The following is a 68592-nucleotide window of genomic DNA, read 5'->3' on the forward strand; positions in this document are numbered from 1 at the left end:
TGGAATCATACACGGTTGATTTTAAATCATGTAATATGCTCTAATTGTGTATTTTAGACGTATAGAGGTATTTTTCGTACACGATTTAACCGTGCACGATTTGTTCATACGTACACGGTTATACACGGTTGTACACGGTTGGTCTAGAATCGTACACGGTTGATATTTTTTTATACTAATCATCATTTTGAATTAATTGCAGCCTCCGAGGCATGTTTGGTTACGTCCGCACATGCAAGGTTATGCCGGACGAATCAATCACTACATCAGGGATAAAACATTGAAGGAAGTGGAGACCTGTCTGACGCATTACCGATGTTTTGAAGAATTTAAGGGAGGTCCGTTTGGGCAGTTACTTAAGTTGAAGAGGCAGGATAGTGCGAATGCCGCACTGCACCATCTTCTTGCACGGGAGTTGTATGACCCAGAATTCGGTCTGTGGGAGAAGTGGTTCCACGTTGGTGGACACGACATTCGATTCGGCGCATTGGAGTATTGTCTGGTGACGGGGTTGTGCTTCGGGCCATCCCGGTAGCGTTTTGATCCTAATGTGGATCACCATGTTGGGAAGTAGAGTCTATGGCACCGAGTTTTTAGAGGCAAGAAGGTGGAAGTGAAGGATCTGCGCAAGCGGTTCGTTAACCGCAATTTGGGCAATAGTGCTGAGGATTATTTGAGGGTGGCCAATATGCTCGTGGCGTATGATCTCATCTTCTGTCGAGATTATAAACACGTGCACGAATGGGTGTGGGCAATGATCGAGGAGGATCAGTCATGGATCGACTTTCCGTGGGGCTCTTACTCATTCCAACCTTTGTGCCATGGGATGAGTGTGTTGAAGAAGCATCCCTCGGAGATTACCGGGAATAGGAGGACGTACCACTTCTATGGGCCCATATGGGCATTATAAATTTGGTCGTATCAGGCCATTCCGAGGTTGGGCCGCGCGTGTGGGGCTCGTGACACGGGCTTCCAGATGCCACGATTGATCAACTGGACGACTTGGAAGTCGGCTTCTGACTTCGCCCACTTTTTCGATGTTGATGAGGTAATTATTGTTGTTTTTTTACAGTTTCAATCCTTTTATTATGTTATGATTAACGAATAATGAAAAATGATCGATTCATCTTTGTGCAGGAGGAGTGTCACCGGACACTCGAACCGGTCGAGAAAGAGAATGATTCATGGTATTTGCAGTCCCTGAGGCTTCCCGACCCTTTTTCTGTACGATACCATGCTGGAGGAAGATATGCCGGATTGACAGAGCCACTTGTACCGGAACCGCCTCCTCCTATTAGGCCTCCTCCTGTGCCGAGGAGTAGCTCACGAGCAGAGAAGGCTCGTGGGAAGCAGCCTGTCCATGTTGAGCGGCATAGACAGATGTATGTTGATCCGACTGGTAGCCCGTCGAAGCGGCCCAGGCCGCAGGAGTTCGATGATTCAGATGCTGATTATTGGAGGCGACGTGACGAGGACTTGATTGCCCGTGTCACTGAGAGCGTGACTGATCACTATTTTATTAGCAATAAAAATACCGCAACTAACACGGTATAATCGTAGCACAGAAATAGCAAGCAAAGTATCGTATCCACAGAGACTGTAAAACGAAATTACTTTATCTATCTCCTAAACAGACTCTCACAGTATGCAGGTAAACGAAAGCAGGAAGGTTTAATTAACTTAAACTAAAACGCAATTAACAATAATTAAAAACACGTAGGAAAATTCGAATATTTAAAGACAATTGATCCTAGGGTAGTAAATTCATTAACTAAATCCACATAATAAATCTATTAATCCTATGTACCAGTTTAATCCAGTTATGATGAGAGATCACTTAATTAATCAGTCACTCTCGCTAGAGCAGCAACGATCGTAGATTAGTAAATTATCTATCTCCGTTAAGTCTCAAGAAAATCTACTAACTCCCAATAGCTCATAAGAATAGCTCCCTATGATCCACCTATCTCCGCTAGGTCTCAAGGTTAAAATCATATCATACATTCCTGAATCCGCTAAACAGTTATCTCCGCTAGGTCTCAAACCGAATAGCTAAACATGCAAACTATTGATCAGATAATTCACAAGAAATTAAGCACCAGGAATTATGAATCATAAACTGGAAGGCACAAAGGTATTAACAAATAAATCACATAAATTCAATCAACTATTTACAAACCCTAGAATCAGCTAAGTGAAACTAGCCAGACATAATAAAAGAAAGCATAAACATAAATAAAAAGAAAGCAATTGGAAAAACTGAATTATATAAAAACTGAATAAGAACGAATGTAGCAGCTTGAATCTTCAATCTTGTGGAAATTCAATCCAAGCAGTAAAAACTGGAAAGCAATAAATTCTAAGTCTAAAAATAAAAAGAAGAAGAAAAGAAATAAAGAGAGGTAAAGAGATGTAAAAGATGTGTCTAATAGGTCAGGGAAAGGACCTATACATAGGCACAGAAGATAAATACAGTGTAGAGCTCGAAAATACTGATAAAATCCGAAAATCCCGCAAAATCCCGAAAATTCGGAAATTCCCGTCGGGCACTATTCACTGCTGTGCGCGACTTTCTTGATTCGGCCATATCTTTCTCGTCCGAACTCGGATTTGCGAACCGTTTGCGCCTACGAACTCGTATTGAGACGAACTACAACTTTCATTAAGATCAACAGTCCAAATTCGAACTTCATATTTCTGTAAAATTCATCAAAGTACGAGCAAGTAACATATTTCACAATATAAAGCAATTTAAGCACAAAACAATCATCAAACACTCAATTTCCTATAAAATTAACATCATAAGAACATTAAAAACCATGGAAATATGAGTGTTATCAGTGACACGGGAGCATATCCGGACCGTGATCCCTGAGGTGCGGTGGGCGATTGTAGACGACGACTCCGAGCATGGACGGGTTGCCAAAATTACACGGAAGGTCGTGGCCGCTGTGAAGGATATCTTCGGTGGGCGATCTTCTTCGAGGAGGCATAGATCATCATCCAGCCGAGCCAGTGTTGCACGCGATCCTCAGTCGAGAGAGGAGTATGACCAACCGATACCCAGTCACAGACGGTCTACTTCCCACATTCTGAGTCAGAGGCTATCGTTTGATGAGGATCGGACTCATGGGAGCTATAGGCATTCAGTGCACGGAGAGGATCGGCCTCGAGGGAGTCATAGTCGATCAGAGCGTGGAGATGATCGGCCTCGTGGCAGTCAGAGGCCATCAGAGCGTGGAGAGGATCGGCCTCATGGGAGTCAGAGGCGATCTGCCTCACGTCATAGTGAGAGGCAGCCATCTTTGAGGAGATCTGCATCACATCACAGTGGTCGCCCAGAGACAGCTGCTGGGTATCATAGTCCACAGACCCCTGCGCCTAGGCCGGGGGATGTAGATGATGATGTGAATTTTACCTGGACTTCATCAGAGGAGGAGGCAGATGCTAGAGAGAGGCCTCATCGCTTGCTTAGGCCGTCTGCTACAGTGCAGAGTCCGTATGTGATTGACCCGGGGTTGTCGTATGGTAAGGGGGTGATGAAGGCGAAGAAGCGGGGCTTCAAGGAGTTTATGACATCGCCGCCGGGTACTTTTGTTACAGTGCTGGAGACGGGCTATGTGATGACCCAGCAACTATTCCACCGGATTATGGATCCTCGCCAGGAATTCGACGGGGAGGTATAATAATTTGATATTATTATTTTTCTTAAGATTAGCGTTGTCGATAATTAATCATGATTTTTTTTGAAGCAGATCTTAGACCTCTAGAATCTGAAGGCTGTCCGATGGATCACAACCAACCAGCAGTGGATAGCTCGAGGGCAGACGACGTTCGGGTAGACACACTCCACAACATTTCTGATGCTCTTGTGCTGATCAGACACAATCAAGAGATTATCCGGCTGACCAAAGCAAGTCCGCAGTCGGTGGAAGAACCAAGTCCAAGACTCGTCGTTCTCGATAGGACCAAGCCCAACTGCGAGAGGAAATATTGCTTCGTTCCCATCCTTTGTAACAGCGACGAACAAAATGCCGCCGTTCCTTCCTTTCAGATGGGTCCCGTCTACGACGATGACCGGCCTCAAGTAACCCTTCTCAAAGCAGCCACACTCTGTCCAATTGCAACAAACATATGATGGAACTTGCCATCATCCTTCATCTCAAGGTCGTATAATGTGCCGGGATTACTCATTCTCAGCATATACAAATACGATGGATGCATCTGATACGAGTTCCCAAAATCACCATACGTCATCTCAATCGCGATGTTTCTTGCACGGAGAGCGAAGCTGTAATTGATCTCAATACCGAATAAGCGCTGCATCTCTGACATCATCTCTTTCGGCTTCAAAACGACCCCCTCGCCTACCAATTTCCGTGCAAAATATCTTCCAACAACCCTCGCCGGAATTTGTCTCGGGGCAGTGCGATTCAAATCCGTGTGGCAGGTATGATCCATCACCACATTGATCACTCTCCAGATCGATGCACTCTGAACGGCTCACAGCATAAACGGACAATCGTTGCCATGCTTGCAAACAAACCACAAACGGGTCGTACTGGAACGATCCACGACATACTCCACGTGATTCTCCATATGGTACAGCCCAACATCGATCGTTAAATCATCCTTCGACCGGAATAGAGCCCCCACTGATAATATCCCGCTCTCCAATACGTTAGAATTCTCCCAACCTAATGCCGGTGCATCGTCAAAATCGAGGACTGGAATCCCCCAGTCACGTACCTCAAGCTGCTGAACTCCAACACGAGGCTCGACATCGGGCTGATCATCCGATGTGAAATTTCGAGGCACTGTCTGTCTCCACGCTTCCTGTTCAGTCGACACTGAATCCAATATCTCTCTGCGTCGTATCGCCTCTTCTTCCTCATCCGAAGACTCGGACTCGTCTTCCTCCTCCTGCAACGATGAATCGTCCCTACTATCATCGTGTGTCGGGATACTTCTTCCAACATCCGTCTCGATAGGAAATACAGTAGACTGATGTCCCTCATAATATACCCGCTCTTGAGTCTGAGGAACCGGAGCCGCAGATTGTTTGCCCTTCTTGATCACGTAAACAACGGGATATTTCTTCTGCTCGGAAATCAGCCTGTTCAAATCCGAATCAGCCTTCAAAGCCACTTTCCACTTTTATTTTTCGCCCTTCGTCCGTGGTCGATGTGTAGAAAAGTATATAAGTGGATCGATCATCCTCGTTTAATTGATCGTGCACCTCTTGCATCAACTTCGCATGACAAAGCTCTTCCTTAGACATGTACACGACAACCTCATCGCCGCCTTCATACTCAGTTAATTTCCACTGACCATTGTGCTGTATAACGATTGCTTGAAACGACATCTGCTTCAAAACGATAAAAATACAACATTTAAATACACAAACAGGAAACCGTGTACCCCAATACATCAACTGAATATACAAACATGCTAAAAATAACATCAAAATCATATTCAACCCAACCGTGTACAGCAAAATGGATCTCCGTGTACAACCGTGTACACGGAAACCCTAACCGTGTACGAAAGAACACTAAGGGTTCAAAAATAAGGTAATTTACATACAGAGTGTTTTTTGATGCCGTTTTTTAGTCCAAAACATGTAATAAGTCATATATATAACATAATTATCACTAAAACTCAAACCGTGTACAACCGTGTACTCAAGAACACAAACCGTGTACAACCGAAATTTAAAAAAAAATATGTACTTCACATACCTTATGTAATACAAGCCTTTAGATGATTTTTTTTTTAAATTAGGAGCAACCGTGTACTACCGTGTATGTGTTTCGAGATGATTTTCTTCTTCTTTCTTGTTCAAATGTGTGATGAATGAACATTTGGTTGATATTCTTCATTAACTACCTACCAGCAACCATGTACAGACCAATTAATTTCGTAAATTTAAGGTTATTTCCTTAACAAGTGTGTATGACTTTGAGTTGGTATAAATGCACCCAACAACCGTGTGATATGGTTTTAATTCCCACATAAAATGACGCCATAAATTCATGTATTAACCCACATAAAATTTAAAAAATCACGCCTCATTTGGTCATGTGCACCCATAAATCATACACACGGTTGGGGAATCAAAATTTCTCACATAAAATAACGCCCATTTTTAACGGGAATAGAGAGAGAATCAGATTTTGGTTTTACTTTCTTATTTTCAAATCAAAAATAACTAATATGTCACTATCATTTACTTTATTGACTTGTACTTATGTACTTTAGGTCAAAATGTGCTACAAAATTTATTTTTTTATGAGCCTTGATACTTAACTTATTTATTTTATCAAAAATGCTACTACTATGTATTGTCACTTATTTTTATGTATAGCTTAATTTATTTTTATTTCTTTCTGTGAAGTTTACGAACTGCTCAATATTTTTGTGTCAAAATCAAAAGATGGGGGGTAAATTAGGGGTTACATGATAGGAAATTATTTGCTATTTTTTTCATGATAAATATGCTCGATCAATACGAATTGAGTATATATGTCGAGTATTAGTGGTAAATGGATACTTCCTTCGTCCACGAAATGAGTATCCATTTGTAGACTGCACGAGTTTTAAGAAATGTATTGAGTGTGGTGTTAGTGGAATAATGATTCCATTTTTTGAGTGTATTAATTAAAAGATTGTGTAAGGTACACTTGCTAAAAAGGGAAGAAAATATGGGTACTAGACGGATGAAATATAATTTATATATATTTTATAAAATATAATTGTTTTCTAAGTTTTACATTTTTTAAATGGGTAAGTTACCATTTTCACCCTAATAGTAATAGATAATCTTCAATTAAATGAGTATATCGAATGAAATCTATTCACGTAATTAAATACGATACGGGCATATTAATTGTATTCATATAATAAAATACTTTTATTTAATATTTTTCGATTCTCTTCTAATGGACGTTTTTGAGAAACTCAAATTTCCTTAATAATAGTTTGTACATTCTTTATACATCTTTTCTTATATCAGATAATCTATAGTTTTTTTTAGACGATCAGATAATATATATACTAGTTATTATTATTAATGGATTTTATGAATCATGCATAGATTATTAATTATCTTTAATGATTTTTTATAACGATTTATATTTATGCCTTTGATTGCCAAACATTTTCTCTTAATTTAAAAATAAAATCTTGAATCTTTTCACTCCCTTCATTTTTTTTTCTTTTTGTTGATGACACATTATCTAGTTACGATATATATATATATATATATATATATATATATATATATATAGGGAGAGGTTCAAAAAAGAACCATAAATAAAAGAAGACCGGAGAACCATTTTCAGCCATTCGATCATCAAGATCTACGGTGGATGCATCATCTTGTTGGATGAATGCAGATCCTGGGTTCGAATCCTGAAGGGAGCATTTTTTTAAAAAAAAAATTAGTGCATTGATTTTAACAGCAAATGCATTAATTTTTACAGTGGATGCATTAGATTTGATGGTTCTCCCGTTCTCACAAATAATGTATTTCTCTCTAGAACCACACCCTATATATATATAGGGTTTGGTTCAATGAAAAATGTCTAAATGTAAGAAAGAAGAGAAAAGTAATCTCATCCGTTGATCTTATCTAATCTAACGGACATGATTTATTCACGCCATGTTTTTCGTTGAACATAACCAAAAGAAAGAGAATTAAAATACAATCTTGAATTTTTCCAATAAAAAAATCCTACAACTTCCCCTTCCAATTAATAATTACAAACAGAGCAAATCTCATTAGAGTAAACAGCAAGAAATGGAAAGGGTGAATCAATTTGGGTCTCTGACAACAAGTAAAAGCCCTTGAAAATTACAGCGGGCGATCGAGAAACAATACCTCGTCGGAAATCCTAACGTTGTCATCAATAGCTCATGCTATAACGGTTTGTGTGTCGGAGGAAAATGTGTAAAGGTTTTGGTTGCGATGGTTTTCGGGAGCCAAAATCTTTGGGTCTTCGTTACAAGCGACGTGATAAATGATTTTCTTTTTTTTCTTTTTTCGATGATGTCTGAGTTGTCATAAACAGTCGACCTCTGCCATGTGTTTCTCTCCTTTTGTTTTTGCTTTCTAAAATTGAATTTCCTTGCTTTTTACAATTTAAATTTGCTTTTCTTTTTCCCCATTTTCTTGGCTTGTAAAAGTGGGTAGTAGCGGAAAAAAGAATTTAAGAAGCTTACCGGCGAGACTTTGGGCCGAGGGTGGTGAGGCTGTCGCCGGCGACGGACTAACTAGGCTCGTGCCACGCCGTCGGAGCTCAAGGGCTGGGTGATCGGCGACTGACCGATTAGTCAATTTGAATATAAATACAATAATTTTATAAAAATTGGTATTTTTCATTATAATTTAATAATAATGGACATTTTAAATTTTCACTTTTTTTTTTATCTCTATTACATCCAAGACTATTACCCCAAAATTTTCTCCATAGTGGGTGGGTCTTATATTAAAGAGTAGTAGTCACATATATGAGAAGATCAAATGTCTATTAACATTGCCCATCCATTTAAAAAATTTAAACATGGAATTTGATTTAAAAAATTATTCTAGAATGAACAAATTTTGACTAGAATGGAGTTTGTAGCTCTCTTCCAAACTCAACCAATAATGCTTGGGCGAAACCTACTCCAAAAATCCAATCTTTTTCTTGGACAAAAGAAAATTCTTGAACTTGCTATAATTATTATTTCAGTGGAGGGAAATTTAATTGACTAGCTGGATTAGGACAAAGTCTTTTCTTTAGCTTAAATCTACTCGACAGATTTATGGAATTTCAAAGAAATCACTTGTTTCATTCATTGGTTGGTATGCCGTTTTGAGCTTGGACGAATCGAACCTTTCCCATCTTTTTTCAGAGATATATATATATAAGGGGAGTCGAAACCCAGAACCCCAAAAATATTGTATATGTTCACGAATGTTCAACAAAAAATTCGTTGAACATGGCGTGAATAAATCATGTCCGTTAGATTAGATAAGATCAACGGATGAGATTACTTCTCTCTTCTTTCTTACATTTAGGCCTTTTTCATTGATTCAAACCCTATATATATATATATATATATATATATATATATATATATATATATAATATTTTAGGATTAACCTTAGTTCCCAGATTTCCCACGTTTCTTGGTCTTATATCGTGTTCCATATTTAAAGGAAAGCCAACAACCCCTCATCTGCGACAACTAACTGAGCCATCCCACCGTTTGTGGAGCTAGAGGCCACTGATTTCAATAGATCATGGCCTCTAACAAGCATTTCTTTGTGATGTTTGCTGTGCTTTCAGTAGCTCTGCCGTCGTTTCTTCCAAGAACTGCTCTTTCCATCCCGTTTGTCGTTTTTCATGGTAATTTCTCGTCTTTTGACTTGTTGTATTTTGCTTTTCTGGGTTTGATTTGGTTTGCTGTGACTAGTATTTCATCAATGAGTTTGCTGACCGATTTGGTGTTTTTCAGTTGCTACGTTTCAGTAGATTGACTTGTAACTGAGAAGGATAAAGATTACTCTTTTTTGTTTGATGGAGTTTTCACTTTTTGTGTTCTTTTTCTTAGTGAGATTTCACTTTCTAATTCTAGGAATAGCAAGTTTTCGGTTCTTTGTAATTCGAAACTGAACTATTTACAGAGTTTCTGCATTTTCAGTAGTTAGCTTATGAATTCTCATTGTAATATGGTTTTGCTGTTTGATATAATGTTGCAGGAATTTCTGACAACTGCAATAACAAAGGGCCATTTACAGAGTTTCTGCATTTTCAGTAGTTAGCTTATGAATTCTCATTGTAATATGGTTTTGCTGTTTGATATAATGTTGCAGGAATTTCTGACAACTGCAATAACAAAGGGATTTCAGAGTTCACCACTCTTCTGAGCGATTGGTCTGGTGCACAGGGGCATTGCATGTATGTTCATGCTTTTTTGCTTGTCTAATTATATATACGCACTCTGCCCGTGTTTATTCATACGTTATTCGTCTCTGCCACGATTCAAGCATTGTGCAATTTTAAGAACTAGCCTTGTGTCAACATGTTATTATGACTGCACCAATTTGAAACCTGTTATGATTGTTAGGGCTTGTATACTTTTCTGACATAAACCTACCAAAAGATTACTCTGATTTACACTCATTTAGGGAAGAACGAGTCATCGGTGTTCTTTGTCACTATCGCCAGAAAGTGTTGAATATAGTTTGCTAGTTGAGCACAAAGGAGTAGAACAAGTTGCGCAATACTACACATTGCTTCATGAAACCCTATTTTGTTCTTATTTCAATTCTGATCATGACTTGACCTTGTCATTATCTTCTTGTCTTTCTTTTAGTGAAATTGGAAATGGTGCGATGGATTCCTGGACAATGCCCTTCTTTGAACAGGTATTATCATTTCTTCATGAAATAACCAGATGATCCACCCATCTTATGAACAAGAAAACGGGCAATTAATCTATTCTGATTTTGTGATGTAGACGGCCTTAGCCTGTGAGAAGGTACCATAACTTTGTCCGAGGAGTTACTATATTGACAAGGAATTCTTTCTCAGATAGAACGCGTTCAACTTACAGGTCAAGAGCATGAGTGAGCTCAGTGGAGGTTACAACGTTATCGGGCTCTCACAGGTGATATCAGAGTGTCACTTTGCGAATTTTAAGCTCTTTATCTTCTTCATCAGTTGCAAAACCTTCTTGTTGTTTAATAAACGGTTTCTACCTTCATGTAAATCTCAATATTATACCTTTCAGGGTAATTTGGTTGGGAGAGGCGTCATTGAGCTCTGTGACGGAGGACCCCCTGTAAGTGCATCACTCGATATTTTTTTTGAAACATTATTATCTACATACTGCATATTTTTAATCTTCCTTTCGACCTTTTCGTAGTAATATGTGACTAAATTGTTATACATACAACTAAAATTATACAAGTAGTATAAGAGACCTGATATTACAGAGCGTACAAGTATATGTATCTGGAATCCTTTGAGATATACTAACCAGACTATAAATTGCTGTTCTGATTGCTTCAATGCTTTATTCTCGATTGGGAAACCAGATATTCATGTATCAGTGAATAAAGATAAGCAGTTTTATTTGCATCTCCTGTTGGCAAAGAGAACGAAAGGCGTTCTTGTACGAGTTTACTGTAATCTGCAAGCTGCAATTTTTATAGAAATTCTTCATATTTGTCATCTTGGCAACAGGTCAGAAATTTTATATCTCTGGCAGGCCCACATGCTGGAATAGCTGCTATTCCCCTCTGTAAAGTAAGTTTTCGTTTTAGACTCGTTGAATCTTCTTAGATGTCGTGCCATCCAGTGTTCCTTGATTACTAAAACTAAATCATTCTTCGAATGTGATTTTAGCATTGTTTTGCCTAGTTTTGATGAAAGACTATTTGCTGGTGTAAACTACCAACTTTGATGGGATACAATATATTTGACTAACTGTGAGTCTGTGACTAGATCTTCAGAAAATTAGCTACTGTAGTTCTGAGGGAAATATTCGACAATACACAAATGCACGAGGAACTGACTAGTGTAGAGAAGATAACTGCTTCAGTACCTCGTCACTGGCTTTTCCATGAACATTTGATTAGATAAACATTTAATGAAGTTCCTGTGGAAAGATTTAGAATGACTCGAGATGTTTAGAGATAGGCTAATTCTCCATTTTAAAATGGTTTATGTATTGTGCCTGATTTTGCAGTCGGCTTGGTTCTGCATTCTAGTGGACTTTTTGATCGAGTTGGCAATTTACAGCAACTATGTTCAGGTTCGGAATTCTCCCCATATCGTTTAATTCAAATGTTTTGCAGATTCTGCAGGCACATTCACGGATAAACTTGTTCATTGTGTTTGTTGCAGGAACATTTAGCGCCTTCTAACTACATCAAAATTCCAACAGTGAGTGATACAATCTTCTTTCACAACTATACTTGTGCAGTTCCTATCTTGATATGCCCTCACTCCATCACTTTTTCTGTTTCATTTCTCTCTTATTTTGGAGGCTTTCTTTCAACAATCAGTTTATTTAAGTTGGACGAATGCTTCTTGTAGTCGGATATATTTGATATTGGACACACTACTTCTCTTATCATCAGGATTTAGATGCCTATGAAAGTGGATGCAAATTCCTCCCTGTAATAAACAACGAATTTCACAAGAATTCCACGTACAAGAAGCGATTTTCTAGCTTGGAGAACTTGGTGCTGATCAAGGTAAATCGGAACATATATGGTTCTTACTAGTGCTTAAATTTGTATGCAGTATGGCTCAATATTTTGTTTCTTCAGTTTGAGAACGACGCTATTCTGGTGCCGAAAGAGACCTCTTGGTTTGGATATTTCCCTGATGGCTCCTGGGACCCCATTTTGCCTGCACAAGAGGTATTATGCTATATGTTAAATTTCATCTTCTACATAGATTTCATTATTGCTATGACACTTTTAAATTTTATGTCCAAAAACCAATCTTGCAGACAACCCTCTACACCGAAGATTGGATTGGTTTGAAGAGCTTGGATGAAGCCGGGAGAGTGAAGTTTGTCAACGTTTCGGGGTCCCATCTAGAAGTTTCCTACGGCGAGATGAAGGACTACATACTCCCATACTTGCTCGAAAACGTCACTGCACAACCAAGACTATCTGAATCATCCCATGAGGGAAAGATGCTCAAGCTGTATGCTTCTGATTGAAGGGACTAAATTTTGTAGACATATTTCGGAACATGAAAATCAATCGAGATCTTCTGTGCCATGCTGATACTATGATTTTTAGTTGTACTAACATGAACCAGATAATGTATCCATTTGTTAGCCTTTAATAAAAATCTGTTTTGACTTCAGATTCTGACATCCTGGGCCGGATTTGTTCTACGTTCTGCTATCTTTGTTCTTACGCCTCAGATTCTGTGAATTTGTTTTGGATTGATTGGGATGGCATGTCTAGGAAGAAGGTGATGAATCTGTTTAGAAACATGTCAATTTTTTTTGGCCTAACCAGCAGTTTTTCCTATCTGACACATGTTATTATATCTCAGTTCATGCTTTCTTTTACACAAAATATCACAGACAAAAACTTGTTCAATTCATCAATAAAATGCTTGTCTTCTTCTACTAAAAAAGGAATGAACATTGAACATAGTTATTGTGACTTGTGATTTAGGTAGCCATTTTGGTACCCGATTTTGGCACTAGTGTAACTGGTACTTGTTAAAGACAGATGATGTGATGATGGTAACTAAATGTCTAAATCTAAAGAAATCTTGAAGGCTCATATTTAAATTTATGGATGTTTCTTTAAAAAATTAAATGAAACCATATATATCCAAAGAGTGCAAATATAAACAGTTGTTCCCACCCTTCCACTATATATACACCAGCTTTGAAGAAGTGGTATATTAGAGAGATGGAGAAGACAACGACGTTTCTAGTTCGTTACGAGCAAAATCAGAATACGAGCTTCTACCTCTGCCGCCACTGCCAAACTCACCTGGCCTTGCATCAAGAACTGCTTCACAAGGTGCTCTCTTCTGCATCTTCATTCAATAGGGAATAAAATTTTAGTCTCGTCATAGACTCAGAAATCCTTTTGATTCAAAAATTTTCAGTATGCAGCTAATCAGCAGCATGCACTCTTTCGAGATCTGTAAGCTTTCCATCTCTCTCTCTCTCTCTCTCAAAGTTAGCATTTGACTCTCTCTCTCTCTCTCTCTCTCTCTCTCTCTCTCTCTCTCTCTCTGTGCCTTATATACAGAGTTAATGTGGGGTTGGGTGCAAACTACCAGATAGTAACTGGTCAAACTGGAGCACCAGTTTGTTGCATCAACTGTGGCTCAAATTTGGGATCAAAATTTGTAAGAAAATAGCTCTTACAACCTTAAAATCTACTGTGCATGGTCTTTGTCACTTAAGCTCTTTTTTACAGGTTTCTTTGAATATTGAGACCTCTGCTATCAAGGTTGGAAGATTCATGATAGATATGCAAGTCCCCTCGTCTCTCACCCTCGCCTTGCCTGAATCTTGAGGTCGTTTTTTTCGTGTTTATCAAGTTTCGTTTGTGTTTGGCAGGACGAAGCTCTTCGTTTGGAAAGGAAACCAGATGTTGTATGCAGACACAGAGCAACCAGTTCAGAATGCATGAATTTAAGCCATTTTGGTTCATGCTTTTGAGTTGATTTATGATGCTTCTCTGATTGAGAAATTTATTACTCATTTTGTTATTACTCAATACTCATTTTGTAATAATCCATTACTCATTTTGTAATAATCCATTAAACTTGTTGCAACTGCAATAACTTTAGCATATATTAGCATAACTATGCACTTTAGGTCTGCAGAAGATCCATGGCATATCTTTCTAATAGCGTAATACATTGCAAAGACAAAAAAAAAATGGAAAACCCCAAAATCTATGTTAGAGGGCCTTATTTATGCAGGAAATCTATCAACAGATTTATACAGCAAAAAAAAGTATACTTCATAAGGTTCTATACTACTTTCTAGAAGGCGGGACCCACGTTCGATGCCATCGCTGATTGATGCTCGTCAGGTTGAAGACCCTCCTGCCTCGAGGTTTCTAAGTACAATGCGAGCAAAGATTTTGGCTTCAATCGGGGCGCCTGCTGCTGCTGCTGCTGCACGCAGCACCCGTTGAGCCCCGGCATTTTGGAGGAGTTTCACATGAAGGGGAGCATGCCGGCCGCCCACCATTGTAAACTATACTCGAATACAAATTGAAAATAAATGTGACTATCATCTTTGCAATATGAAAAAACTGTAGCATCCACTTGAACATGCTTGCATAATTAAGAGATGAAGCAGTTATCTACCTGAAGAAGAGCAAATGCAGCACATCCTTTTAGTGTTGGAGAAGGATTTCGTAGCATAGAAACGAACCTTCCGATCTCAGCTCCGCTGAGTCAAGAGTAAAATACAACTCAATGAGAAAGGCTCCATGTTTAGTATTTACCACTTACCAGAAATAGAAGGCATACTATGTCGTTTGTAAATGGATACGGGTATTGAATCTTCTATCAAGGACATAAGTTCGTTGAATACGCTAGGAAACACTTCATTCAAGCAATTTTGTTGTATTGATAAGAGAGAGAGAGAGAGAGAGAGAACCTGCATCTGAGAGGACCAGCTTCTTGAATACGAGCAGATTCTGTTACTTGCGCAAGTGCTGTAGGGGCCGATGAAGCAGCAGCAGCAGCAAATGCATGAGGATTAGAAAAAGTCATGATAAATTCGTCAATACACTTCAAAGCCAGTCTTCTGAGACCATCCAACTTTACACTCTTGGAAGTGCCCTCAGCAGACGTTCCTACCAGGGCGATTTCATCCATTCTGCAGTTAAAGATTCTAATTTCAAAACTCCGAGGCCAATATCTGCAAACTATAAATAGAAACCAGCAAGAAGAAGCGGTAGAAGAGATATTATGATTGCGGTAATACACCACATATCTGGATTCAGAAGTTTGGTAAGTACCTCCCATCGAACATGTAGGTGAGTGCCAATGCCGACATGAAGCGTGCCATTTTTGATACAGAAGTAGCACAAAGACGAACGAGGACAAAAACCCCGCCTTCCTCTACAATGCGGAGAGCATTGCCGGGGTTGAAAGCAAGATTCCAAAGAGCTCCTGCAGCAGTCTCGTGTACATCCTGAAAGTTACAGAATAATTCAAGATACATTACCTATTGTTGAGAAGAAATGAGTGCTTAAAAGATGTATTCTACATCACGAGGGCTGATTTTATGATGAAAATCGAAAATGATGCTTACACGCATATGTTAGCTTACTTGATGCATGAAAACACCTATACATTAAGATGTGTATGAAGGGCCAGGAAGCTTATACTGACAATTGTTCGTACTATTGTAACTGCTGCTATATTTGGATCTTGCTAGTCATTTCTGTGCAACATGATTGTTGTTGGAGACAATGGCAACCTTTTCCTCGATGCACTTCTAGGGGAAGGAGAAACAGATTAGCCTAGGCAAGGGCAGTTCCGTCATTAAACTATTTCCCGCTATGCCTGCGGCAGTTGTGAGTCCTACTCAGCATCTATCATACTTTGTATCATTTAATATGGATGACATCCCTTTTTCAACCAGAGCCCAGCAAGCTAGACACTCTAAGTAAGAAAATTGACTGAGTAAATGAGCCAAAGGGTTGCGATTTCTAGTAATTTCCAACTCGTTCATTAAATGCAGAGCCATTTCTCATTATAACATAAGAGTACCCTATGTCCCTATCTATTTATGTATCTATCTATAGTCAGGAAAACACATAAAGCAGGTACTAATCAATGTTGTGATTCTTGTGAAAAGCTTAAGGCGGGACTTAGGCTCACACCAAAAAAAAATTAAAAAAAATCATAGTAATAATTATAAACAACTGTTCAAACATAAGGTAAAAAATGGTTTGGGACGAATTTTCTGTGTATAATGTCACTAAACAATGCACATATATATATACAAGAGATTCTAACCTAAGTAAGGAAGGTATTAAACCCTATTCTATCATACCATAAATAACACTATATTTCAAACAACAACAAATAACACCGTATAGCAATAAAAAGAAATAGTATATAAATCATAAGTTTATAAGTCTTAAATAAGAGATAGTTGTCTGCAACTTTGTGGCAATGCATGTTCTTAATTTACTATTCATAAGGTAGTTTAGGGTTTATAAATAATGGAGTATATTTAATTATGATAGTTGTTGTCGAGAGAAATAATATATTTAATATATATATATATATATATATATACATATATATCACATGAGCTTTTTAATTTAACTGGCCAAAGAAGTTGAATCCTTCACGTAACATCTCTGACTTTCTAAAAAACAAAAAAGGTTTATTGCAAAAATTAAAAAACAAACAAAAAAGGTTGAAAACTACACGCAACCGTCTCCAGTCGTCTCAAACCGCCTTTCTCACCAATACATATCGAGGCGACCGCCTCTGCACTAAAAAGGCGCATAATTATAATTCATAGTGTGATGCGTATGGTGCAGGGCGGTTTTCCGCCGCCTCTCCTTGAGGCGCGCCTCAAAGCAGCCACCCCGATCGCTTTTCGCAACACTCGTACTAATATCATTTCAATAAAGTAAAAGTCTAGCATAATGAAGGCATGCACTCACAACAGGTATAAAATACCATCCTTTGGTTGCCTAGTGAAAAATCAAGAAATAAATTTAAAATATAGTATTCTCGATAAACTTACCTCAGCATCAGACCGTGCCAATGAAATTAACGGCACCACACCTCCTTGTTGCCCAATAGCAATGCTATTACAGAAGGAATGTACATGAGAATACATATTTTTATAGGTGAAAGATAAATTAAAATTTTATATTCGTGATTGAGCATGTCAAAGAAATGAGCATACTAGCTATTCTTAAGAGCAACTAATGCAGAAACCAGAATATCACGATGCAGTTTCCAGACTCATTAACATTTCACCAGAATTTTGAATATTTCTAGGTGAAATTATAGGCTTATAGCACGACAATCACGATAAGATACAACATCCCTCTGGATGAAGTAGGTACTCACAAGTGGGGTGGAGCAGATTGGAACGCATGAAACACTATGCATTGAATAATCCATATAGACCGTGGATATCTTCTTAAAAAAGCAATGTGTGTACATGAGTAATTTACACACGTACCTATTTGTTTCTGACACAGACAATCCCCAAAGGGCACCGGCAGCTCTCTCCTGAAGACCGCGAGAGGCATTTGCACAGGAACTTGCTAGAGCCACCTAACCACCACAAGAAAATTGCCACTTGGAGCAAATTCAAAAATTCCTACCATAGAACAAAGAAAATAAAAAAAAACAATGGCCTCATAAGAAGCCGTAGTGTAGCAATAACGTAATGTAGCTTTACTGATTTGATTATCTTCCATAGATTGATGCAGCCCGCCATGCAACCCTAAATATTTAATGGTGACCACAGTGACCAGTAATGGCATATAAGAAACAATGTCATACCAATGCCTCCACACCACCCGCTGCTGCAATTCCTTCTCGATTTTTATCATCAAAGGATAAATTCCACAATGCACCAGCAGCTTCTTGCCTACACATCAACCAACAGTAGGATCGGACATCCAGTAATCAAACCACACGACAAGGAGCATCCCATCCAGCTTCCCCCCCCACCCACCCACACACACACAGACACACACACACCTGACACCATCATGAAGGGAACGAGTAAGTTGCACAAGGGCTTCAAGAGCTCCAGCCTCACGTCCTACTGCAGCATTGTTATTATTGCTATCACCATGAGCGGCCAAATTTGCCAATGCCCGAGCGGCCTGGACAGTATATGTCAAGCAGTAAGTTAGAAAATGGTTGGACAGAGAGAAATATTGTACAGTAAGCAGAGAGTGGAAAGCAGACAATACAAAATCAGTCAAAATACTTATTTAGAATACGTAGAAGAAACTGCATATAAGATATGTCATGGATGACAAGCAAAAACAAATTGCAGAATGTAAAATGAGGAGAAGAGAGTTTGGCACATTTAGACGATCCGACATAAAAGAAGCATGTGCCAGAGGAGTCCCCACAGAGATTAGTTTGTAGGAGATACAATGAAGGCAAAGAAACTTGAATTCATAACTCTAGGCAGTTCATGTAAGAAGGAATTTGACATTAACACCACATCCTGTTTGCATCTATAAACTTTAACAAAATATTTCCATGCTACCTTATGGCAAGAAAAGGATCCTGAGGAAAATATCAGCAACAAATAAAATTCTCAGCAAAAAGTAAAAATTTTGTATAAAACACGCCAAAAGTCATAGCACATTGATTACAGTGTCAGTCCGTTGGCCCACAAACAACTCATCTCAATGTATTGGTCAATGCATGGGTATTATATTATTAGGATTAGGAAAGCCTTCTGGACTGCTACCTGAAATCGCTTTAACCGTCGTAATGATCCAAACAAAAAGGCGATTAATTTGACAAGGAACCTGGATTACCACCCTAGATATCTCTAGATGGTTTTGAAAGAATTTTGAACAAAGATTACATCCTTCAATATCAGTTCAATTCCTGACCAGTAGAGGTATGAAATAGATAGGCAAATGCACTGGGTGCTCATCATTTTTCTTGATATCCAAACCAAAGAGGAGGATTGCCTAATTAATAGTTCAAACAGCTGTCCGGCAAAAAGACAGTGTTCACAAAAGTAGGAAATGGTTCATTCTTTTACACTTTATTAAACCAGAAATTAACCTGCTCCTGCACTCCATCAACCTTGCAATTGCGAGCTAGTGTAACTAAGGCACGCAGACCGCCAACTGAAGCTACTCCCGTGCTGCATTTTTCATCTGCTGCCAAATTTGCTAATGCACCAGCAGCACGCTCCTGAAATCAATCAAAGATCCACCAAAAATATACTTGAGCATGTAGTCTTTCGCTTATTTTCAGTTCATTTATAATATCACCATATTGATGCCTTCAGGATGTTACCAGAACTCCTTCACCACCACTGCACCTTGACCATTTAAAGATAAGATCGACCAAAGCTTTTACACCGCCGGCTTCAACAAATGAACCCTATAATAGGAATTTTATTTATTTAAATCTCAAGATTAAAGATTGAAATGATATATAAACGAAAAGTAAAATAACAACACAAAAAGGGAACCTTGTGATCTTCTCCGACAGAGAGGTTCCATAGTCCACCAGCAGCCTCTTCAGCAACCAATCTGTTTGATGACCTAGCAAGATTTACAAGAATACTGATGCCTCCTTCCTCAGCCACGGCTTTTGCTACATTAGCATTCACTGATAAGTTTGCTATGGCCTACATACAACAGCAGTTTCACTAAAAAGACTAAAAAGCTATAATACACTAATCAGTAAATAGAAAATTGTACCTTTTTAAGAACAAGAATCAGATTGTACCAAATGGACATAAATAGCAAGAATTTTACCTTAGCAGTCTCTGCTTGAAGCCCTTCCTTCCATGAACAGGCAAGGTTCAGGAGAAGACGTATTCCACCATATCGTGTAACTGCTTCAGCTCTTCCAGTGTGGATCTTAGCATTTTCATCGTCAATAATAACAAAAGTTGCAAGTGCCATAGCTGCTCTTTCTTGAACTTCCTCTTGCGGACTCTGAATAAAATTAAGCAACAAACTTGTGCCTTGGTTTAGCCAGAAGTTATCCAAGCCAGGTGGGTTAATTTCAGAAACACGTAGAAGTGAGTTGGAAAGTATCCATTCCAACCAATTCAAAATCTCATTAGTTTTTCTATCGTTGGTATTTCTCCAGTCAAGGAAAACATTCAGATCATTCTTTGGCATATCAACAAATAGGCTAGCTACCCCTCTGAGAATGTCGGTGAAGACAGCCAGTAGCACTTTACCCTTATGGTATTTATCGGTGGCAAAGCTGGCCTCCTCCTCAAGTAAGGGACAATTCAAGGCGCACAAGACCTTTAAACTACACGAAGATGCAAAAAGACTAGTAACAGTAATAGGCGTAATATCTGTTCTAGAAACATCTAACGCTATTAGGTGTGGTAGATTAGTCCACTGTTGCAAGACCACGTTCCATTTTATGTTTGTTGTCCCTGCGACTGAGAGGAAGCTAACAGATGTGACATTTCCCAGAGCCGTTTCATCAACTTTTCGGCAGTCAATGAACCCAATATCTGCCAAATTTGGGCAATGCTGCGCCAGAGCATTGATTGCTCGGGCATCCACTTCGTGAATGCCTGAGAGACGAAGCTTCTGCAGTTTTGGACAGCAAATTGCAATTGCTTTAAGAGCATCACTGCTGATTTTTTCGCAGAAATCTGGCCCAATCATAAGGCATTCAAGTGCTTCATGCCGAGCAGCAAGCACAGAGAGTGTAGCATCACTCATTTTCCTGCAACAGTCACCACTAATCTCACGCAAATTCTTAGCTTCAAGATGCATGATAGCATCAGCAGATTCAGGACCACGGAACCGGACCTTCTGAAGACTTTCACATCGAGAGGCAAGCGATGTAGTCGCTGCAGCATCACACTTGTCGTGCCGGAGATCCAAGGCCTGCCACAAACATGGAGATTTACCTATAGCCCGCCACGTCCGACATGTAGATGACAAGCTAGCTCGGTCCCTGTAGTTCAGACACGAGAAAAGCTGAATCGTTGTATCATCAGGTAGGCTTGTCCAATCAAGCACCCCTTTTGCATCCAGACTCGAATTCTCATCAATGTCAAGGCAATCCAGTTTCTCTTTCCCCCTCCTTACAACCCTCCTCCGCACTCTCCTACTCATTATTCGATCAGTTTCTAGCACACAATCGCTCAAAACCACTACTTGTAATGGCCAAGGATGATGATGCAGAAAAGGACATGCCCGAACTCAACCAATGCTGAAGCCTTATAATCAAGCAGATAAACAATGCAGAAAGAAACGCACTTTTCTATTCACTAACTGCAGTGATGAACCCTAAAAATTTCCCAAACCATAAACAACCAAAATCTCACCTAAATGAGAGTCGTGAACAAAAGAACAAGTACATCTGCACATTGAAAACTCGGTCTTTCAAGAACCCAGACTTGAAAAACATCTCTAACACAAAACCCAGAACTCAAAATTAGTAAAGCTTCCAAGAATGAGCCCAATAGGAATGCCCTCTACCCTAAATAAGCCCTAATTTGCAAGTTGTACTCGTCCTACATATCGGATTAATTCCAAACACAAATGCATGCAAGAAGGAAAAGTTGAATTGAGTTTACCCTCAATCCCAAGTGTTCTTAGCCTTATGGGCCTTATGGTAAACCCTTAAATCTCCAGTCTTGGGTGCTTGGAATTGAATCTAATAGCTTTTGACCACATTCAAGGAAACTCCCTACATATACAACAAGAATGCAAGATATGTGGATGGGCAAACAAGCTGTTTACTGTCTATAAATCTTTTCACCGCCTCCAAATATGATGCATATGCTTCTATGTGTAAGTATTTGTACAACCTAGAGAGAGAGAGGGAGAGGTAATGAAGGGTTGAAGAGAATTCAATATGTCAAAGATGTGAGAAAAAGCAAAGCCAAAACTCATACCACTCGTCCACTCTCTCTCTTTCTCTCTCACCACTCACCGCACGAGCAGAGGCAGTGAGGCAGATAGCTATATATTCTCGATGATGCGTTACAAAATTCATGAAATCTAAATCCGTGAAGGACGGGAAAGAAATGGAGAAAAATCGAATTTTGGAATGTTGGTTCGTTCACATGTTGAATTGTTGATGTAGTGCTTAAATTTTATTTTATATTTTGCTTTTCTAATAATAGTTGCATTGGTAGCACATTATCAAATTATTAGCTGGAATTTTGAGTTGCAAAATATGACTAGTATGCAAGAATTAAATCAAAACAATGATATGATTCATTCTTAACTAGTGCGTAACCCATCAAATTTGACAGATGATTATTTTAATTATATTTATAATTATAATAAATAAAATAATATTTATATTATAGTGATATATCTAAACTTAATATGTAAATAACGATTTTACTACTCATAATCGATAATATGTATTAACTATTCATACATATCTATCTATTACACTAGCCTGTTAAAAAAAATGTCAAAAATATATAGGCAAAATTGTCTTATCACATTATTAACACTTATTTTAACTTTTACGAGTTAACTAAAATATTTAATTTTATCATTTTCCTTTTCCCCTCCTTCGTCTTCATCTTTTGGTTTAACCTTCATTGCCTCTTATCTATCTGTCCTTCCGATTCAATCTGCATTGTCATCGTCGCCAAAGAAATAAATAGTATTGGAGGTTACGAGTTCTCATTCTCTAATGAAAAAGTAAAAAATGTGAACATTTAGGGTTAAGATTGAAATTTTTTAACCTGATTAGCCTGCATCCAAATAACTCGCTAACCTGATAGGGCTAACCCGAAATCCAATGAATTGGCCCGATCGACATGGATAACATCTGGAATAAATATGTTATCATTCAGAATATTGGGGTCCGTGTTCACGCTAAGCCGGCCCCAGAGTTTGTTTCTATCTTTTGGTGGGCCCCGGCCTACTCGTGAATAAAAGTGAATATGAATGGTACGGCAGTGGGAGCACTTGGGCAGACTTCGACTTTTAATGATTCATAAACACCCTAAGAAGGTTGATATAACAAGAAGCTCGAGATATAATCACTTATGTAAGTGAGATGTGGGGGTCGCATCAATTTTTAACACTTATAAATCTAAAGAATTATCTATGACCTGCAAAGGAAAAAAACGTGAGAATGGAATGAAGTTGATACATTATTGTGTTAATGTTGTTTTCTTGATATATTGTACCATTTGCTTCTTAAACATCATAAATTTGATTTAAGAAAAAATATTCAATACATCTTGAATTAAAGATTATGACAAAATCTTTAATTTATAGTAGATTTGATCAAAACTATATTTAGAACGAACAAGTTTTTTCTTTATGTTGAACATACTATATTTTTTTCTTAAAGTTTTTTATATTAATTTTATTTTTATCTTCAATGTCAATTTTTATGATTTTATTTACATATATTTTTATTTATAACAAGTTTTAGTGCAATTAAGGATAACTAAATATCAATAATTATTTTTACAACTCTTTAATTTTAAATATGATAAAAAAAAATAGAATGAATAAGTTATGATAATTTAATGTTTCTAAATATATTTTTCTTCTCTTCTCTACTCGATTGAGTGTTATTTTTCTTTTTAATGACATGTTTACATTTTTTTCCTACTATATTAATTTTATTTATTTTTCTATTTTTATTTATTTTTAGAGGAAAAATAAGTAAATATAATTTGTTTGTGTTTACATGTTTTTTTAATTATAATTTTTTAGAATGTAATAGAGGTGAAGGAAAATATATTCACTCATTTCATAACTCGATTTTTAACAAAAAAAAAATGTATTAATTTTAATATAACTTTGTAGATGAATAATTGGTATATAGTATATAGTATATATATATTAAAAATATAATTTCAAATATTACTTATTTTATATATTTGTGTATTTAAATATATATATATATATATTTATAATGATGTGTAATGCTTTATAATTACTATGTTAAAGTAATTGATGTGGATTAATTTATTGTATTTTATATTTACATATATTTCAAATATATTTTTAATATATCATTTAATTTCGATACTCGCCATATATCTTCACGATCAGATGTACTAATTAAAGTGAAAAAGGAAGTTCAATGTGAAAAGAAAGAAAAAAATTGCTTAGAAACATTCTGAAGAGATAAGACTTGCAAAATATCTACATGCTTTTTCTAAGGGAAACTATCTACGTGATTTTAACTGCAGATATCTTCATATCTCCAATGATGTATATCTCATAATCATCGATATTGTGTTGAAAAGATTAATTAATTATACTTTCTACTTTGAATTATGAGCAAACTACAAGTAGTTATTCATACAATCATCTATATTTTATTGAAAAGATTAATTAATTATATTTTCTAATTTTGTAAAGTCTCTGCCACATATCGCATTTTTAATGCGCCACATGTATAAAATATGCGATTCAAAATTGATACTTACATGATCTATTTCTTATAAGTGTGACTTTTTGAATTTACAAGCTTAAACATTAAAGTGTAAATATTTTTATCAATTAAATTGTGTTTCGTCGTTACATGATAAAAATATTAATTTAAAATGCAAAAATGTATATAAAAATGTTGTAATTTTGATGATAATAAATACGTAAGGTAAAAACAAAATAAATGAGGCGTTGACTGTGCGACTTTAAACATAAGCAATGAAGTCGGCAAAACGACACGAATGCAGTAGGCGACAAACCACCCGTCTCAATCACCACAAAAGTACAACCCACTAACGACACTCGCTGCAGTGGTTAGTACACCGTGAATTGACACTCGCACGACACGCATCGCCGCTTGTACCTTTCCCACACCTATATATATTTCCCAGACGAGAGGAGAGACTGCTTCTCTTCACTAATCGGGAAGCATGAGAATTGAGCAAGGTCCCGTGACGTCATCCCCCTCGCCCTCGTGCTACTCTCGTTTCTGGTCGTCGGCGGCTCGGTCGAAGCCGCTTTCTCCGCCGCCGCCGAGCTCCGGCGGAGTCCTCGCGCGCCGCTTAGGCCTCTTTGATCTCATTCTCATTGGCGTTGGAGCCTCCATCGGCGCCGGGATATTTGTCGTCACCGGCACCGTCGCCCGTGACACCGGTCCAGGTCAGTTCTTACACTTTACTTCATTGATTGCTTTAATTTTTCTTTATTTATTTTATTTTTTCTTCAAGTTTGTACAATGCTGTTAAATGGAGCTTTAATTAGTGCGTGCATGTAAATCCAAGACAATTCTGAGAAGATACATATTACTTTAGGAATTTAAAGGTAAAATTCTGAGATACATAGATAGTTATCAAGTCTTTATGATTTTGATTATAGCCTCATTTGCCTGCATTTAATAACAATCGCGCGCATTATCTATCATTTAGAAACGAGAATATATTATGCTTTGATTGAATGAGAAAGATAATTGATACACTTGAAATTTAGAAGAGATTATCATTTTGTAAGAATTTCCAGATCTTCTGATGGATCATATGTTATCCTCCTGTATCAAATACTTCAAGTAAGTGAGCTTATTGCACCCAATCCCTACTTGAAACTGATCCTTGAGGTATTTTATCTCGATCTTCTACCTTCAAGTGTTGATTTGTAATCGTTCTCTCAACATTTCAAACATAAAAATAATCTTGATGAACTCAATTTTTTTCCTTGGAAGGCATACACGCTGGACTAGCTTCTCGCTTGCCTGCAGTTGTTGGTGGAGCATACATGTATGCTTACATAATGCAGATTGTTAGTTTGTTTCACCCGACTAATTAAATCCTCTCTTTTCTGCTGCAGGAGTTACACTTAGCTTCATCATTGCAGGAGCATCTTGTGTTCTGAATGCTCTCTGTTATGCTGAACTAGCTTCTCGCTTGCCCGCAGTTGTTGGCGGAGCATACATGTATGCTTACTCGGCTTTCAATGAACTCACAGCTTTTTTAGTGTTTACTCAGCTGATGCTCGACTATCATATTGGTGCTGCTAGCATAGCACGTAGCTTAGCTGGCTATTGGGTTTCTGTCTTGGAGCTGATTCCCTTCCTCAAGGATAACATTCCAAGCTGGGTTGGCCATGGTGATGAAGTTCTTGGAGTATTGTCGATTAACATCTTAGCTCCTATCATTCTAGGGCTTCTGACGGTTGTGCTGTGTCGGGGTGTAGGAGAGTCTTCAATATTGAACTCAATCATGACGGTGACAAAGGTTGCCCATCCATCATTCTTTCTCTTCTCCTAAACTTTTTGAACTTTTGTCTTGTCAAGCTTTCATACTAATCATCAATTGTGTAGTAAGTCATGGAGTGAGATCATATAAGATGAAAATTTTATATAATAGCAACTTTCCAAAAAAAAAAATTATCTAATAACAGGTCGGTCAGGGCTGTTGACTAATGCTCAGAAAATTTTCAGCTAAAGATTATTTTATTAACATAGTATAGCAATATCCCAGTCTTCTGTTCCTCAAAATATTTTCCTTTTTCTAAAGTAATTTAGATCATGCAAGAGATGTGTATTTTGGGTTGCATCTTATCTAACATTTGAAATCAGCATTGAATAGCAAGATCATGGGCCTATATGTTTGATACAACATGATATCTGCTGCAGGTACTCATTGTTATCTTTGTCATAATTGTTGGAGCCTTTAAGGTTGACGTTTCAAATTGGTCTCCCTTTGCACCACATGGTACCAAGTCAATATTGACAGGGGCAACTGTGGTCTTCTTTGCATATGTAGGATTTGATGCAGTTGCTAATTCTGCGGAAGAATCCAAGAGACCGCAGGTCAGATCAAATGAACATATGGCTTTACTTTTCAGCCACTGTATTAGTGTGAATATTAAGTTGATACAGAGTGTCCTGAACTTGATTTTTCAGAGGGATTTACCATTAGGCATCATTGGCAGCCTCGTGATCTGTGTTGCATTGTATATTGCTGTTTGCTTAGTAATTACTGGAATGGTTCCGTATGAACATCTTGGAGAAGAAGCACCTTTGGCTAATGCTTTCACCTCCAAGGGCTTGAAATATGTCTCTGTCTTAATTAGCTGTGGTGCAATTGCTGGACTTACAACAACACTCTTAGTTGGGCTCTACGTTCAGGTAAATCTTGTTTTATGTAATGTTTCAATCGGAGATTTTTCTGGTCTTGCCATTCCCAACAAGTGATTCATGTTCTAGCAGTCTCGGTTGTATCTCGGAATTGGAAGGGATGGTTTACTACCAGCTATATTTGCCAAAGTACACCCAGTGCGGCAAACTCCAGTTCATTCGCAAGTTTGGGTTGGTCTTATAGCCAGCATTTTGGCAGGTCTTCTTAATGTTCATGTTCTCTCACACGTTCTCTCAGTTGGATCCTTGGTAAGTAGTAGAAACGTCATTGCTATTTAATCCATAATCAGGAGAGCAAGAAGATGTTTCGTTACTCTAATTTGTTTTTTTGGCACAATTATCTTCAAATTTCAAAATTGTGTTGAAACTTTTTTAATGTATAGACAAGGTGGGCCAAAATAATCTGGTAAATTGTTTGTCTCAGACAGGGTATTCAGTTGTTTCAGCATGTGTGGTTACCCTGCGCTGGAAGGATAATAAGACATCAAATGTGACTTCTACTAGGCGGATTTCGAATAGGGCCGAAGGCATCTTTTGCCTCATTGCAATTGCCTGTTGTGGTTGTGCTACTGGCGTCCTCTTCCGCTTTGGTGCTTCATTTGTTTTCCTCATAGTAGCTTCTGTGATTGCAGTGTTTGCTGGTGCTACTCTCTATCTACGGCAAGTAAGTTAAGACACTTCAAGTGACTTGAATACGATGCTAACTCAATACATTTTATAGATATATATTTGGTACTAAGATCATCTTATGTCAGTGCATCACTACTCTGTTTAATACCACTCAATTCACTTATTCCACAACATGTTTATTCTGGCAGGCTTATACTGATCCACCAGGTTTTTCTTGTCCGGGAGTTCCAATACTTCCGTCTATTAGCATTTTTGTGAATATCTTTTTATTCGCTCAGGTAATTCAGATACGGAATCGTATTTCATCATCATGAACTCATGACAAAAAAGTTAGCTTCACGAGTGAATTGGGAGAAACAATGTAATACATTTGAATTTCTACTTGGTTTTGCAGCTCCACTATGAAGCGTGGGTGAGATTTGTTGTGCTCAGCATTGTTACACTGGGTATCTATGCATTTTATGGCCAGTTTCACGCCAATCCTGTAAGTCCAAATATGTCAATTATGTACCATAGGGCTCCTGCTGAAGAGAATTATAGTTTTGACCTTTAAATTATTCTGTGTTTATCATTTGTGTTTCCCAATTTTTTGTGGGACGCTGATGAAGCCAGTTTTTTTAAATTACAATAAGTTTTATTATACCTGATAAAGACTTTATTTGTATGAATATAAAATTTATGCTTGCAAACCTTGCTATTTTAGCAAGTCTTTACATATTCTCACATTTATAATGTTACATGGAAATCTTTATTGGTTCAAGTTGGTAATGGTATGGTATTATATGCTTATGAGAGTCTGATTTGCAAATTAGGCACATCAAAGTGGAAAACTGACTGACCATCATGCCACCAATATATAAGAACATAAACACCTTCTCCTTCCAAAATACTTTCTCAACTTAAAACCACATTTCTTGGCCGATTCGCATCGTATTGAATTGGACAATTTCTGCTGTATTTGTCTTTGATTACTTACATGTCTATTTTTAGGGCTCTGCTGGTGAAGTTTAGATTCGTAACGAGCAGGCTGTTGACCTATCATGTTGTCGAGTCCATTGTAGGCAACTCTTCTTTTCTCATTATTGTTGTATGTATATTATGGCGAGTATGTATTATCGTAATTGAGAATTGAGAATAGTTAATATATTGCACAGCTTTGTTGTGTGAATGCATCTCCATCTACTACATACATTGATTCCTAATGAATCAGAAAATTTTCACTTGGATTGCTATGTCATTCAATTCAAGAAATATTGTAATTTGGGATGATATTAGAAGAGCAGAGTGTTGTACATAGGCAAAGGTAAGTCAACTCAACTCAACTCCACTTTACATGACAAAATAAAAGGTCGTCACCACCACCATCTCTGTGACTGTACACTTACCAAATCCGGCAGCTCTTGTTTGGCAATTGTAGTCATCAACCACTCAGAAAAAAGCAACCCCGTCTTTATTCCCTCACCCTCAACTCCCCATCAATAAACATGTATGTCCACCCCCATACTCCTCACCGAGCTCTTCCTCGACACTTTCTGCCCTGTTTGGCAACGAACCCACAGGCACGATAGCCTCGATATAGCCGCTTGACTAACAAACTGCACCCTGTAAGCAAGGTTTACTTCGTTCTCCCCTGCTTCCTCCGATTCTAGGTTCTCCTCGTATCCATCAAGGTCCGATTCAGTAATCAACACCAATGAGTTATCGTCAAACTCTTCCACTTCAGCTCTCTCAGGTAAGCTCAAAGTTGTCATCCGCGAATTAACCGCGTACTTATTCAACTCATAGTAATAATCCTCAACAGCCTGTAGGAAAACAGAAAAGCTCCATTAATTCCAAATGATTCGTGTTGTATAAATTTTCAACCATAAACGTATAAAATTCAATCGTACCTGGCGCTGGGAGGAGGCCAACAAGACCCTTGGCCTGATAGATCTCACATACTCATATGCAGCTCCTGGTGTCATTTGCTTGTGTTTGACCTGTTATTGAAATATAAAATTTACTAGGATAAAGGAAAATCTTAATACATAACTGGATTTGTAATTGTGTGAAAATTCTCAGGTTAGGCTGCATACAAGGTAACAGAGAACAATTGTAGTGCTGCGTCCTCGTCCGGCCTTACAGTGAACATATGTAGTTTTGCCACAAAGTGCATTGGCTGAAAGAAAACACGTTTATATGTGAGAAAGCGGTGGAATGTAGTTGATAGTAAGAAGTATATAAAATTACATTACAAAAACTGTGTTATGTGACTAAGGAATCTGACCCGATTACAACTTACCATGGATAAATTCTACAGCTTGGCATATATCCCCTTGCGATGGAGCAAAAAGGTAATCTCTTGTGGGAATCAACAAGTGCTCAATGCCGTGATCCTTCAAACAGAAGATAAAACACATTATCCAACATAAACGATGCCCGATAAGAAACAAACCTACTAGGATCACATGACAAAATTTTATTTATTACTCCAAATCTAGATACATCAGACTTCCCAATTCTATTCAAAAGCAACAACAATGACGTCAAAGTATTACTATTCCCTAGTCTTTTAAAGCCTTCCAGCATGTCGGCCAAACAGATCCTTACTAAGTTGGATATGAGGTGAAAACATATAATGCTTTTGAAGTGGGTGAGCTTATCTAGCATGAAACTTTTGAGCAAAAAATGAAAATTATAGGTACTCTCACTACACTATTCTATGTAACAATATGAGTGTATTCTCTTTGGTTGTAAATTTATCATGAGAAAATGAGAGATACAAACAATTTCTCCCTTTAATCCCTCCTTTCTTTTCCCCCATTTTCTACAAAGTGATAATATTATCCCTCCTTGAAGTGAAAAAGAGGAATGAGAAAGGGTGAAAATTTTCTCACCTTTAGGGTGTCTTCTTTTTTATTGTAAATTTATCATGAGAAATGAGGGATAAAAAAAAATTCTCCCTTTAAATCCTCATTTAGAAAATGAGGGAAAAGAAATGAGGATTTAAAGGGAGAATTTTTTTTATCCCTCATTTCTCATGATAAATTTACAATAAAAAAGAAGACACCCTAAATGTGCGAATTTATCATGACAAAAGGAGGGAGAAGAAAAGATGTGAAAAATTTATCACCAATATTTCTGTTATCTCATGTTCTCTAGGGTGGAAAACATGGGAAGATATTATTACACCAATATACCCCATGATAATATTATCATGAATAGGAGTGAAAAGAAGGGAAAATGGGATGCCCAACTTTTTTTCCCATGCTGCCCAGGGAAAATTATGAAAGAGAATGCACCCTAAGTGAGAGTAAAACAAACTTACATGATATAGCGAACTCGGAACTAAAGTCTCATATGGTTCGTTTAAAGTAACAACCCCACCTACGCCAAGAGCTTTCAAGCGTGGCACGTCAGTTGGAAATGGAACAGCTCCTAGCAAAACATACTGGAAAAATAGAAAAACCAATATAGGCCACCAAAAGTTGACACAAAAACAAGTAGAGAAGCACGTATATGAGCATAAATGGGAAAAATAACAGGTACTTAAAACGAGTAAAAATAAAATCTATGGTGTAGAAAGTTCAAATATTTTGGTTCATGGATAGAACTCAGCAGAATGTATTTTTTTAGACTGACAAATATTTTCATGCATTTCTCTGACAACTTATTAATTCAGCAGGTTGCTAATTTTTCCCCTGAAAGTAACAAGATTCCAACAACACTATAAAATGAATCATCTTAAACAATCGGAAAATATGCAGAAAATTGTCCAAACTCGTAACTCTAGACCATTGATGACGACAAGAACGAATAACTCAACCAACACACGAAAAAAGAAAATCTAAGATACAGATAAGAATCTTCAATCGTGGAAAGTTATATTCATCCCTGCTTACTTACTTACTCCATATTCAGATCCCCTAAAAGGAAATCATTTCCTTTCAACGAGCTGGGGCTCAAGAAATCATTTCCAATAGTTGTGATATCAGTGCTTTTAGGCATTTCTAGAAAATCAGTTGTACTAGAGCCATAACCAGACAAGGTTTTACTTTTGCTACTAAAAATGAGTCTTAATTTCCAGACAGAATAAAGAACAACACACTACAAGAACCTTTCCCATAGAGGAATACTTATATCCATACTTCCAAATCAACGACAAATAACGTAAAGTAACAAATATATGGAAACAAATAATAAAAACAAGGCACAAGAGCTACATCCAGAAACCTAGAACACAACAGAAATGAAAGTTAAAACGAATAAAATACACAGGATTGGAATCAAAACGTTGCATATACCTCATCAACCCTATCCCACCATCGGAACTCGGACTGAATCTTATTCCTGAGAACATTATACAGCAATGTGGGATAGAAAAGAGCCCGAGCCCCGGCCCCGACCAAGAGCCTTTTCGGGTCCCAAACGACTAAAGCACCTTTACAAAGATCATCACAAACTTGCTGCTCAACGCACTCAGAATCCCCCTCTTTCAATTCCTCAATATACATCGTCTTTACTGTAGTTACAAACTCCACAATCCAGATTCAACCACAATCAAAAGAAAAATAGAAAAGAAACCCTCTGCACAGTACCGATTGATGACAAAAACAGTAAAACCGTCGAGAAATTCACATAAAAAAAAAATAATAAGACTTTCACCAAATGAACGAAACCCCCCAAAAGAACCCTACATCAAAACCTAATTCGAAAATCAACAAACCCACAAAAAGTTACTATTTATAAAATAAAAATAAAAAGAACACACAGCAGCCCTTTACCTCGAACAACCACAACAAAACCTCCTATTTCCCTTAATTCTACACCAACTTTGATAATCCCGAGAAACAGAATGCAAATCGGGATCAAGAATGGGCATGTTCTCGACCTCGATCAAAGCACAAAAAATAAACCCCGAAAACTTGAATTAAAGGGGAGACAAATTGCTCGAAGATGGAGAAAAAGTAAATTAGGGAAGTATGCTGCAAGGAGAGGCTATCAATGGTTGTTGGGTGTAGTTTTCTTGCAAAGTGTGTGCGCCAAAACTAAACCAACCAAAAAAAAAAACGCAATATAACCGATGAGAGAGAAAGGGGTTATTTCAGTTTTTCTCTCTCCACCTTTCCTTTTCGCTCAACAAATCCTGTTGAAAAACGGAAGACCTTCAAATCTTGTTTTACAATTAAATTGTTATTAAAATCGCTAATTTTATAAATCCGGTTTGACGTCCGCATATAAACCGGATATACCCAGATACCCGGTCCCACTTTTCCTAATGCTTTCGGTTTCGGATCATCAGATTTTGCCACATCGAAATATATTAATTCATTTTTTTTTAGAGGATATACTCCCTCCGTCCCGTTAATCAAGTCCCCTTTCTTTTGGGCACGGGTATTTAGGTGAGTTAAAGTAGATGTAAAAGTAGATGTTTAGTGTATTATTTAATGTTATTTATACATTGATTAACTTGTTTAACTAAATGCATTTAAAAATAAAAATTAAAACACTATCTTCTTGGCCTTGGCCGGCTGCCACCGCAATCAACGTCGGAACAGTGAGACACCGGCTCCTTGGCCGACTGCCACCGCACTTAACGCCGGAACAGTGAAACACCGGCGAGCCCACCACAGAAACAAAGAGACCCAGAAATTAAAAAAACAAAAAAAAATCAAAAAATAGAAGTCTTCCAATTTTGAGAGAAACAGAGGAGATGCTTAATTTCCGGCGAGGCGGTGCGGGCGGAGGCGGTGCGGGCGGAGGCGGCTCGAACGGTGGCGTCCGGAGGGCGGAGGCGAAGAGGCGAGAGGCGGAGGCGGTGGCGCGATAGTTCTCGGTGGATTTAGGGCTTAGATCTCGATTTACAGAGGGGGAAGGGCTTAGATCTCGGCAGATTTAGGGCTTAGATCTCGGTGAAACCCTAGATCCCTAAATCTGCCCGCGGAGGAGGCGGCAGAGGCGGCGTTGGAGCCCGCGGAGGCGCGAGGAGGCGGAGGCGTTGGAGGCGGAGCAGGAGGAAGGTGGAAGCGGCTCAGGAGGATGGTGGCGGAGGCGGCTCTGGAATTGGGGAAGGAAGACGGGCGGCAGTCGTAGGGGAAGGAAGGCCGGCGGCGAGCCTTGTTTCAGAGAGAAAAGGCGAAGAGAGAGAGAGGGGAAAGGAGGGAGGCGGCGCCGGTGGAGTTAAGGGTTTCTAGGAGAAAGGGGAAGTGGTGTTAGGTGAAGGGAGAGAAAAGGGGGAAAGCTCACCGGATTCAGGGGGACGGTGAGAAGAGGGGGAGATTGGCGTCGCGGTGGAGGCGCGAGGTTGGTGGTGGCGGCGGCAGGAGGAAGAGGGCGGCGGCCGGTGGGAGGAAGACTAGAGAGAGAGAGAGAGCGACCAGAGGGGGTGGGGTGAAATTGGGGGTGGAAAGTATTAGTAACACTTAATTAAATCAACTAATCAACCCCTAATTAATGCCAAAAAAGGAAAGGGGACTTGTTACATGGGACGGCCCAAAAAGGAATACGGGACTTGAATATTGGGACGGAGGGAGTATTAATTCATTTATTTATGTCCGCATGGTTTGTTGTGTGCATGCTTACAATTATTACATAGTACTAATATTTTTCCCGATTAAATTCGAATCATATTTAGACAAAGTGGATATTATGTAATGTTTGATCAATTGAAAGGATAGACCTCTTTATAATTAATTTTATTTAACTATAAAATAGATGGGTGTTTTCTTAAATGAATGTTTGTACCAATTTCCTCTTTTTCCATTAAGATTGTAATATCTCATCAGTCTCATCTTAAACGCTTATAAATTCTGTATATTGTGCGTGAGGGATTGCTAGTCACAAAAAGGTTTATAAGAAAACTGTTCAACTAAAAATGTATCATTTATATTATTCGTAAGAGAACGAGGTTAATTGTACAATGACTTGACATAACTTACTATTCATTATATCAAATACGCTCAATTTCGTCGTATCATTCTTATTTGAGTAGCACATTGTAAGATCGTACGACGAAATTAATTCACATCATTTTATGATTAAAAAAAAAACTAATTTAGGACTAAGTGAGTTTTCGCCATATGCCCCCTTTGGAGGAGGCTTGTAGGGACTTGACTTTAGAGAAAACGAAACCTCGCTTGGGAGGCTTGCCATCAACAAGAGAGTTTTCGTATATTTCTTTGCATTCTTGAATCACCTGTTTCACATAAGTAGCCAAACATCAAATCATATTCCTAGGAATCCACCTCTAGCTCTTGAGTTGTTAGAGATGTCTACTTTTTATGATTAATAACATACCATAATTTAGTATTTTTATCCTTTTTACTCCCTCCGTTCCACCTAAAGGTGAGACCTTTTTTGGCACAAAAATTAAGAAAATGTGTTTTGTGTGTAGGTGAAAAAGTAAAAATGCGATTGAAGGGTAAAACTTTTACCCAAAAAGAAAAGAATATCACTTTAGATTGGACACCCCAAAAAAAAAGTGTCTCACTTTAGCTGGGACGAAGGGAGTATTAGAATTCCAATCCATGTTATAGTCTATGTTTATTTATATAGGCCTATCGTTAAAAGCAACCGCATGATCACAATATAATTATCCATAGTGAGTTATAACATTTCTACCTCTTTAGCATCCTTCCGAGGTATGCCTTCTCTTAAGCTCACCAATTTTTCAACAACTTCCGGCTGCGAAAAACAAATGCATTTTAGCAATAACAGTAAATGAAGATGTATTAATCCACTTTGAATATATTTCAACAGAATAAAATGAAATTATATATTACTGCAAAGCTGCACATACAGGGCAGTCTGGTTGGTGGTCGAGAATATTTGTGTATACAAGTGTGAAGGTATCTGGACTTTCCGCTGAAGCAAGTTCTCTTAATTCAGCAAGTACCTTCACCCTATTCTCGACTTTCTGCAACACGTTATTGTATATTATTGTGAAAGTTCGTGTATTTAGACGCAACTACCCCCATAAAAAAATCCAACATCCATAACGTTCAAATGACATTCATAACTAACTAAGTAGCTAGACATGAAAGCACGAGCAAGAACGTTCAACATATAGACTGTCATCATATTGCAATAGTTATTCATCTCTGCTGAATTTGCATGATGCTCATGGACTGCTTCTACATTTTAACAGTTATACAGATGATGCTTTAAAAAAAAAACGAACAATTATATAGATGATAATGGTAAGGCCAGCAAAAGAGAGAGTTGCTAAGTGCAATAGTGCTTACAGTATTAGTCATATACTCCAAGAAAAATTCCATGATGACATCTTCATCAAGCTTCATCCGTTCAACTGTATCTTCTTTGATGTAGTTTTTCTGCAGAGAAAGACACAGAAGAATCAAGGGAATGCGCATGATAATAGGATCAGATTGTTGAAAGTAAATGAGTGGGGACCTGAACAAGCAGACGATCAACATAAACGATGATAGTTTCTTCGAGGCAGGCCTCAAGAAATCGTCTAAATGATCTCTCTTCGATATACCTTATAAGTGATCAGACAAGGAAATATTGAATACATTGTCATCAAGACAAGATAAGTCGGCTACCCGGACCGAGTAAATAACTCACATCTTAACATCGGTAAAGTAATCACGAAATGTCGCAATTAGATATTCAGTTACCTGTCCTTCCATCCAATCTGTCAATGAAGAGTAAAAAAGACACTATTTGATTTAGTGTTTGTTACAAATTAATCCTATTAAGATCATACTTCATCCAACATTCAGCGAAATTACTCTTTCAAATATAGTATAAGATGCTTAGAGATGAACCAAAAGGTGCTTCAAGTCCAAAGTTTCTGGTTTCATACGATCACTAGCACAATACAGTTCAGAATGCAAATAGTCCATTTCCTCAAATTTTACCTTCATTAAGTAAATACTTTAAGTGGTTGAACAATAATGATATGCCAATAAACATATTACCGTAAATTCCATTCTTGAAGCAGGTTCTCTTAGGTCAAGTTTCATCTGATTAAGGTGTGCTGTTTTCGAAATTATCATTTTTCACAATGTGCAAGTAAAAGAAAGCATAAGAACAAAAAAGGAGCAAAATGTGCTATGTTCAAACAGAGAATCTACTGAATTCATGTATGTATTAGTTTTCTGTGGGCCGTACCTTTATGATACAGCTTTACAAGTAGCTCTTGAACTCCCGGATCTTCAAAAATGACAGTAACCGTTTGGCGCACAGCTTCCTAGTTATTATACATTATAACCACTTTATGATCATTAAAAAAGATATGTCATATTACCCATGTAGACAATATGAAAAGTGTATGGTGGCAGTGGAGCAAATGACTATTAAAGAAGATAGTTCAAGATGAGAAATTGGACTTCTGCGATTGTGATTAACCAGCAAGCTAATTACTGAAAAAATTGTGATTCGAAATAAAGAAGTGTGACATAAACGCGGATAGAAATAGTATTCTCGATTTAACTTCATTGTCCAATGGAAGGGAATTCAGAAAAGTAAGGCCAAATAAATATTGATGCTATACAGATAAAAGACCATAAGGTAGTCTTTAAGTTAAAAAATAAAATAATCAACATACCTTTGCAACCAACAGGAAACCTTTGCAAGATTCATCAAAATTTACCTAGACACGTGATTAGGAATCAGTTCAAAGAAACATCTAGACTAAGGTGACCTGTAAGCCATAATTAACTAGATATAGCACTTCAGAGGATATAGATCATCCAACTAATTAACTGTGGTTACGACTTTAGAATGCTTGACTTGCACCTCTAAAACTAAGAGATAAAATGTTGGATGAGTTTTAGGAGGCATAGATTAAACTTGAATTTTGCTGCAATTCTGCCCCTAGGCTTTGGCCCCCCAGAATATGCTATGGAATGTAAAAGTTCCCTATCACATATTCACCTGCTCGGCATAATTCTCTGGGAGAGCTTCAAGTGTGGTAGAACTTAGCTCCAAGGCAAGATCATAGCAGCGGAGATTGTTATTTATCTGTCATAAAATGATGTGTAAGAAAAAATGCTAGGATAATTGTTTAATGTCGCTATCACATATTATGTGTTTGCATAATTCACAATACCATGGCACACAAAACTTCTAAACCAACTTCAGAAGGAGGTTCTTCCAAACTCTTCATTTCAGCTGCTTGAAAATCGATCATTACCTGAAAGGAGAAGAAAAGCAGAACCGTTGATAATTACCATTGATATGATGTTCCGAAGTTCCTCTTCATACACACATTTATAATTGATAATAGATAATAGATAAATATAGAATATCATATTACACCATTGCCCTTAAATTAGATATATAATTGGAATATAATAGGCAAACCAAAATTTTTAAGACTCTATGTTAATAGGTATTTATAGTACCATATTTCTTTTCAAGGGATAATAGCTTACCTTTATAGTAACATAAGCAAACGTAACAGATGCATAAATTGAAGAAGATCAAAAACAGGTTTTCATTCAAATAATTTCTCAATTCTTATCTTGAATTATTGTTATATGGTAACCAGACAACAGTCATAGATAACAAAATCAGTAAAGCCAGTGCAACAAAATAGCAGCATAGTCAAGGTTCATAAACTACTCAAGTTGAATCTACCTGGATGATGGATAGAGCAATTCTGTATAACATGAGGGTAGTGCTATTTTCTCGTACTATCTGTACTTGTTCTCCAAGGATACGAAACAAATCAACAGCAGCTGGGGTGTAAAGCTTTCCATTCTCTGTCTTCTTTGGTGCCTGTACTTTGTCAGCCTCCAATATGTTCATATACCATTTCTACAAAACACATGAGGCCATCAATTGATTAGCTTGGCCAGATAAGGGTGATCCGATATGATGGAAAGCAACAGAAATGCTCTCTTGTCTATTACCTTTGTTGTGGCTTGCATTCGTTCTACATAAGCATTCATAAGGGGGTCCATTGCACCACTCTCAGAACAAACTTGTGCAAGAGTCTCGTCGACACCAAGTTCAACTAGATTATTTTGGTATCGAACTATCCAGCCAGTTACCTTAAGCAAGTATGCATTCAACGTAGAGCACGGATTATGAAATAATATATTATATTATCATATTAACTTTGGTACAAAAATCTGTAGGTGTAGGTGAAGTACCTTTAATATTTCTATATTTGTCAGATCATTGGCTCTGTCACTGAGTAACCTCAGCCACTGAACAAACCTCTCAGTATAAAGGTTTACAGCAAGCTGGAAGATTTCAAATCTGAAGGAATGGAAATTTCAATAACTAAGCTACTTCACGTTGAGAAGAAACGAAATAATTAGCCAAAAAGGTCTCTTCAAGGGGCTGAGTAAACAATCCCAATAAACAAAGTCATGTTTGCAAAAATAGCAAACCTAGGAGGAAAGCAAGGGGCGGCATGGTCATATATATCTCCAAGTTCATCGCCAATCTGACATTAACCAGAAAAGTTTCACCGGCATCAGAATATTTTGACACCTTCTGTTTTTAAGTGATGTGTCAGCTAAAAGACCAAAGTGAGAAAAATAAAAAAATAAAATGTAAGAGACCAAAGAGATAAAAGAAAATTTGCATTGCAAAGGTAGATCGCAAGAAGTAAATAGATACCTTTTTAGCCTCCTCTATAGCTCCTTTCACATCCTCAAATAAAAGCTGAAAGACATTTCATTGTCATTTACATGAGAACTAATATATAAGTGTAGAATAATGCACAGAACTAAGGAAAACATGAACCTCGGAGAGCAATCGCTCGAAACGTGATTCTATAGACTTCCTCACTTCCTCATAACATTTATCCTTGTAGCCTTTACCTTTAGTATTCCTATATGCAAGAAAATGCAGGTTCCCCGTATTTTAATTTAAAAAAAAACTTAGATTGAAAAATCTTGGTAGTTTTATAACTTAACATGCACAATATATAGAGTTCTAGAATAAATTCTAAGGCCAATGCTAAATACTTGGTATTTCTTTGAAGCTCCATTTCACCATCTCCTTCAGCCTCAGCTGCTTCAGTAGCTAGTTGTAGATCCAAGATTTCTTGCATTTCCACAACCCTTTCCATTTCAAGCATTATGAAAAGATGCATTAATACATAGAAGATCCTGGCCAAAAAGCTCGTGTGGAAATTGTTCACTCAGATCATACATACCTCAATGCCCGAACTAGTGTTTTTGGGCTGCAAATCAAAATGACTCCAGTGATGATCAGCATAAGATATGCACAGGAGAGTGGCTAAACTCAAGTGAGAGATGTGGAATGCAATGTGAACTACTGTGGCACATCTTTTGAAGTATTACAGCATAAAATGATCGATCGAATAGAACTGCCTTACAAGCCTAAATTTCAAACTTACATTGCACAGATTGCATGTTTGATGGATAATCCAATATGCTTGTGACTGTAAAAGGGAGGGAGTACTGTGCCAATGCCAACTTCTTATTTCAAATGATCATACATGATTTGATAATTGATATTTGTTCAGTATGAAGCAGTTTTTGGTTAAATGGTCACTCGAAGTTTAGACAAGCAAGCAAGTTTTGGTTCAATATTTAGACAGCATGTCATTTACAATTTGAAGTCTTTGCAAACATGTGAGAGCAGATTAGTGGAAGTACACCGGACTTTTTCACCCAGAAATATAGATACCAAAATTGCAAGAAAAGGGAGTTTCGATAATAACAAAAGACAGGCATACCATTCTTTGGAAAGATTAATGAAGTTCGAAATATGGCCCCATAATGTCTTCTCAAATGTCTCCCATGTGCGATCAATATCTTCAAAGTATTCTCTGTTGAATTTGGAACAAGTCCATCATAAAAAAGTAAAAGTACTAATTTTTACAGATATGAAGAAAATGATTTATGCATAAAAGTGAAAGTTTCTACTGAATTTCAAATTCTTTTGTTGGGATAAGGACTACATGAACTCATTCTGACTTCTGAACCTTAAAGACTACCTTGTTATTACAAGTTTTATCTTTCTGTTCCAATATAACAACACTATCAACCCTAGGCCCATCCTTGAAACTCCTGAAAAATTGAGATATTATTGCACCATTCTGTGGAGTCTAAACCGTTTACGATGAAGGTCATAACTCATAAGTCTAGCTTCTGAAAGATGCATGGATTGCCAATTAGTCCATTCATGTTTGAATAATCATATTTATATTGGTAAAATATATGTTCAGTTAAGATAGTCAAAACACATTTTCTGCAGAAAAACCTTATAATAAAAATGCAAGTACACTTTCTGACCTCAGCCGACCAACCTCTTCTTCATGTGATGATACAGCTGCTAATGCAAACCTTCGTTTCCCATCCAGTTTAGTTAACCTCTATAGTTGTGACAGAACTAGTTAATAGCATAGCTTTTCATATTGGACTAATCAACAAAAGTTATCGAAGCACATAGAAATTCAACCTCATAGGTATTGATAAGTTCCTTGTTATCATTCAAAGAACTGCGTGCTGCAGCAGCCTCAGTGGAGATGGACATCATACCCTCCACATCCTGCAAAAGCACGATGAAATAATACGGCATAATATGAGACATTTAAATTTAAACAGTCACAATGTGAAAGCACCAAGAAATAAGTTCTTTACGACACTAGGTGTATTACAATCGCATGATTGCGAAGATTTAAGGGCTAATCTTCACATGAATACTGACGATATCACATAAAAGCACATCAGTTGTGCCTCACCTTCAATGTTGTGTTTAGGTTGTTCCTCACATTACTAAGGATCTTTATTTGGTCATGATTTTCGATCAATGTTTGACATTGTAGACATAATCTGTGATAAAGATGATTTCTCATCAGCCTTAAAATTCAAAAATCCAAGTCACAGAGTGCACTTAATCACTGAAGAAAGAGAGAGTTATTGGGTATGTTAAATCATCTTCATACTTTTCAATATTAGAGAAATTTTCTCTGAGATGATTTATCGTCTTTTGGGACCAGTTCAGTGATTTTAGACCCGCTTGTGCCTGCTCAACCTGAATCAAGCCATTAACCATTAAAGGTTAGTATATCAAAGATACACTCAATCATTGATTACAGGACAGTAAAAGAAAGCTAAAAGATGCAAGGATTTAGATTTTAGGTATAGGAATTCAACACGCAAATAAGAAGGTTTATAGGTATGGAGTCCATCTATACCTGTTCAGCAACCATTGTACTGAGTTGTGCATCATTCGCCTGACACCAAACAATACTGAAAACATTCAACCCAATATACTCTTTGTAGTAACGTCAGCAACGAAACAAAATAAGTCAAGAAGGAAGCAAAACGCCCAACAATAATTAAACATCATACTTCTATATTTCTAACAAAGCTATGGATACAAGACCAATTTTGAATCTCCTATTAACCTCCAACCTATTTCTTCAATCATTGATCTCTTAATCTAGCAAAAACTAATCTGACAGGAATAAGGTTACCAGGAGAGATTTAGTAATATACATAATAACAAATGATAAATACAATCTTTATTCTACAATGAACAAGGGTTCAAATATCTCGGTGATATTGCAGATTTCCCAACGCATGGGAATCCCTACAACTTCCATAAAGAACTGATTCCACTTATAACCGCGAATTCAAAATTCTCAAAGCAAAACTACCCCATCACGCGATCGATCATAAGCAAGAAGGGACATGATTCAATGGTAAAAACTGCAGAATCCATCAACTAATCACTGAAAACAACCTGTTGACGGGCAATGTAATCAGCTTTAATCGAAGCGATGGACTGCAAGAGCTCCGGCAGCGGCAGAAGCTTCGCCACCTCTCTCACAGATGCCTCCTTCGCCTCCACCCCCAAATCCTCGGCCATCATCTTGTTATCCTTCTCTCTAACAAATAAATTCCTTAAAATTAATCAAATTCCATGAAAATGTGTAGACAAAATGGGTGAATTCAGAGAATTCAACTCACATTTCGATCTCGACTCACTCGGATAGAAAATTCTGCCAATTCACCACCACCATTGTAGCAAATGTCCATGAAATTCCACAATATCTCAATCGCGTATGTGTGTGTATATGAGAGAGAGAGAGAGCACACGAAGAGAGTGATCGAATACAGCTCCAAAATTGTTTCTCTTAGCCCACGGTTATAACGGTCAAACTACTAATTCGATTAGTTTTTTTTTTTTTTTGAACTCTAATTCGATTAGTTTATTTAGAGCAAAGTGCATGTCTCTGTAGGTTGTGCATGTCATGTATTATTAGTACATAACAAAACATATTAAAAGTATAATATTCGTGTTTATTGTAAGTGGCATTTTCTTCATTTTTATTTTTAATTACTATCTTTTTATATTCCGTATTGAAGATATATGGAAAAAAGAGGGATAAACAAAATTTCAGTTTTAAATCTTACTTTTCGTTTCCTTCATTTGCTATAAATACTTGGCTTAATAGGGAAGAAAATAAAAAACTTTAATCATTCCTGCAAATTTTTTATTTAACTCCATTTATTGAAGGTATCAATTCAGTAGGTTTCTTGTACGCAAGTAATATTTTTCCATACTAAATTACTACTACTATTTCTGCAAACTATTACTTCTTATATCCAAAAGTATTATCTTAGGGCAAGTACTATATTTGTATGTCCCAATCTTTGAATGTTAATTTCAAGAAAAAGTTTCGATGTTCAATAAATTGTAAATTACAAATTTCAGCACACCAATTTTTGGGCACGACGTCGTTCTGCCGATAGTGAAAGAAAAACATTACAAGTTTCGATGTCATGTAAAAGAAAATTGATACGTGAATTAAGAGTGGGATACGGTGGGACACCGACGGACAGAGGATCTCATCCGCCCCGGCCGAGAAGAATCCCAAAAATCAATCTAAGCAGCAAAATCAGACAAACACAAAAATCACAAACCATATTCTCCAAGTTGTGATTTTTATTCATATTAGATCTTCAACAAATATAGAAATCCGCCGTCGACTATAGATTGGGAATCTTCTACGGCGAAGCCTTGCCGGAGCTCCAAATACGGGGGTTTCGTCAGCTCCCTTAACAGCAAAGCCAAAACCAACCCCTTTTCAAATCACAATAACAAATAAGAAGATATTCACACAAGTGTAATAAGGCAATAAATCAACCTACACTAACGGAGGAAATGGTGTTTAGAGGCAAATTTACTTACAAAAAACTCCTAAAGAATTGGTCTTTCACCATTCACAAACAATAGCCAAAGAAGAAATCAATGATTCTCAAGCTTCAACTCTCTATCTTTTACTCGCTGCAACTCTAATCAAGCTAACAACCTGAGTAGTGTATCCGTCGCTATCTACATCCTCTTCAACATCGTGTCCCTACCAGCAAAAGTCGAGCAGCCTAAGAACCTCAAACAAATGGTTTATCAAAGATGGATTTTTTTTCAATGAAGTCAGCCCTATTGTGTTCTGATCATCGAGAGCTTCCTAATAAGCATACAAAATGGGTGTTTCTAGGCTACATGATCGTACAAGAATACGGTGAACAAAATACAGAACTGAATCCAACTTCATATGAAATTTATCAGCATATGCTTGCTAACTGACTACGAGCACCTCTGATAGCCTAGATTGAAGAACTAGATATTTTATGGCAATGTTGTAAAGATCATCATAGCTTGCAATCAAAAAATCTTGCATGAGAATGATACAAATGTAGAAGTAAACTGGAATCATTGGCATTGACGATATGAAAACTAGAAAACTACAGATTTAGATAATATTTTCTTGACTTATAATAGTACTTACAATCATAGAACTTGAATAGAGCTATCATCCTCTCTTTCAAGGCCAGGTTTCCATTGATGGTTCGCTGCAGCAGCTCCGTTGAATGCAGTCTAACTGATAATACAAACATATATCACCAAAAGAAAATTTTGTTAGGTATTCAACAGATCAAACCAGACTAGATTCAATCCTTTACTCGGGTTACCTGGTTCATTTGCACAAATCAGTTCACAGACAAATCATCATCTACAAATGTTAATACAGGAATCTTGGATACATGGAGCAAAAAGATTTAAATTACTTAAAACAAAACAGTAATTCATGGAGCTATGGTGCTATGATTGATCAGTCGGATACTTAATTTACATGGAGAACGAATTAAAAAATACAATGCTGGACTGATACACTAAGCTTCCAGCTAATAATCACACAAATTCACAGCTGCAAGGACAGCAGCACAAACCTTCGAGTTAACTAGACTAGTTGCTACCACCCACTATATCCTTCCACGGATGAAGTCTTCTGACGCCTTATTTGCTCTCTGAACTTGGCTATAAACTCCCCAGCCTTTCTATCAACTTCACTCCCGAGTTCGCCATCAGTGTCAATGTTAGGTTTGCTTTCATCCTCAACCGAACTCTTGTCAAACCCTATCTCTCTATCTACAGACTTGGTAGAACTTAGGTCATCAATGTCCTGTTTTTCTTCACTATGGAGCTCGGGAAGAGTTGGTTTTGGCTTCGGCATAGAGAATATACGACCAGATTCTTGGTTTTGATGGTCAACTGGGGGAATGTCCGGTTCTTCTTCTCTTCTTTTGAGCAAAGAATCTGCTGCTTCAGATTTGATAAACCTCCTCCTAAACTTCCCTTCACCTTGACTAGGGCATTGTTCCTTCTGATTCACGATGTATCTCTTTGGTTTGATTGTCCTAACCGACTTAGCTCTTGCTTGAACCTTAGAAATGGATGAGGACTTCGCATCACTGTCCAAAGATTCAATAGCTTGTTTCCCTTTTCTTACTTCCTCTTCCACACCAGAGCTTTCAAGGTTGTTTTCCAAATCCCCAACACTGTCCATGTCCGAAGAGGCACTATTGCTAGAGGGGACAGAATCTATGGAGGCTGCTTTCGAATGTGAGGCAGCAAACACCATTTCCCTCTCCAAAGTTTCGACTTTTGAGCTTCTCAATTCAGGAGTACTAGAAAACTTCGAACCACAAAGTGGCCTAGACTTGAGACGCTCAAACTCAAATTCCCCAGCAGAGTGAGGCCTACTATGTGCAGGTAGCTTGGAAATACCACTTATTTCCTCCTCCTCCTCCTCATCTTCCATCCTCCCGGATCTCGAGCGCCAAGGGATTTTTGATCTCCCAGCAACCTCCTCAAACTTCTTGTCCAAATTCACAGGAACCACACCTCTAATCTTAACAACACTAGCATCATCATCATCATCATTGCCCTTACCCTCATATTTGTTACTACTAAACTCATTCCCTTTCTTGAATTCTTGCTTATCACTATCATTATCCCTAGCCCTTGACCTCAAACTCCTAATGGGCAAATTCAAGGGCTTAAAATCAGAGCTTCCACCCTGAAAACACTTAGCATTAGAGACAACCACCAAAGATTCACCTTTCGAGTAACACGAGCGCCACGCTCGATTCCCATTCCCATCCCCCTCATTCTCAGCATTCGGCACGAAAGATCTAATCTTTGCACCACTAGGAACTACGCATTCATCGTTTCCTACAAACCGATCACCACAATTGACATAATTATGCAACATATCATGCTCATAGCATACATTTTCATACCCATCATCGAAAATTGAAGTCAGGTGAGAAATCCCAGATAAACTGGAATCAGCAGATTTATCGGGGACGAATTGAGCAGTTCTTCTGCTTAAGAGGCCGTAGGAGACGGCGATTCCGATGAAGAGGAGGTGGATAATCTCCCAGAAATCGGTGAAGACGGTTTGGGTGATGAAGTCCGGCGCTTGTGAAGGAAATAGTGGAATGGCGAGAAGGAGAAGGACAATTATGAGGGTTTTGCAGAGGGCGTTTGAATCCGACTTACTTGGGATTTTCCGAGTGATTGAGGGCTGTGGTGGAAGTGTGAATGGAGAGTAATTGGGGGCCGCCGCTGCGTTTGCCGCTGCCATTGTTGAATGCAGATTGGGTGAAGGCCAAACAAGGGAGACTTATTAGCAAAGCTGCGAAGGGAGAAAAGGGAGTGGGTGAAGCTGAAGCAATTATGACCGTTGATGTGGATTGGCGGAATTGCCCCTCTTCAATTATTTGATTTTGGGGGGAGTTTTGCCTTTACCCCTACTTGGATTACTATCATCGTCTCATTTATCTTCTTAATTAATTTCAAAGATAAATTTTCGAAAAAAAAATATTTTAAAGAATACATCTTAGAAGAAAATACCATATTTCCTCAAAAAAAAAAAAAAAGAAGAAAATACCATATGATACAAAATGAGTATTAATTTAATAGTAGATTTTTTAAAATATGACCCGTCCCTTCCCGCCAGACCGTTTTTAACACCCACGCGTTACCTCATCTTCAAAATTTGAAGCAAAATAAAATAAAAATCATTTAATAAAATGGCAGAATTTATGATTTAGCGATTTTCAGCTGGCCAAAAATCAAATCCCTAAAGCAGCACCTGAAGAAATCTTCGGATCAAGAAAATGGCAGAATTTGTGGAAGCAGATGATGCGGAAGCCATAGTCATCCGAATCGAGCAAAAATCCCGCAAGATCGAAAACTTACTCAAACAGTAGGACTAAATTACCACAATGATGAAGAAATTTTTGAAATTTTCGCCTTTGTTTTTGTGAGTAATGGTTTGGATTTCAGGTATAAACCAGTGGAAGCTCTGAAGACAGCTCTCGAAGGATCGCCACCCGCGATCAAAGACGAGCGTTGCAAGGTCGTAATTAACAAGCTCAATTCGAATATATTGAAATTTGTACTCTCCTCTTGGCTTCTATTTTTCGTCAATTTTAGTTAAAATGGTGTTGATTTTGGCTTATTGATTTTGGTTTGAAGTCTGCGAACTGGATTGTGGTACATAGGGCGATCATGGCGATAAAAGATGTCGATAGTTTGTTCTCGGCTCTCGACCCTGAGTACTACGATGTTTTGATGAAGTAAGTCGAACACCTACTATGTATGTGTTGTGTGTTTTTGGTGGTTTTGTTTGTATCATAATTGATTCTTAATATTGCATCGTATCCCTTTGTGCTTGATGATCCAAACTATGTCTGTTATGTGTTTTTGGAGGGACTGCTCACCCTGTTTGATGTAGAAATAGTTCCAAACAGGGTACTTGACAAAACGGGGTGTTATTTCTATTGGGGCTTCTAAATTCGATTATCCAGCTTGTTTCGTATTTGGAAATTTGTCTTGTTACTTAGAAGGCCAGTCTTTCCTGTGAATATATTTCTTTTGATTGCCTGTGTATTTGGGGGAGAGTCGAAAGATATGACTAATATAACTCGTTATGAATGACATGAAGAATACTTTTGTTGCTTCTTCATCATTTTCTCAAGGTCTAAGACTGGCTCAACCTGTAACAAGTGTATTTGTTTGGTTTAGAATGTTGGATAGTTGGGAGAATTGGCTTTGAGTTAGAATAAGTGTTTGTTCTAGAATCTGGGGAGAAAACTTGGACTGTTGGTGTTAAATCATGTCTAGAAAAGTTATTGAGCTAGTTGAGAGGGAGAAGCACACACAAGGCAATCAAGTTGGAACCAGTGAAGCATTTTATAGTATGTGTTACAGATCCTTCACACGAAAAATTATCAACAAAATTGGAAGACTTACGTAACAGGCTTAACTTGGACAACTGATGCATTTCATTATGTCCGAGAACAATTAGTAACTGTATTTTATGATTCTTATAGAAAAGTTCCACCCCAGTTGTATCTGCTATATATTCAGTTTACAGAAAAGTTTTGGGACTTCTTAGCATTGTACTCACTGTTAGGCAGGCTCCAGATTGATTAAAAGTATTTTTATCTCACACTTTGAACAAGGTTTGTCGTATAGCATTGTAGATGATACTGTGAAAACTCTCACAATAATCAGTTATGAAGAAAACTACCAGCTTAGAGGGTATTTCGCTGTTTGCTTGGGAACTGAAAAACACATTTTGATGCTAGTGCAAAGATGTGTTGGTTTGACAGTTGCAGGAAAAAATCTCTAAAGCATTGTGCTGTTGGGACGACATATTTACCTTCTTATTTTAAAGTTATTTCTAAAACAATTTAGTGTGTACCTTTAGAACACAATCAATGGAGACATACCTTTGGATGTGTGGGTGAAGAAGACTTCAACCACTAGGTTGTGATTAGATACATGGCTGCATAAAAGGAGCTTAGTTTTTAGCCTCTTGTTTTTTCTGGACTCTCCTGAATCAGGGTGCATCTATCGAATTAGTAATAGTAGTTATCGATGATACTGATGTGAACATCGATACAGTTGTGTTCTCTGTCCTTGAACATTGCCCTACGACGAGTCATTGGATCATTACTTGGATGAGAGGATGAACTATGTTCTGGTCGTCTACGTTTTGGTTGATGCATAAATCTTGTTGTTGTTGTTATAAAGAAATCATTCTCTGTGATCGATATATAGGTACATATATAGAGGTTTATCCACCGGAGATCGTCCCACATGCGACCAGTGCCTAAGAATTCATGAAAAGCTTAGTGAGAGAGCTGGACTGGGGTGCATACTGCGATGCCTAGCAGACAAAGTCAATACCGTTTAGCATGCCTTTGCTTTGGGTTTCTTAAGCATCTTGCAATTTTATAGGGTTAGTTATTATTTAGGTAATAATCCTTAGCTAAGCAACACACTTCTCCCCATTACATTAATCAAAACATCATATCTGCATCAAAATGTTAAATCTTGAAGGATAGGTATGGTCTTTACATTCTACTTTTAGAATTTCATCAACTTTGTTTTTTGGGTTGTGTTTTTTTCTGGCTTTTGTGTTGTAAACATTGCGGAGAAATTTGTACAACAATCTGAATAGATGATAAGTAATGTGACCCCTTTCTATATTCATCTTTCAAAAAAAAAAAACAATTTTAGTGGGAGCAAAATAGGAATGATTTTTTATGCACAGCAACTAAAAATTGGATCCCCAAAAGCACATTCATCATTAGACAAAAATTGAGCCAATGATTCATGTTGTTGGTACACTAGTCAAATTTTCTAACTTCTCCAAAGGTTAGATTGTCACCTCTATCCCCAACATCATAATCTATCCACACAACAACTTCTCTTTACAATTACAAATTCCATCTCCCTACGTCCTGGGGTCGAGGGCGGCCCACGGCGGGGGCGGCCTCTGGTGGTGGTGCGCCGCCGCGGAAGACGAGGACGACGACGAGACGGCGACGCGCTCGCACTGCGGGCACATGGTTAGGGTGGTGGGGGGGCTCATATTCATATAGAGCTGAGGGGAAAGCTTCAATGCCCTCAGCTCGTTCACCTCCTTCTGTAACCGCCGGTTTTCCTCCGTCAAATTCTCGCAGCACCGCCGCAGATACTCACAGTCCACCTCCGTTTGCTTCAACTTGGTCCTGCTCCAAAACCAGTATTAATTTCAACACTCGAAACCAAAATGACGAAACTGCCCTCGACAAATTTTCCTCACCTTGCCCTTCTGTTTTGGAACCACACCTCCACTTGCCTTGGCCGCAGATTCAGCTGCTTCGCCAACGCCATTTTCTGCTTCTGCTCAAACACACACACACACACACACACACACCAAAAAAAGGTGTTAAAACAAGTTGTGGTGAGAGGGTGAAATTACGAAAAACACCCTCCCTCCCTCCGCCTGAAACACTCACCGGATTGAGAGTGTTGTGCTCCTTGAAGGTCTCCTCGAGCACCGCCGCCTGCTCCTTGGAGAGGCGCAGCTTCTTCCTGGCGGCGGCGTCGCCGTCGTCGTCGATCTCGAGGGAGCTCGACGCCCTCTCGCCCTCGTTCTCCTCTCGCTCGCTCCGCTTCCCGCTCAGGCTCGACACCGTGCTGTTCGGAGACGACACCATCACCTCCTCGTCGCAGTCGATCACTGTTATCGCCTTGTTCACATCGATTCCTCCGAAAATCGATCGCGCCTCCATATTCCCATCTGAAAATTTCAATACATAAACTCAATTAATAATAGTATCCTTCTAATAAAATAGTAAACGGACGTAATTTGCAGAGGATAGCAAAGCATGCATTGATCTCATTCAAAAACAGCACAAATTTATTTACCAGAAGATTGGTGGAACGCATCAGATTTATGCTGGTGGTGCATAAATGGCAAAGGAGACCTGAATAGATTAAACGGAAAGGAGGAGGAGGAGGCCGCCGTGGGTCGCGACGGCGGCGGCGGCGGCGGCGGAGGATCATGATTGTGAGTCTCCGGGCATCTCAAGCTCAAACTCAAGCCCAGCCCATCATCTCTCTCGGCCATATTTCTCTCTCTAGGTATAGCCGAAAATGAAAAGTAAAGAAACAGGAAAGCTTTAGTTGACGTGCGTTGGAGTTATATAGAGAGAAGAGAGAGAAGAGAACAAGGGGGGGACAGAATGAGGAGAAATGGGGTGGTCTTTTTCTTTGGCAGAGGAGTTACAGCTTTTTCATAAGGCCTATTGCAAGAAAAGATAATATAGCTGTGGACCTACCTGTGTGTGTGTGTGTGTGTGATGATGATGATGATATAGTCGATACAATGCAGATGTTCAATGATGACTTGTGTCAGAGGTCGCTACTGCCTCAATCATAATGATGGGATTTGGCTTTAGACACCCCTTTGATTTTTGAGTCGCCTTTTGCACTTGCTTCCCTACTTTCTCCACTAACCATGCTTCCCCCCATTTTCTTTAACTCTGGTTTACTCTTTTTTACTTTTCGAATTTTGGAAAAACAAACAAATCCCTTTCCTTGCTTGACTACTCATAACGGCATAACCCTTCCTATACTCTCTCCTTTTTTCCAAAATTGAATTTCCACACATTCTAATATTTCTCTCTTTAGTAATACTATGCCTACCTATTTTTTTCTAGAATAAATAATCCGGTCAAACGCGAAAAAGTCAGCCTAGGAAAATAAATTTAGTCAGCCAAAAAAATAAATGAAATTATTTAGAACCTTCAAAGTATTAAAGGAAACACTTTTTTCAATAGGTGAGTGCGAATGCGAAGCCCCAGTTTCTCTTTTCTTTTTCTTTTTTTTTTCCTTTTTGTTGTTTCGAGTTTCAACTGTAACTCCTCATGAAAAAGGAGGACTTTTCGTAGCGTTGACCATTGACCCTTGGGTTCTGTGGTTTTTTCCTCGTGAGACATTAAAGCCAACCTTTCCCGCCACGCGCCCCGTCCCACGCGCCAGCCTCGTGAAAAGGCGAGAGGCGCCCCTCCTGGGCGTGGGCCCCGCTTCACGGAACAAGCGTGTGGTGCACGTGGATTTGCCTTTTAATATCCAAGCCTGTCTTTGTCTTTTCCTATTTTTTTTGTTTTTATTTTATTTTATTTTATTTATTCCGGTGGTTAATTAGGGCATTAATCCGAGGTCAAGCCCTACTTAATTAGTGTGGATTTAAGATTAATTACTGTGTCCCAACTTCGAACCTACATGACTCGGGCTGAGTCGACGGAAAACGGAAATTGCTGTGTTTATTTGGAACCAGGTAATTAATTACCGCAATTTAACGTTACCGTTGATTAATTAAGATATCATTGCTTTAAATAAGAAGGGGTTTATTTTATTTTTTTATTTTTTAGGAAGGGGGTTTCGGTTGAGACCTTTGATTAACGTTACCGCAATTTAATTACTCATAAAACCATGAATTTCAAAATGTAAATTTTTCAACATTGTATAACGTGTAATAAAAATTATAATTATAAATAAATTTAAATTATTTGATAATGAAAATTAGTATTACACATTATTATTATGATAAAGTATCATGCATCATAATAAATAAATAATTATTTTTATACACAAGCATAAAGATAGAAATGATCATTTCAATTTCAAATTATCCATATCTTTTTTCGTTTTAAATTCATTTTTGTGATTTTTATACCATATTAAATTTAAGATGCATATTGATTTTTTTTTTTTTTGTGAATCAAATTTGATGATGTTTAGAAAAGAATTACAGTTAAAAAAAATAGTGAAAGTAGTGGGAGAAGAGAGAGGAGGTAAGGAAAAAATGAAGGGTAAAAACTCTTTTATAGATGTCATTATTATATGAGGATGAGGTAATGGTATATGTTCACATGTTTTTTGCTCTTCAAATTTAAAATTAGCTTTGTGATTTTGAGTTAGTCTGTTACATTTATTTGGTTGGTCCAATATCTATTAAATCAGCTGATTAATATGGTGTATTTACATCTTGTTGTAGTATCATTTAGTTTAACTCTTTTATTGCTAATTAAGAGAAAAATGTACTAGGTTGGGCAAACAATGTGATATTCCAAATATATTAAAGAAGCTCAAAATTGGGGTCAAAAAGTTAGGAGACTCATCTATAAAGGAAAGTCATAACCACTTTATGGGGGCATAAAAAAGTGGTGACCGACTTCTAACAATTCAATCAATTTGGAAAATTTAAAAAGTCACCATTGACATTTAAAATCAAATTTACAATTAATTCCTCCCCCTAAAAAAAAGTAAAATCCAATTTATTCCAGCCCATAAAAGAAGTCGACAATAACTCGTTTCCAATGGCATTTTCGTGAAAATTAACATGTAACCGTGAAATTTCAATGAAAAATTACTTAATTTATATCGTGTTTTGTAATTAAATAAATCACTAATCATTATTTTTAGTGTCATAACATATAAAATAATCTTTATGTAACCTTTTTATTTAATTTATTTCGGCCAAATTAAATTGAAGGTGCAATTCAAATAAAATTAATCTCGGCCATTTCGTAAAAAAATTGATTTGGAACTGAATATTTTAGGAAAATAAAAAGAAAAAAAATATACATAAAAACTTCACATAGAATATAAAGGAAGATTCTTGTGGAGAATTCGTTGCTAAGCATAGATAAAAAAAAATATATTGTATAACTCATCGAATTTCAATGAAAAATCACTTAATATTGTAATTTATAATTAGAAAACATAAAAATAACTTCATACTTGTGTCGAGTTTATAGCTACATGGAATTGTTGATCATGATGAAGTACAATGATAAACCCAAATGATGAGGCTAGTACAATGCATCCATCCAAACCCATGTAAAATATACCTACATACTAGTCTCATGAAAAAGTACTATTTTTATTAAAATTAAAAGTCATTTTTTTCTTAAATGGTTCATACAATGCATGCGCACGACATTTCACACTTCACACCGGCTCACCCCATTGAGCCGTGCATCGAGCTAGGGGGGGCTCGGCAATGGAGAGGGGTTTGTCAGCTCGCAGTTTGAGCAAATCTTGATGTGAATGCTCTTAGTGGAGTTTAGGATTAGTTTATCAAAGTTAATCAATTTATTGAGCTAATAGCGAATCGACTAATATCAAACTAAATTAATTTAACTTTTACTTTAAAAAAAATTAATTTAACTTTTATATTAATCAAGATGCTGATAATTAACTCCAGCCCATTTAGAACCATATTAACATAAGGTCGCCAAACTAATGCAAAGATCTTCGGCTGCACTTTCATTGATATAGTAAAGTTTTGAAAATTTAATGTTATTATGATCCTCTATATATTAGTATATATATTAGGCAAATATGTCTAAGCTCATATGCATTCGTTAGTTAAAAAACATTACATAAGCTTCGAGGTATTCATTTAACAGAATAACTTACTCCATCTGTCGTATTTATATAGGCTAATTGAAATTTACATAAAAATTAAGAAAAATTATTAGACATGAAAATATACAAGTAAACTTTCTAATTTTTCAATTTGAATAAATGAAAATTTTAATAGGAATATATCAATAAATGAGTGATAAAACATTACCTTTTATAAAAACAAGCCATGTATTCGCGCGGGCCATTCGAAAAAAGAAGAAAAAAAAGGCTTTATAAATGAGACAGATGGAGTATTTATTACTCCTTTTGTCCCTCTTTACGTACAAAAATTTAAAAAAAAATGTTTTTTTTTTAAATTATAAAAATATTTAAAATAACAAAACAATAAACTAACTAAACTCTCTTTTATTTTGAATAAAAAAATTTAAATAATTTAATTTTTTTATATGGATTTTACCATTTATTATCTATATATCTTTTGTTTAAATAGCACTCTTTTTTCTTACTATAAATTACTAAGTTGGATTATCGATGGAAGGCACAGTTCGAGAATCAATCATTATCATGAGTATTAGATTAGATTAGATTGAAATAGCGGGATAATTTAAAATTAACCATTATTTCATCCGCCCATCAAAAAATAGTTATAATTTTTTTTTAAGTGTGCACAAAAAATAATCCTATTTTATTTATGAACATTATCCCATAATATATTACCCTCAGTTTATCAATTTATTTTTATATTCTTCCACATGCGATCAACCACTTTTATCCTCATTATTCACTAAACTACTATCTCTAAGAGCATCTGCAGCGGAGCTCTACCCTCTGGTTAATTTGAGCCACGCCACTAGAGCCCCTTCACCGCTGTCGCACCCGCCTTGCTCGTATTAGGCTGTAAGTCTCGCGTCTGGCTCTTGGGTGTTTATGTATAGCGCGTATTTGCACGCGTTGATATTTAAAAAAAGGAGGAGAGAGAGGGTTGACGATGTGGTGAGTGGGGAGTATTATTTTTAGTAAAAAGGGCTTCGTTTCATTTTATTTTTTCCATCAATTGAGATCTGATACCCTTTTCTTTTAGGTATTCAAACTGATACAATAATCGAAGAATTTAACAATACATCAAATGATAGAGATATATGCAGTATATGATGAAACTTATGCAATAAAGACAAATAAATTGGGAATTAAAACAAAACGTTTACTTATGATTTGAAAAGATATAAGCCTAACTTAACTAACAGTTCAACATTACCTAATCAAAACAGGTAGAGGTAGAGCTAAAACTAGAACTAGAAGTTGAGGCACATATTGCTATAAAAGGTGGATAGCCAAATAAAGATCACAAATACTCCTGTGCAACTGGTTTCCAGCACGGGAGAGTGCCTCGATAAAGATATGAAATAGTATTATTTAGTTGATATAGTATTAGGGCTAAAATTTTAAACTACCCATGATTAACTCAACAAAACTCTCTTTTTTTTCTTATTGGAAACTTAACGAACACTTCTCTTTTCTATAAATAAATAATTAAATAAATAAATCTAAAAATTATATCATGATTAACTCAAATTCAAAACCGTAAGTCTTAATCATTAATCACTCTATCACTCGTTCAATACACGCAATACAATACTCCCTCCGTCCCATTATTGAAGACCCACTTTCCTTATTGGGGTGTCCCAATAATAAAGACTCACTTCCAAAAAAGGAAATAATTAGGGCATAAGATACACTAATTAATTACACTCTCTCACCGCCTCTCTCACTCTCTCGTCTCTCTCTCTCTCTCAATCCGCCTCTCCGCCTCTCACACTCTCTCGTCTCTCTCTCTCAATCCAGCTTCTCCGGCGAGCCTCCGACCACCGCCGAGCACCCCTCGCCTCTCCGACCACTGACGGGGGCAGAGGGCCGAGCCCTAGCCCTAGCCCCGCCGAACAACGCGGCACCCCTCCCCCTCTCTTCTCCTTCTCCAGCCGACGGCGGCTCTGGGGCCGCGCCGCGACCGCCTTTCTTCTTCCCCTCGCATCCCTCTCTGTCCGACTCCTCTCTCTTCCCCTCTCGGTTCTCCCTCGTCTCTCTCGCTCATCTCTCTCTCGACCTCTGCCGTCTTCTCCGACCGAACAGCCACCACCACGCGGCTCTGGTCTCCTTTCAAAAACCCAGATCCGCCAAACCACCACCCTCAATTTCTAGGTTCGATTTGAGAGAGGAAGAGAGTCGCAGATCTGGTTCTGAGGCGGCGGAGGCGTCACTCGAGATGCGTGCGCGTCTGAAACCGCCGCCCATCCCCCTCTCTTCTCCTTCTCCGGCGGCCGTAGCGGTGACGCGGCGGAGGCGTCGTTCGATTTTCATGGATTCAAAATTTCTGGTTTTTTTTGTTGTGTTGTTTCATGAAATGGTTCTTCCTCTTTCTGCCAATTTTTGTTTTGGAATGAGAATGGTTTTCATTTGCAATTTGATGCTAGTTTTTTGTGCTAATTTTTTTGGAAAATTTGCAATTTCTAGTTTGATTTTCTGGGCTCCATTTTCGGCAGCATATCATAGGGAATCGGTGGTGGTGGGGGTGGGCGGCGGCGGCGGCGGCGGTGGTGGTCGGTGGTGGTGGGCAGTGGGCAGTGGTAGTCCGAGAAATGAGAGAGAGAGAGTTGAGAGTTAAGGCCCTAATCAAATACACACCACAACACTTAATTCCTTAAACTACCTCATCTTAATCTCCGTGCCCAAAAGACCTATGTCTTTATTAATGGGACGGAGGGAGTATTATTCATTTTGGGTGTTCCATTATACAATTTGGCGGCAATATATATATGTACACGGCTAAACCACAAAAAGTCGATCGCGTGTGGGACAAAATCCATCAATGGATTGGAATGGAAACGGCTAAACCACAAAAAGTCGAAGATCATTTCATATCTTTCATTGGAGGAGGAAGAGGTAAAAGAAACAAGAACTTTCTTAAAGCTCTTTGGATTGGGACTGTTTGGCTGATCTGGAAGTATAGGAATGAGAGTAGGTTTGAGAACAAGAATTGGGAGGTGTCCAATCTTGTTAATGAGGTCAAAGGGAGGCTTTGGAGCTGGAACAAAATCTTCCATGTTGTCGAGTTCAATGTTTCTTTTACTTTGTGGTGCTCTAACGAGTTCGCACCACTTGTTTGATGTTTTTGGTACTCTTAGTACCACCCCAGTTTTTTAATGAATTTTTTATTGATAAAAAAATATATATATATATATATATATGTACACGCGTCATTCAATGACATTATCATTGTTATAATATTATTATTGTTACTGCTATATACTTATCATGTTAGATTGAGTATATATTTTTTTATGTATTTCATAAATCGTAAATAGTTGAATGGAACAATAAGGTGTCAATGTTGCCCCACGTGTGGGGGAGGAGTTGTCCCACGTGTGTAGGGCTGGAAATTAGTGAGACATCTGACCCCTTCAATTCCTTAATAATACTAAATAATAGTAATGCATAAATAGAGCTGTCAAAATAAAAATAAAAATAGAGCAGTCATGTGACAACCAAAGTTCCAATTTTGCAGCATTTGGTACAACACCCAATCATATGAACTGCTCAATCATTTGTTTAATTTTAAGGTCAAGAAAAATATTTTGATTAATTTTAAGATAATTTTATAGATAGAATAATTATATAGTTATATGGAGTATATTAAAAATATAATTTCAAATATAATTTTTTATTTATATTTATGTATGAAAATATTTATTTATTTTTGATGACATGTAATATTCTATAATAATGATGAGTAACGCTAATTTTCATTATCAAATCAATTTTAATTCTTTAATAATAATAATTATCATTACGTTTTATATAAAGTTGAAATTGTATGTTTTCAAATTTGAATTTTTATTTAATAATTGATGTGAATTATTTTATTTAATTTTAAAACACATTTTTTACATTTAATTATATTTTGATTTGATTTAATATTTTTATTTATTTATTCCTCCGTCCACAAAAAATATTTTTTTTAAATCCATTTTGGGACGTCCACAAAATTAGTCACTTTCCACTTTTTGTAATTTTCTATTACATGATGGGCTCTTATCTCCACTCACAATATATTTAATTATCATTATTAATACTATCTTTTTAATGAGATCCTTTTTTTACTCACAACAAACTCAATCAATTTTATTAAAATTCGTGTTGTTCTTTTTTAAAACTATTTTTTATGAACAGAAGGAATATATATATCATTTAATTTTGTTGTTGGTAGTAGAACGATGGTTGCATGGATGGATCTACTAATATAGATTTTTTTTTTTTTTTTAGAATTACCTACTAATACAGAATTAAAACTGAATCTTTCCACTTTTTTTTTGGGGAGTGGCATTCGACGTAAAAGTCTAATAGAATGCCACGTGTAAAACAATCTACAACTCCAAATACTATAGAGATTAGAGCACGTCGGACTTGGATGCCAATTGCCGAATAAAGTAGTAGAATTTTATAAGGTGCGTTTATTTCGATGGAAAAGAAAATAGTTACTATATTTTTATTTATTTTATTATTTTTATATATTTATTATAATAAAACTTTTTAAAGGTACGATAAATTCTTTAATGTTGAATAATATTATTTTTGAATAATGATGTATAAATACTTTTTAACATTTTTTTATTTTTTATTCTTTTTTTTTCAATTAAAATTTTACAATCAAAGTAAACGAATTCTAATATCAAAAAGTCGAAAATTGTTTTATAATTACGCCTGAAAGGTCACATTATGGTAGCAAATTCGATGAAATATTATTTCAAATTCGGAAAATTAACATAGTATTATTGTTTACGTGCATACGAATAAGTTTTGTACTCTACATCAGTATATACTTCCTCCGTCCCGTGAAACTTGAACAATATTCTTTTTTGGGTTGTTCCACGAAATTTTCAAAAGTTTTTCTCCTTATTCAGCTTTTCCTTATTTCACTCATCATACTTAATACACAAAATACTAACTCTTTACAATTGATGCTGAAAATAATTGCTCATGCTTCGGAGGACGAAGAAAATATATGATTATTTTAAAAATAATAGTAGTAATATTGAAAATGCGAATTATGATGATGTTGAATAAGAAAGGGACATAGTGGATAGAAACAAGTGTAGAGTGGGGACTATGAGGAAGTGGTGTTCACGTGGGATGGCTAACTCTATTTTACTCACCAAAAAGTAGAGACGCCGAGACTTCACGTGCGCTTCCCACTTTTATTTTGTTTTTTTTTCATTTTTTTTTTCTCGTCCTTATTATTTGTATTATTTTGGAAAAAAATAAAAAACAATTTTATTTGGCCCCAACCAAGAGTTGTTAATAATTAAATAAAGGTATGGTCCCAATTATTTTGTAATGCTTGTCTCCCCCCACACCCACAAATCCAATCTTTTTGCAATCATTGGATAATACAATATCATCAACTTCACCCTCTTTCTTCGCCATTCATTTTTTTTTTTTTTTTGCGTATAAAATCCATGCACAATCCTATAAGATTCATTTCAGTATTATACAAATGAGTGGTACATATTCAAGCGATGTATTAAATGGTATACAATTTATAAACAGAAGCAAAATATGTGGAATCATATGATTAATTTTAAAGTTCTTATTAATTTGGAGGTGTAAAATGTCAGAATTTAAACTCTTGGTCTTACTCTTTAAATCGAGAGTATTAGTTGGTGAGTGTATATACAAATATCAATTTATGAAATATTTATTTATTTTTCCTTTTCATTATATTATTATGCTACTGCATGTACTAAACTAAAGTTTTTTTTTTTTAAAGAAAAAGTTTAGGTCAAACTGTCAGAGTTAAAAAGAATATGTACATTTTTGTTGAAGAAAGGCAATGATGTCAAGATTTCTGCATGAGACATGGAACTTTAAGTTTCATGGGCCTATTTTACTGTAAAAAATTTATTGTTGTCCCAAATTCATAAACCGACTTATTGTGAAAAGCAAATTCATTTTTTTGCCACATTTGAAAATGGCATGGACCACAATAAATGAGAGTACAATTACATATACCACAATGAATAATGTAGAAGTTTCTCATCTATGTAATTATATGTACAATACATCATATGTTCATACAAAATGTTTGTTTATACATAATATATACTACTTCATTCGCCGCGATATTGTTTCCACTTCCATTTATAGAAGTAGGGTCCACGAACTTTCACTCACAATAATAGTGGAACCCAAATTTCACTCACTACAATATCCATTACTATATACTACTATCTAACACTTTTCTTAAAACTCCCACCGTCCACAATGTGTAAACAATATCACGGACGGGGGGAGTATATGTTATACATTCCAACATACGAAAGGGAACACCTGACCATGATTCCACGAGTGTGTGTATTAACGAGTCTATTAATAATGTAGTTCATGAAATGTATTGTTAATTTTAATATTTGTACACACACTTATAGGGACTTGATAATATGAAAATTATCATATATATTTGGATCATTCGAAAAAAGAAAACAAACCTTTATAATTGAAACAAAAGAGGCACATACACATAATAAATAGTGTGTAATAATATATAAGAAAATATTACACATTCCTATGTATCTTTTCCTCTCAAAATTCATATATCAAAATAGATGACCTATCTCAAAATGCATATATAAAAAAGTGAACAATTTATCCCCCTTTACCCCTGATTATTATATGCAAAACTGAAAAAAGTAAAGAATTTGCATTTATGACAATGATAAAATATAAAATTATTCATTATTTTATTATGACATTATGAAATGAAACACTTATTTAAAAATAAAAAGAGTATGTGATGCTTTCAGTATTTTATTTTTGGTTCCTTAATATTATCGTGAAAACCACATTTTATCGTGAGGATTAGGAAAACTGCAACAGTATATAAAGCTATTGTATTCACCTTGAAATTAAACACACACAGAAAAAAAAATAAAGAAAAAAATTATTTAGACCGTTTTATATTCCCTCTGTAGTGCAAAAATTGACTCATTCTTCATTTTGAGATGTCTCATTAAAATTGGCCTATTTATATAAAAAATAATATTATTTAATTTTTGAAATTCGTGCCACTTACAAATGTTTATGTTTTTGTGAGACTGAGGGAATAACGATTAATGATATGGTAGATTAATACTCCCTCCGTCCCACGAATCTTGACACGTTTTCCTTTTTGGGCCGTCCCACGAATCTTGACACGTTTCTTTTTTTGGTAATAATTATTACCTTCTTTCTCCTACTTTATCACCTTTATTATATTCTCTCTCCTACTTTATCACTTTTATTACATTCTCTCTCATACTTTATCAATTTTATACTTTATTAATTACACACTTAAAACACTAATCTACAACTCCTTAATTCCCGTGCCGAACCCAAACGTGTCAAGACTCGCGGGACGGAGGGAGTACTTGATAAAATAAAGAAAAAAATGAAGTTTGTTTAGACGGGTTTATACATAGCAATAGCATAGCATGATGGGTGAAGGAGTGGAAGTTTATTTATAGAAGGTGGTGGGTGGAAAAGGAAATAAAAGTAAAAAAGAAGAAGCAATGGTCATTGAGAAATAATGGTCAATTGAATCTCAAGTGTGTAATCATAATTTCTGAAACAAACAACTGATATATGTAATCATTGCAATTTTGTGTTGTGGTCCCATATCTGAATTCGATTGTCAATTTCGCATTATCTATCTTCACCTGTCGCTATTACTATTACTAGTATTACAACCCAACCTTATTTTTCATCAATTCACCCAACTTATTTTTTCCTCCACAATTCCTTTTTGTCTTTTTCCAAATATAAGTTTAGCAAAATAATTTTGAGCTTCAATCACAATATTTCTACGGATTTGGCCCATTTCTAGGTACTAATATTAGGCCGTGCCCACATATAAACGCAAACTATTTTATTAATTTGAATTAGAGTACTTTCTCTCAATTAACTTGATCAATATTTTTTTAAAATAGTTTTGGGTATAATTAAGTGTACCGTACAATCAGGTTGTAACTGCATTCAAAATAGTGTCATTTACACGCTTTGAATTAGAATGCGAGTTCGGGTTAGGATGTGGAACAGGGTTTAAGTGCGGGTGCAACCCGGTTGTACAATACACCCAATTGTATTCAAATTTTTGTGTATTTTTTTTTGAGTTGCTAATCTATTTTTTATATAGAAAAAATATATGTAAGAAAATACTTCCCTCGTTTCATAAAAATATGCATAGTTTGGAACGGCACGGGTTTTAAAAAATCTTGTAAAATATAATGTGAGTGGAGAAAGTGTCCCACATTGATTGTGATGTTTAGTGGGAGAATTATTACTATAAATGAACTATGCATTTTTTTTATGGGATCCATGAACGAAAAAGAAAAATTATGCATATTTTTATGGGACGAATAAAGTATTTATTCATTTTATTATTGACTATATTTAAAATATTATTTTTTAAAAAAGATTATGTCAAAAATAAGTTGATCAATTTAATTGGGACGAAGGGAGTGACGATAAAACAAATTATTCCATCTCATAAGATCCCATCGTAACCCTCCTCCTTATGTTATGCCCCACCACTTAAAAACCACAAAATTGAATAGAATAACTAATTTTGATTAGAGTAATGCTAAATAGTCACATTGTGGCTACCCACAATTTACTTAAGTATAAAATAATTTAATTTATTTAACTTATTTTTTAAAATAAAAATAAGATTTAGTTATTTTATCATATTCTCTACATTATAATTATTTTTTTGTAATTTTTTGGTAACTTTTTTATTTTTATTAAAAAATAAATAAAAATGCAAAAAAAATTTAAAAAAATAAGTACAATGTAGAGAATATAATAAAATAATTAAATCCTATTTTTATTTAAAAAAATTAATTAAATAAATTAAGATTATCTTTATTATATTAGTGTGTGGGTGGCCACAATGTGAGTGCATAGATTTATTGTTTTGATTAAGTCAATTATGCACGAGAAAAAGCTTTTAAGTTGTGAAAATTAGTGGTGATTAATAGATTTGGAAATGATGTAGGCAAAATTGAGGTAGTGGGGGAATATGCAGATGAAGCGAGGTGGGTCCCGCAATGTTTTTGGATACGGGAAGGAGTGGGGGCCCACGTGCATGATACGCAGTGGTCCAAACACATCCAAAATGGTAATAAGCGTACCCCACAAAGAAACAAATAGATAAACGAAAATAAAAATGAAAAATGAAAAATGGGGGGATTTGCTAGTTCCCAAACAGTCCCATCGGTGCGCCCTACCTTAATCGTACCAAAACCCCAAACCGTGCTGTCTTCACGTGATGCTGCCCCGCACCCCCAGATTCCACACCCACACACACTCTATATTCTGCTCCTTATGTTTATATTTATTACACAACTACACCCCTATATTTATGTATAATACATCATCACTTCAAAATAAACATCAATTTTAAAAAAATATTTATTGAGAGAACATATTCTGCGATGAATATTAATTGTCGAAAGTGATTTGCGAAATCGGATGAAAGATGAGTTGATGAATGACAATTTAATCGTATACGTTGAGAATGATATTTTCTCAGCAATTGATGACATTGTCATTGTTTTTCTCAAACATAAGCAACTAGCTCGCCAAACATCTATTCTTAGGTTATTTGTAATGTACTGGAACTATTTAATCTATGAAAGAGTTGTTTGTTATTATTACTATTATGATTGTTTTTCAAGGAAAAAAAATGTACGAATTGCCCAATTTTTTTTGCTCAGAGTTAAGTATGTATATATTGTACTCAATGAAGTATACAATATGAATTATTTTCAATCTTTAGATTGTGGAGATCTACAATGAATATATCATCACTTTACTGAATGAATTCATTGTCCAAAGTCCAATTTCCATATACTAAAAAAGTTCTATTTTTTTAAATTCATAATTTTTCACTTTAAATTCATAATGATTCATAGAAAATTAATATTAACCTATTTTCATGAAATCCGTTGTTTGAGTTGATTGTGACGAGCAGTTGATAAAATCAAATTTTATTGTCAACGCATACAAATATGAAATACCATATGCATAATTGAGTGGAGTGGTGTGGATAAAAAAAAGTGACGATTAATTTACAGAATATATATAATACGAATAAAACATATTTGTTTCTATCAAATTCAGTTTTCATGAATCTTCTGAAGATCTAGGACAACAAAATTTTACAAAAAAGAAAAAGATTTGATAAAGAAAAGTTTCATGCGCTTTTGAAATGGATAAAAAAAAGAGTGTGAGCAAAGAGATTGATGCATGGAATCTTGCTAAAGATAGCAGGTGGGAGTGTAGTGCTCCAACTAATGTTTAATTATTTGGATCAGATTTCACCACCCATCTCTTGCTTCATATTCGGACCCAATTCTTTCCACTTTTTCTTTATTTATTAGTTAACCTTTTTTTTTGGAAAAGAAGAAAAATTAAGATCCTTGAGATAATATTATCACATAAAAAATAAAGGAATAATATTATCCCTCTTTCGTAGCGAAAAAAAAAAATGAATGAATAAGAGTCAAACTCTATATTATAGGGAATTAGGGAAAATACATCTTCTTCTCTTGATAAATTTACAATCAACGAGAAATAAAACAAGATTAGGTGAAGAGGTTCTTAAATTACTTGAAAGTTGGTATTTATCTTGATATATATCGTTGTAAATTAATTAAATATTTATATGTACATGTAATCTGTAATCATGCATGTTAGCCCGGCCCTGGCACAACCCTTAGTCTGCGTCTCTGTGCTTGCAAGGTTCATTTTTCTTAATAAAAGCTCAATTTAATTGAAAACTTCAAGTTGAGTAAACTAATTCATGTAATGCATGGTGTTTAGACGTATAAGAAACGTAAAATTGATCTAGTAGTTTTTACTTACTACGTTCAAAACATTAAGCAATATATCATATGCATACTCTACCAAAATACATCCTCAATTTTCCATAATTAATTAATAGGTTCCTAGCTAGTTTTGATAGACACGATTATTAATGAGAAGACATATATAGTAATAGTATGTGTATATCAAGTACAACACCAACATCCCATGACATATAGTACCTAAATAATCAAGACTAATGGCCCAATCGATCTAGGACCACTACATAATTTATTTATAGAAGAAAAAAAATTCATAATTGATGATGAATGATTATTTTAGAAAATTCAATCTATGAAGAAAAATTAAATATTGAGACGAGACGATCCCACCTGGAAAACAGCAGGATTCGCACGTTTGGTGTTTGCTGTACTGGTCAAACAATGCAGACATACATATCAAAACCTCAATCATTGCTTGCAATTGCAACTCTATTTTTTTTATTTAAAAAAAAAGAGTAATGCTAAACAGCCACAGTGGCTACCCACAATTTACTTAAGTAGAAAATAATTTAATTTATTTAACTTATTTTTTAAAATAAAAATAAGATTTAGTTATTTTATCATATTCTCTACATTATAGTTATTTTTTTGCAATTTTTTGGTAATTTTTTTATTTTTATTAATAAATAAATAAAAAATAAAAAATGCAAAAAAAAAATTTAAAAAATAAGTACAATATAGAGAATATAATAAAATAACTAAATCCTATTTTTATTTAAAAAAATAAATACAATAAATCAAGATTATCCTTATTATATTAGTGTGTGGGTGGCCACAATGTGACTGCATAGATTTATTGAAAAAAAAATTATTTGAAGAGAGAATAAATGAATGAATGATTGAATAATACAGTCCGTACAGTGGTAAAACGTGTGGCCAGCCTCGCAAAATCGATCCTTTGGGAGTGCACGTGCGGCTGTGTAATCAAGATTTGGTTTTGAGTTAATTAATTAATTAAGAGATATAATTAGTTTAGTGTGGGAGCTTTGGAATGGGGTTTGTTTCATTAATTAGATTAAAGATTTGCACGAGTGGTGTTGCGTTGCTTGTTTCTTGCTTCATCATTGCTTCAATATCATCATCATTAATAGATGTGCCACATCATCTTTTCTTAATCACTCTCTTATTACATGCTTAATTACTCACTTTCGCCCACTGCATTCTCACTTCATATATTTAGTTTATAAATTTTGTTATGTTTTTGTATCATTTATCTATCTATCATTGATTTAGAATCAACTTATGAATCTGATCATAATTTATGTTTTAGACTGTAGAATTTTATTCAAATAAATTTAGAGACCCCCACTTAAAGTTAGGGCATGCTTGCTATTTATAATTTTTAAGTAGGAAAATATCTAATGCATGCATTTTTTTTTTAATTATCTCACGCCGATAGCGGAACATGGCGACGTTGATGAGATTGCTTGGCGCTTCGAACCTAAAGGTAATTTTTCGGTTAAATCCGCGTATCTTCTTGCGATTGGATTTTATAATCAACATCCATCAACTAGCAAAAGAGAGATGAAGTGGTGGAGTAAGCATGTTTGGGGTTTGTCTATTTCGCCCAAAGTGAGGGTCTTTTTGTGGCGAGCTTGCATGAATTTGATCCCGACGCAACATAATCTTATGAGACATCACGTCCCGGTTGAAGGTAATTGCCTTAGCTGCGGAAGCGGCGAGGATACAACAGCGCACAGCCTGCTGTACTGTTCAGAGGTGCGATGGTCGTGGAAGGGGAGCCCATTCTGGGCTACTTTGAAGAAGGCGAGGGGCTTAGAGCTGATGGAGGTGGCTGGAGCTGTCCAGGCGACTTTCAGTAAGGAGGAGTATGAGTTGTGGGTGATTATGGTGTGGAAGATTTGGGTGGAAAAGTGTAAGTTTCAACATGGGGAGGGAGATTCGTTTAATGCGCCTTCGGTGGAGGATTGCATGGCATTATGGGAAAGCTTTCAAAGTGCTAAACCGGCTTTCGCGACGACTACGGTGATAGGGCTGTCTTTGGGGGATAAGGAGTGGAAGAGGCCGAAGCGAGGTGTGTTCAGAGTGGATGTCGATGTACTATTTGATGAAGCATCGGGAGCTTTTGGTGTGGGGGTGATTATCCGTGATGAGACGGGGAAAATATGTGCTGCGATGTCTAAGAAAACCCAACCTTCGAGGAACACTATGATAGCGGAAGTTATGGCGGTGGTGGCGGGTATTGTGTTGAGTGTGGAAAGTGATTTCAATCCGATATGTATTTTTACTGATTCTATGTTGGCAGCAAGAGTTTTGACAAATCCGGAGGAGGAGGCTGATTTTTTACCAGCAGATATTCTTGAGATTATCGTTAAGGCTCGGGAAAGCATTCTTATTGGAGTTTTTCATATGTATAGATCGGCGAATAAAGCCGCTCATAGTTTAGCGCAGTATGCGCGTTTGATTGATAGTTGTTGCCAGTGGACGCATGATTATCCACATTGGCTTAGGGATATTGTACGTCTTGACATTGAGTAATAAAGTCGTACGTTTTCCCTCTCAAAAAAAATTAAGGAGAGGTGAATATATCCAACTCAAAAAGGAGAGGACTAATATTTACATAGAAATTATGAGCGGGCTAAATTACATATATAGTTGACACAGATTATGAAGAATTCATACATCCCATTATTGGGCTCGGCCCAATATGTAATTGTTTACTATTATATAAACATGGCAAGTGTTAAAACTAGCATACAACGAATGAAAATGAATACTTATTAAACCCAAATGAAAAAACATAAAATAAAAAATAATTAGCAACGAATTCAAGTTGGATTTTCCCTCAAAAAAGAAAAAAAAAAACACTGGTTGGGTTATTTAAATTTTGGATTCACCGTCGCAGAATTCTTATTATGCTATTCTAGAATATTATTATTATTATGAGTGCAAAAAAAAAGAAAAAGAATACTGCTTATAAAATTTTGGATGGGAAAATTTATATTTTACAATGGGCTGGTAAGTTTTAAGCACAAAAACAACAGTAAGGCTATTAATCCTGGCCCATGCAAAATGGGCTCCTAAGATATTTAGATTTGGATCCAGTTTATCAGCCCAGCATCAATAAAATAACTCCAGTTACTGAAGCATATAACATATTATTATTATTTTGAGAGTTTATAAGATAATGAGAAAATAAGTTAGTGTAAATGGACTTATTTTTAGAGAGCTTATAAGTT

General features: G+C 36.5%; 9 protein-coding genes and 1 long non-coding RNA gene across 21 annotated transcripts; 4 read left to right on the forward strand and 6 right to left on the reverse strand.

Moving 5' to 3' along the window:
* Window positions 1-9151: 9151 nt before the first annotated feature.
* LOC131022841 (uncharacterized) lies at window positions 9152-12878 on the forward strand. 2 transcript variants are annotated; one of them, XM_057952378.1, is made up of 12 exons: window positions 9152-9395; window positions 9863-9947; window positions 10366-10417; window positions 10510-10530; window positions 10606-10659; window positions 10783-10833; window positions 11238-11300; window positions 11743-11808; window positions 11901-11939; window positions 12137-12253; window positions 12329-12421; window positions 12514-12878. In XM_057952378.1, exons 1-12 carry the CDS (start codon window positions 9290-9292, stop codon window positions 12727-12729), a joined length of 963 nt encoding a protein of 320 aa, XP_057808361.1. In that variant the 5' UTR covers window positions 9152-9289; the 3' UTR covers window positions 12730-12878. The 2 variants fall into 2 exon arrangements, with proteins under 2 accessions (XP_057808361.1, XP_057808362.1); XM_057952379.1 differs by having other exon boundaries at window positions 9256-9395; window positions 9749-9947.
* Window position 12879: 1 nt separating this feature from the next.
* LOC131022842 (uncharacterized) lies at window positions 12880-14340 on the forward strand. Of its 3 annotated transcripts, XM_057952381.1 has the most exons (6): window positions 12880-12989; window positions 13416-13555; window positions 13644-13681; window positions 13790-13889; window positions 13961-13993; window positions 14104-14340. In XM_057952381.1, the coding sequence occupies exons 2-6, from the start codon at window positions 13442-13444 to the stop codon at window positions 14203-14205; spliced, it is 387 nt and encodes a 128-aa protein (XP_057808364.1). In that variant the 5' UTR covers window positions 12880-12989; window positions 13416-13441; the 3' UTR covers window positions 14206-14340. The 3 variants fall into 3 exon arrangements, with proteins under 3 accessions (XP_057808364.1, XP_057808363.1, XP_057808365.1); XM_057952380.1 differs by lacking the exon at window positions 12880-12989 and having other exon boundaries at window positions 13046-13555; XM_057952382.1 differs by lacking the exon at window positions 12880-12989 and having other exon boundaries at window positions 13078-13555; window positions 13961-14016.
* A 27-nt stretch (window positions 14341-14367) lies between these two features.
* LOC131022840 (protein ARABIDILLO 1-like) lies at window positions 14368-22319 on the reverse strand. The gene is made up of 12 exons (XM_057952377.1): window positions 20009-22319; window positions 19720-19878; window positions 19542-19628; window positions 19305-19436; window positions 18249-18376; window positions 18048-18135; window positions 17722-17816; window positions 17275-17338; window positions 15524-15699; window positions 15160-15381; window positions 14865-14949; window positions 14368-14751 (listed from the first exon to the last, which is right to left on the reverse strand). Exons 1-12 carry the CDS (start codon window positions 21341-21343, stop codon window positions 14581-14583), a joined length of 2742 nt encoding a protein of 913 aa, XP_057808360.1. The 5' UTR covers window positions 21344-22319; the 3' UTR covers window positions 14368-14580.
* Window positions 22320-24905: 2586 nt separating this feature from the next.
* LOC131022844 (cationic amino acid transporter 9, chloroplastic-like) lies at window positions 24906-29158 on the forward strand. 4 transcript variants are annotated; one of them, XM_057952387.1, is made up of 10 exons: window positions 25172-25309; window positions 25667-25760; window positions 25866-25920; window positions 25991-26397; window positions 26799-26975; window positions 27069-27293; window positions 27375-27551; window positions 27727-27966; window positions 28121-28210; window positions 28327-29158. In XM_057952387.1, the coding sequence occupies exons 4-10, from the start codon at window positions 26095-26097 to the stop codon at window positions 28483-28485; spliced, it is 1371 nt and encodes a 456-aa protein (XP_057808370.1). In that variant the 5' UTR covers window positions 25172-25309; window positions 25667-25760; window positions 25866-25920; window positions 25991-26094; the 3' UTR covers window positions 28486-29158. The 4 variants fall into 4 exon arrangements, with proteins under 4 accessions (XP_057808367.1, XP_057808366.1, XP_057808370.1 ...); XM_057952384.1 differs by lacking the exons at window positions 25667-25760; window positions 25866-25920 and having other exon boundaries at window positions 24906-25309; window positions 28327-28416; window positions 28923-29158; XM_057952385.1 differs by lacking the exon at window positions 25667-25760 and having other exon boundaries at window positions 25187-25309.
* Window positions 29159-29174: 16 nt separating this feature from the next.
* Window positions 29175-33075, reverse strand: LOC131022845 (phosphatidylglycerophosphate phosphatase PTPMT2-like). The gene is made up of 7 exons (XM_057952388.1): window positions 32696-33075; window positions 32216-32433; window positions 31240-31362; window positions 30214-30307; window positions 30008-30090; window positions 29822-29911; window positions 29175-29734 (listed from the first exon to the last, which is right to left on the reverse strand). Exons 2-7 carry the CDS (start codon window positions 32423-32425, stop codon window positions 29408-29410), a joined length of 927 nt encoding a protein of 308 aa, XP_057808371.1. The 5' UTR covers window positions 32426-32433; window positions 32696-33075; the 3' UTR covers window positions 29175-29407.
* A 1697-nt stretch (window positions 33076-34772) lies between these two features.
* Window positions 34773-43037, reverse strand: LOC131022846 (exocyst complex component SEC6-like). Of its 5 annotated transcripts, XM_057952389.1 has the most exons (26): window positions 42839-43032; window positions 42612-42756; window positions 42061-42099; window positions 41809-41897; window positions 41605-41695; window positions 41322-41411; window positions 41156-41235; window positions 40597-40689; window positions 40051-40077; window positions 39860-39955; window positions 39636-39723; window positions 39510-39554; window positions 39278-39333; window positions 39035-39143; window positions 38792-38932; window positions 38517-38696; window positions 37987-38070; window positions 37812-37898; window positions 37483-37527; window positions 37047-37125; window positions 36498-36567; window positions 36324-36411; window positions 36155-36244; window positions 35710-35826; window positions 35532-35594; window positions 34773-35106 (listed from the first exon to the last, which is right to left on the reverse strand). In XM_057952389.1, the coding sequence occupies exons 2-26, from the start codon at window positions 42738-42740 to the stop codon at window positions 34972-34974; spliced, it is 2211 nt and encodes a 736-aa protein (XP_057808372.1). In that variant the 5' UTR covers window positions 42741-42756; window positions 42839-43032; the 3' UTR covers window positions 34773-34971. The 5 variants fall into 5 exon arrangements, 3 of the variants coding, with proteins under 3 accessions (XP_057808372.1, XP_057808373.1, XP_057808374.1); XM_057952390.1 differs by lacking the exon at window positions 35710-35826 and having other exon boundaries at window positions 42839-43035; XR_009101437.1 differs by lacking the exons at window positions 35710-35826; window positions 36498-36567 and having other exon boundaries at window positions 35038-35106; window positions 42839-43037.
* Window positions 43038-43508: 471 nt separating this feature from the next.
* On the reverse strand, window positions 43509-44650 carry LOC131022848 (uncharacterized). Its single transcript, XR_009101438.1, has 2 exons — window positions 44064-44650; window positions 43509-43955 (listed from the first exon to the last, which is right to left on the reverse strand). It is a non-coding gene; the product is annotated as an uncharacterized LOC131022848 (long non-coding RNA).
* A 268-nt stretch (window positions 44651-44918) lies between these two features.
* On the reverse strand, window positions 44919-46943 carry LOC131022847 (uncharacterized). Its single transcript, XM_057952392.1, has one exon. The coding sequence runs from the start codon at window positions 46801-46803 to the stop codon at window positions 45127-45129; it is 1677 nt and encodes a 558-aa protein (XP_057808375.1). The 5' UTR covers window positions 46804-46943; the 3' UTR covers window positions 44919-45126.
* Window positions 46944-47186: 243 nt separating this feature from the next.
* Window positions 47187-49762, forward strand: LOC131022851 (actin-related protein 2/3 complex subunit 5A-like). Of its 2 annotated transcripts, none has more exons than XM_057952394.1 (4): window positions 47187-47427; window positions 47508-47580; window positions 47700-47800; window positions 49290-49762. In XM_057952394.1, the coding sequence occupies exons 1-4, from the start codon at window positions 47339-47341 to the stop codon at window positions 49423-49425; spliced, it is 399 nt and encodes a 132-aa protein (XP_057808377.1). In that variant the 5' UTR covers window positions 47187-47338; the 3' UTR covers window positions 49426-49762. The 2 variants fall into 2 exon arrangements, with proteins under 2 accessions (XP_057808377.1, XP_057808378.1); XM_057952395.1 differs by lacking the exon at window positions 49290-49762 and adding an exon at window positions 48348-49200.
* A 33-nt stretch (window positions 49763-49795) lies between these two features.
* LOC131022849 (homeobox-leucine zipper protein HAT3-like) lies at window positions 49796-51524 on the reverse strand. The gene is made up of 4 exons (XM_057952393.1): window positions 50928-51524; window positions 50516-50799; window positions 50320-50399; window positions 49796-50245 (listed from the first exon to the last, which is right to left on the reverse strand). The coding sequence occupies exons 1-4, from the start codon at window positions 51127-51129 to the stop codon at window positions 49969-49971; spliced, it is 843 nt and encodes a 280-aa protein (XP_057808376.1). The 5' UTR covers window positions 51130-51524; the 3' UTR covers window positions 49796-49968.
* Window positions 51525-68592: the final 17068 nt, after the last annotated feature.

The sequence above is a fragment of the Salvia miltiorrhiza genome, chromosome 4, assembly GCF_028751815.1.
Source record: "Salvia miltiorrhiza cultivar Shanhuang (shh) chromosome 4, IMPLAD_Smil_shh, whole genome shotgun sequence".
Lineage (NCBI taxonomy): Eukaryota > Viridiplantae > Streptophyta > Magnoliopsida > Lamiales > Lamiaceae > Salvia > Salvia miltiorrhiza.

Coding starts and splice junctions, on each gene's coding strand:
- LOC131022841 (XM_057952378.1), top strand. CDS start 9,290: ATGGCCTCTAACAAGCATTTCTTTGTGATGTTTGCTGTGCTTTCAGTA. Junction 10,418..10,509: donor CAATGCCCTTCTTTGAACAG/GTATTATCATTT, acceptor TTTGTGATGTAG/ACGGCCTTAGCCTGTGAGAA. Junction 11,301..11,742: donor CTGCTATTCCCCTCTGTAAA/GTAAGTTTTCGT, acceptor CTGATTTTGCAG/TCGGCTTGGTTCTGCATTCT.
- LOC131022842 (XM_057952381.1), top strand. CDS start 13,442: ATGGAGAAGACAACGACGTTTCTAGTTCGTTACGAGCAAAATCAGAAT. Junction 13,682..13,789: donor CATGCACTCTTTCGAGATCT/GTAAGCTTTCCA, acceptor CCTTATATACAG/AGTTAATGTGGGGTTGGGTG. Junction 13,890..13,960: donor CAAATTTGGGATCAAAATTT/GTAAGAAAATAG, acceptor TCTTTTTTACAG/GTTTCTTTGAATATTGAGAC.
- LOC131022840 (XM_057952377.1), bottom strand. CDS start 21,343: ATGAGTAGGAGAGTGCGGAGGAGGGTTGTAAGGAGGGGGAAAGAGAAA. Junction 19,879..20,008: donor TTCAAGCAGAGACTGCTAAG/GTAAAATTCTTG, acceptor TGTTGTATGTAG/GCCATAGCAAACTTATCAGT. Junction 14,950..15,159: donor GCTGGTCCTCTCAGATGCAG/GTTCTCTCTCTC, acceptor CTCTTGACTCAG/CGGAGCTGAGATCGGAAGGT.
- LOC131022844 (XM_057952383.1), top strand. CDS start 25,081: ATGAGAATTGAGCAAGGTCCCGTGACGTCATCCCCCTCGCCCTCGTGC. Junction 27,552..27,726: donor TTCTCTCAGTTGGATCCTTG/GTAAGTAGTAGA, acceptor TGTTTGTCTCAG/ACAGGGTATTCAGTTGTTTC. Junction 27,967..28,120: donor CTACTCTCTATCTACGGCAA/GTAAGTTAAGAC, acceptor TTATTCTGGCAG/GCTTATACTGATCCACCAGG.
- LOC131022845 (XM_057952388.1), bottom strand. CDS start 32,425: ATGTATATTGAGGAATTGAAAGAGGGGGATTCTGAGTGCGTTGAGCAG. Junction 31,363..32,215: donor GGTGGGATAGGGTTGATGAG/GTATATGCAACG, acceptor CTATTTTTCCAG/TATGTTTTGCTAGGAGCTGT. Junction 30,308..31,239: donor TTCCGAGTTCGCTATATCAT/GTAAGTTTGTTT, acceptor TTCTGTTTGAAG/GATCACGGCATTGAGCACTT.
- LOC131022846 (XM_057952389.1), bottom strand. CDS start 42,740: ATGATGGCCGAGGATTTGGGGGTGGAGGCGAAGGAGGCATCTGTGAGA. Junction 40,078..40,596: donor ATTAATCTTTCCAAAGAATG/GTATGCCTGTCT, acceptor TTTGATTTGCAG/CCCAAAAACACTAGTTCGGG. Junction 38,071..38,516: donor TTGCTCTATCCATCATCCAG/GTAGATTCAACT, acceptor TTCTCCTTTCAG/GTAATGATCGATTTTCAAGC.
- LOC131022847 (XM_057952392.1), bottom strand. CDS start 46,803: ATGGCAGCGGCAAACGCAGCGGCGGCCCCCAATTACTCTCCATTCACA.
- LOC131022851 (XM_057952394.1), top strand. CDS start 47,339: ATGGCAGAATTTGTGGAAGCAGATGATGCGGAAGCCATAGTCATCCGA. Junction 47,581..47,699: donor TCAAAGACGAGCGTTGCAAG/GTCGTAATTAAC, acceptor TTTGGTTTGAAG/TCTGCGAACTGGATTGTGGT. Junction 47,801..49,289: donor TACTACGATGTTTTGATGAA/GTAAGTCGAACA, acceptor ATCGATATATAG/GTACATATATAGAGGTTTAT.
- LOC131022849 (XM_057952393.1), bottom strand. CDS start 51,129: ATGGCCGAGAGAGATGATGGGCTGGGCTTGAGTTTGAGCTTGAGATGC. Junction 50,400..50,515: donor AGCACAACACTCTCAATCCG/GTGAGTGTTTCA, acceptor GTGTTTGAGCAG/AAGCAGAAAATGGCGTTGGC. Junction 50,246..50,319: donor TTCCAAAACAGAAGGGCAAG/GTGAGGAAAATT, acceptor GTTTTGGAGCAG/GACCAAGTTGAAGCAAACGG.